Source organism: Cyanistes caeruleus, chromosome 2 (genome assembly GCF_971803275.1).
Source record: "Cyanistes caeruleus chromosome 2, bCyaCae1.hap1.1, whole genome shotgun sequence".
Lineage (NCBI taxonomy): Eukaryota > Metazoa > Chordata > Aves > Passeriformes > Paridae > Cyanistes > Cyanistes caeruleus.
In genome coordinates, this window is record NC_141702.1 from 31,020,930 (window position 1) to 31,093,018 (window position 72,089).

General features: G+C 38.3%; 1 long non-coding RNA gene across 1 annotated transcript; it reads left to right on the forward strand.

Moving 5' to 3' along the window:
- The first annotated feature begins 20,359 nt into the window (after window positions 1–20,359).
- On the forward strand, window positions 20,360–43,079 carry LOC111926080 (uncharacterized). The gene is made up of 5 exons (XR_002862658.2): window positions 20,360–20,443; window positions 36,980–37,092; window positions 38,222–38,271; window positions 42,687–42,791; window positions 42,989–43,079. It is a non-coding gene; the product is annotated as an uncharacterized LOC111926080 (long non-coding RNA).
- The last annotated feature ends 29,010 nt before the right edge of the window (window positions 43,080–72,089 follow it).

Genomic DNA, 72,089 nt, shown 5'->3' on the forward strand with positions numbered 1-72,089 from the left:
GAATGCCATTTTTTACTTTTATGAAAATTTATAAATTTATTAAAATAAAGTAGCTGTATTTCTTTCCTTTTCCTTAATCTGTATTAGAGCTAAATATAATTTTGCTCTCACAACAGGTATTTCTCAGTTGCACTGTCCTTTTCTGCTCTGTACTTATTCTCCCTTCTCCCAGGCACTTTACTTTTCTAACAGCTACAAATCTGAGGTTGCTACACACCTTCATTTAAAACTCTGCAAGGCTGTTATTTTGCTGTTGCATTCAATCCTCCAATCAACCTAATTCTTGATCACACCTCTTTTTGTTTTATCATCTGCCCAGTGTAACTTTCATCTGTTCTTCAGCTGTCACGTACACCCTACCAAATAGTTTTCCTAAAGTCACATTGCCCTTAGTTGGTCATTTTTCCTGTAGCTATTTTGAGCTTAATCATATAGAGAACTGTTTCTTCAGCTTGCCAACCCCATCAATGAATGCAGTGTTCTCTTATGAACTGCACTTAGAAGTAAGCTAGTGCTCAGAAGTTTCACCTAAGTGTGTCTTTCTATGGAGTTACTTTTTCCACATCCTGACATCAAAAGTGTCAAGTAACCTGTCTAGAACTTGTTTTCAATGGGCTTCCTCAAACATTTCTTCTTTGGTACTTGACTTTGCAACTGCTTCAGGCTCTGCAAGGAGGAATTTTGTTAAGTTTATTCACCAGACTATTCATTCCATAGACTGACCATTTCTGGTGTCAGTCTGAATATCAGACATGCCACAGTTGCCTGTCTTGTACTAGACTGATGGCAAGAATGGGGACCCACAGACGAAAAAACTAAACAGAATCTGATTAAGACCCTTTTAAAGCATGTTTTAATCTCAGAAGTTCAGCTAAGCTAGGAAATATCTTAGATTTAACTCCTTCATAGATCATTACTTACCTCACCCTTCATGACACTACACAAATAGTACATAATTGACAGTTTGGACACATTTACCAGATAATTATAATCTAAATATTTATTCTCAAGTCATACTCATTTTCCAGTACTGTTGAGAATGTCATTCTTTTTGATCTCTTTATGTGATGCAGTTAGAGAAAGGAAACTTCTCCCTCTTACATCTCAGCATGTATGTTCCAATCACATTGTTTCATTTACATGAAATTTAAAGCTCCATAAACTGTGCAGACTTTCATGTTCTAGAAAGATATTTTGGAAATTGAATTTTGCATGCTTAGAGATTTTGTGTGATTAACAAACCATGACTATCTCCTTTCATGATCTTTCAAGAATATTCCAGTGGAAATTAAAATATATATATATCTGTACATTACAAGACATTAATACTTTTTTTTTCTTTTGTTTTCTTGCCTGTATGAATTTTAATTGCATATGCTGCCATTTAAATCAAAAGTACTCTGATATCTCTGTGAGGAAATAGTAGTTTTACATTTAGTTAACAGAAATGTTACTGAGACTCTAAAGCCAGATAACTACTGTCAGTTCAATATTAAATGAAGTCAAATGTTTCATCTTTTCACTTCTCACCCTGTTATCACCTCAGAATTCTCTCAAGCAATACTTTTATACATGCTTCAGGTAGATTCTCTGAACTGAATCCAATTCTGACCATGAAATCTGATCAGCTGGTGAAAATTAAGGATTAGATTTCTTTGCCCACAGGTGAAATATAAATTTCCCTGATTTAAACCAATTTCCTTTTAATTAAAATAGCACATTTAATCTTGCCAAAACTCTACTGGAAAGGGGAAAATAAAAAGGGACATGAAAATTTTGGACATAATGACAAACACGAAGCTCACATTTGTAGATACAAGCAAGACATAGGGAGGGGTACACATTTTTGCCAGTTTAGATAAAGATTTTCACTGGAGAAATTACACAGGGTATTTAAGGACCTTTAGTAGGTCTGAGAAGGCGCAAGTACATTGACAGAACTGCAAATCACACTTATCAGCTCACTTCAGTGAATATTATCTCAGTAAGGATATTGCCCGCCACCCTTTGGCCCTGTTCAAGTAATTGTTGTTCTAGTCTCAAGTTTCCATCTGGCAAGCTCCTCCTCATGAATAATTATTCCTTCTGTCATTCCATGACTGTGCTGAATTTAGTCTCCCTTATATTTTATCTTTATTCAGAGTCTCCCCTTCCTGCCCTCACTCTTTCACCCTCACCCTCACATTTCTGTGCTATGTCTTCTGTGCTTTGTGTTCTAGTCTTGTCAATCTGTTATCTTCATGTGTCTTTGCTAGGGACACAAATAGAAGATAAAATTTCCTCCTTTTTTTTGTCAGATGGAATATCCAATCATTGTGTCATGGAGTTCAAGTGGAAGAGGGTATACAAATGAGATTTTAAGAAAAAACTTATAAAGAAAAGACTTCTTTCAAAGAGCTGCAATCCATGTCCTCTAAATTACTATGTGTGTGGTCTGGTGCTGCTTAAGCAGCAATGGTTCTGGTTGCAAATGGGAATAGTCAGCCTCCTTACAGGTGTCAATTATTGCTTTGTTAACATCAAATCAGAGTGTTACTTGCAGGAAGGCCTGCAAGTAATGATGAACTGAAAAGCAAGTAAGACAGAACACTGCAAAACTTTCAAACTTGTGTGCTTTTCATTCACTGATAATATGGTTTATCTAGTAAAGGAGGAGGGGGAAACACAAACTGTCATTAATTTTTCCCTTTAAGAACATTATTCAAGTTCATTCCAAATATTTGTGGTTTGAAATCAGTAAAAACTAGGAAGTTGTGTGACCATTAAAGAAACCCTTTTTTCTGTCAAGCCAGACAAAATTGACTTAAGACTGAAAATTGAGTTATGCTTCGTCACATCATTTTTTAAACATTTTTAAAATCTGTGTTAGATTTATTTTGAAGGAAAACTGAACACCTTCAGTTTTAAAGTTTTTCCATCTCATGGTAGAAAGGCTAGTTCAGGTTACAAAATGAACAAGCTTTATGGTTTGATTAATTCATGCTTCCTTGTGATGGCTCTAAAAACCTGCCACACTATTCATAATACTCAAACAATGAGAAATGTATGTCTGAATTAACTGCATGGATATTGTTTATCAGATTACTTTGGTAGATCATCCTGCACTTTACTTTATCTGCTTAATTGTGTCAGGAGCTCACAATCACATCTATGAGGAAAAATTAAAACCTTAATTTTCAAGTTATGCATCAAAAATACACCAATTATTTGCAAAAAAATGTAGTTTGTGTTTGGTTTAACAGGCTGCATTTGTGTGTCTAGTTTACATACAGCCATAAGTCAAAGATAATTTTTACTGCTTTAAAGGAAAACTGTACATGACCTAATGAATACTTTTGATGATATTCAGAAAAGAAATCATCCGCACCACTGAACAGAGCCTGTAGCAGGTTCGGTACATGGCATTTCAACAGAGAATTACCACAGTTACCATTTATGCAATAACATCCAGCTTCTCATACAAGCTAGCCTAAAACAAATGCCTGGATTCTGCCTCTACCATATGCCTCCCTGGTACACACAGCCCTATCCAAGAATGTGTGAAAAGTGACACGCTGGGTCTCAGTCACAAAAGGGCTTCCACACTTGCTTTAGACACCTCACTAAACATGGGGTTTCATTTCTAACATTCATTCTCCCCAGATAGTCCTGCTGTTATATTGCAAGCCTGGTTTTTATCAATATAGTCATAATAAAAATTGTTGCTTAAATCTGAGAGTTTAAAGCATTTGTTCAATACAGCTGTTGGTGCACGAATGGATGAAAGCTGAATTCTTCATGTTATATTTCAGGTAGAAAGTCTGAAAATCTATTTCAGTAACAGTCCTAACGCCAACACACACATAATAAAATCTTTCTACTTACTGCTAACAGAAGTGGTTTTAGAGAGCAATCTTTCTCTCACTAAATAAATGAATAAAAATATTTTTGGCTTAAGTGATCATGGTGATTCCAGTTCCTAAATAAAAATGTCATTCTCTGGACTTAATTAGAACAGAGAGAGTGAAAACACTTTCTGAATTCCCATCCCCTAGTGTGCTGCTGGGAAGGTAAATTCCCCTGAGACTAGACAAGACCATGTGGGAACTGGTGGGGGGAAGGTCCACCCTCAAAATACAATCACACTTGAAGTCAGTTAATTCTAAACAGTCAATTCTTGGAAAACAACCACAAATGCAAACTATGGGAAAAAGTTATTTTTTCCAAAAATCCTTCATAAAAGTAAGTGGCAAGTACCTCTTAGTGTATAAATAACCATTAGCACATTTAGAAATCTTTATGAGCATGTACAAAAATCTGTAGCCAAGGAGCTTACAGAAGAGAACAGAGTACTGAGCAGATGATGGGTCCAAGGACTTGCCTAAATCCTCGTTTCTTCCCTTAAGTGCAGCCTTCTGTTTACACTGGTTGCTTGGTATTCCTGCCCAGTGGATAGACACAGTCATCTTCAAATGGCAACATGCCCTGTTGTGAGACAGAAGCCCAGATTCTGCAGGCTGTGCTGTCCTGGGGCAGGTTTGTCTCTGCAGGCACAAGAGGCAGAGCTTAGGCAGCCATCTAAGAGTGCCTGCCTTAGCCCTTAGATAGGTCAAGTTTAATGAGATGAATTCAACCCTATTCACAAGTTTGCAAGACTCCAAAAGAACAAAATCTTGCTGACTTATTTATTTAAAGTCTAATTTGAACACCTTACTACCAATATCTTGTTCAGTTACTTACTTTCAAACTGTAAAGCTTCACCATGCGTGTCCATCAGACAAGAATATGACTTTAAGGTCACTGCAGCTGATGTCAATCAGGTATTTTATGATTATATGTTGGATATTTGACTAGTACAGGGAATAAAACACAATATGGCACAAAAGAAACTGTAATACTTAGCTTAAAGGTTTGTTGAAAGTTTGAAATTCTTCTCAGGTTCATAGACTTTTTCAAGCAAACATGAACCAAGAGATAGCTCAGGTTAAAGAAACACACAGCTAGTGCTGTATGTGGAAACAAAGTGCTGCACAACATGGAAGATGATACAGTATGCATCACTCATTTTGAATAGGAATTCTATTTAACTTCAAGTTTGAACAGTTTATTATTATTATTATTATTAATAGCAATATCTGCCAACAAAGACAAGCAGCATACTCCCAAACAAAATTTTCCCATCCCTATCTCCTCTAAGAAGGAGATTAAAGCAAATCTAAATTGAAGCAAAAATTGAAATATAAATAAAGAATTATTTGGGCTTTATTTTCATATAAATGCTAAGAAAATATTCTCTTTCTGTTGATATTATCTCAAAGAAAATTCATAAAATTTTCATCCTATTCATGAAGCTAAATTTGTTTGAAGCTGAAGTAACAGATATAAAGTGACCAAAAACACCATAAAGGTGAGCTTTACCTATATCTGTCATAGGAACACTGTAAAGAGAAAGAACTATTATGATAATCTTATAGTGATCACAAATCAAACTAAAGGTAAAAGAAAAAATGTAGATTTTTTTTTTTCCCTTTCCACTTAATTTTCAGTTTCATTTTACTCAGTACATAGCCAACAAGAAGTTATCCTTTCTGGCACATTAGAGTGTTTTGTGCAGACATTCGTTTGGTCTCTGGGGAAAAAGAGGTTTAGGTAATTTTCCATGTTTGGATAAAGCTATTTGTGATAACCTAGTTGAGAATGGGAGTTATCTAGCACTATTTCTGCTAGTCTGAGAAACTATATCCAGTTCCAGATTTCTCACTGAAGAAATAGAAGAATCATTTGGTGTTTTTCTGTATTGCTCAGGTTCAGACTGTACCACGGACCTGGATCAACTTCACATCCAGGATGCATGGAATGAACATTATTGGAATACTAGGAACCTGCAAGATGGACAACTCCATGCTCTAACCTAATTCTAAGGTATTTCAACATCACTTATTACCATTTATTCAATGGCAAATAATTACACTTTTTATTAACATAGTTACACATGAAAATTTCATACAAAAATTTCCAGATGTTAACTGTGTATTCTGTATAAGGGACTTAATTTACAGAAAAACAACAGTGAAGTTCAAAGGTACATGTACCTTTTTTTCACATTATTTGAGTTTTCAAGAAGATGCTTTATCATCTATTTTGTTATGCTCCCTTGCATATAGTCCTAATTTTGATATGTACCACAATTTGGAATCGCTCATTAACACATTTAATGAGGTAAAGAGATTTAGGATTTCCAAACTTTGTATTTTATTCTTTGCCCAATTTTTTCCAATAAAAACTGGTTTGGATCATTTTAACTGCATGCATAATTCACCATTTGCCCAGTTCTGTATGAAGTTTGCTTATAGGAAGTCTTCTGCAAGCCAAGTCTGAAGAAGGAATTGGGGGAAACTAAAGATGAGGTACAAATTTTTCATGTGCACCAAGGGAAAGGAATTAGTCATTATATTAACATCAGTGTCTTCTTTATGGTGTTTAAAGAACACAATGTTGGACAGATTCCCTATCCCACGTTATTGCAGGCAGTGGGACCACCTAATCCCTTTCAAAGGCTGATGAAGTTATAGCCTAAGGCAACAAGTCTGCTCTTGCTTTCTCAGCTTTTATTCCTACTGCAGCAGGCACAGGAATATAGTGAATGCATAACAAGAGGAATGAAATAAGCATCACTTATTTCAACTGGCTTTAAAAAAAAAAAAAGCATAATATGGAGTTCCTAGGGTTTAGGAGATGCCTCTACTTCTGTAAAATGCAGGCTCATATAAAAATTTACATTAAAATGTGACTTTATTTTAGATTTTTGCTCTGTAAAATGGCTATTTTGGCTATGATTTGCTGCATCTCACTTGCCTTCCAGCACAAACATGGACACTGCAAGTAAAAATATTTTTTCCAGTTGCTAGGATGGCAAAGAGTATAGGAACTGAAAACTCAGGCTACTGCAGACATACTGTGACTAACATGATGAAAAGACTCATTTTATTTTCTTTTTCCAAAGTTTTTAACCTCCCATTTAAAAGTTCAGTTGTGGTCACTGTACACTAGATCTTGTAGTTCTGAAAAGGCTACTATGATAAAACCTGCATCGAGACATGCATTAATGGAGAATATATAACAGGACAAAGTATCATTACAAAATAAATACAAATGGTCATGTAAAGAATAGGAAGAGTTCCCTCCGACAAAAACCCGTTCTGTCCTTTCTAAACATGTAGCAGCCAGACTTCCAGCTCTCTCAAATTAGCAAGATCTCATATAATCCTTCAGGAATCCAAGAAGCTCTCTTCTTTGCATACACTCCTCTCACAGAGGGAGAATCTCATATATGAAAAACCAGTAATTTTTACATTCAGATGATTATTTTTCATTAAAGACAGTATTTATTTAAGACACATCTATTGATATAATAATTCATTACTGAGATTAAACCACAAGACACAATAAAGTTCATTCTAAGACAGAATTCCTGGTCTTTTATGGGTTTTGAAAGTTTCTGCCCCAAATATCAGTCTATGTCTTCTGGTACCATGTGGATGAGAGGAAGCATTTTAGGTAATAGACTTTGTCCTATTTACAGCCCAGTGTTGGAGGAATTCAGGCTAGTTTTGTGAAGAATTCGACAGTGTACCAATAAAAAATACATGACTATAAGAATTTAGGAGTAAAAAAATAATGTTATTATTTACCGCACTTGCTTGTCTAAGCACAATTTTATCTCCTTAAAATCACCCTTTTCTGACGTATCTATGTAATTACTTTTTAACACTACAGAGGTGATTAATCTGAAAAGGTAATGAAGTGGGGATCTTGCCTTCACAAGATCTGTTGAACAGACTTTTTTAGTAGTGTATTTACCCCTACACACTGCTCTTACCAGAAATCTGCTTCTACCACATAAAAGATACTGGAAAGCATGTCCTTCTGCGAGTTGACAGAGCTATTTCTACAGTTTTGCCTCTGATGTTTCCCATATCTTTGTCCACATGAGATTTTTCTTGTCTTTATGGCAAATATAGCCCTTCAAGTAAACAAAAAATTTGCTGCCATGGACTTAACCTGAGTTTCTTTATGCCTTATGTTGATCAAATAACTGGGAAGTTATTATGCTCCTGAATTTCCACAGTGTTTCTCTTTGGGGCAGTTGTGTTCTGAAATCAGGCTTTGCATTATTTTGTTGCTTGCTCTGAGCAAGTTCCTTTGTGTTTCTAGAAGGGCTTGCTTGTTTGCTTGTTCTTCTCCATCAAAATTTTTGACAGTATTGTTTCTGTTAATTGGATTTTTATATAAATGAAATTTGTAAATACCTGGGATTACCAAATCTCTTGGCTGAGACAAAGCCTAGCACCAGCTCAGATGAAATAACCAAAAACAATAAAAAAGGGATGGTTAAAAGTACAGCCAGTCTCAAAGGAGCATGATTTTATGACACCCTTGCCTTTTCATTGTGTGTCTTATCTCATTCTTATTACATATCCTGCCACATTAAATAATGACTCTGAGAAGTCACTCCTACTATCTCCAAAAAAAAGGTCTTCTTCACTTCTGTTTCATTAAACCAGGGAAAAGATCCATCAGGATGTATTATGTCAGTAGGCTTTATGTACCAGCTATTACTTTCAAATTCTGTCTTTTCTCAGGATTTTGTGGTGCTTTGTTCCAAATGAGCTCCACAAGAAGAATGTTGCCCTTTGGGAGATTAGTAGGTTTTTTGGTAAACATTATAAAGGAACCTGGTAAAATTTCCCAAACCTTATATGAGTAAGTATTAAGCATTGTGTTTTGTTGTTCAGAAAAAAAAAAAAAAAATCAAGCTACATATAAAAGGTAAGCTTCTAATACTGTCATTTTTTAATAAAGCACACTTTCTATGGAAGGCTTTCAATATCCTAATATATTACAGCAATATTTTGGGTGATTCATAATGTAAATGTTTGTGTTTCACATCAGCAATATTGGTGTGAAACATGTACTGCAAAGAAAATATTTAGTTTCTCAAAGTCCTCCCCTTGACAGCTTCTGTAAGCAAAACCATATATCTTTTTATTATAGGTACAACACCAGTGATTATGTCCAAATAAAAATAAACTGTGTAATACTTAACAGAATAAACTTTGAGTTTAATTATATTTTTTTTACCTTCAAAATTATATAACCATAAATATCTCCAATCTTTTTCAGAAGCCAAACTCTGAAATTCCTTCTGACATTTGTTTCTTTCTCACTTTCTTCTGGTATATTAGTGATCAGTGCTTCTTAGGATGAGATATGTAATAGGTATTGAAGGAGGAGCACCTCAATTTGCAAACAGCTAATTTCTTGTCCTCAGAACCATAAAATTTCAGTTGGAGTGTGACAAAAAAAATTCCTCTTCATTCTGTCAGAGATATTTCTAATATTTCACAAGTTGCAAAATGAAAAGAAAATTTCAGCACTGGATAAAGCATCAGAAATTACGGCATGTACTCCCAAGAGATGCTCTCTCTTAATTGTGTTGTATCTTAAAAGAAAACACAGAAATCATATGGGATTCAAAACATTTTCCTGGAAAAACTCATATCAGGAGAGCAGAGCAGTTGTGGAGACATATTATGAGGAGTAGACAGTGGAATATCGCACCACTTTGAACACACTTGTCAACAAGACCCATAGACTGATGGGGGATAATTGGTCCACTTCCTAAAATGCTTTTTTTTTTCTGTATGGGTCTTTCCTGTTAAGGCTAGTGTTAGAAACAACACAGTTTTTACAATCAATAAAAATGTGGTGAAAGGCAGGTCTGTATTTTTTTTCCAGATGCAGACAGTACCACCACAAAGATACCCCAGTGTCAGCTAGATATGCCTACCTAAATAAAAAACTTCCTGTTCCATGTGAAATCAGAAAGACTGAAGACATTCTGTAGTAATAAAAAGCACGGTATTCAAGAAGGTTGCCAAGAAACCTCTTTTTCCATCTTAAAGCATCAATAGGCTATTGCCAGTGCAGAGAATGGGATTGCTTTAAATTGGATGCCATAAAAAGCCCACAGATCTATCTCATAAGATCATTTTAGAAGAGAATAGTTTTTTCTGTTCAAGCAGAATACAAAATGAAACTTGAAATTTCAATAGCACTGACTATGAAATATACAGTATTTCTAGGTACCTACTCATCTTCAAAATGAGTCAAGATTTATTCAGTCTTACATGAAGGGTAAATTCATCTCTCTGTTCTTTCTTAGACTCATTAAGAAAAGGAAGTAAAAACTAATATATTCTACTGAGCTAAGACAAATTGACTTCAAATAATAGAACAAACTTCCTTCAGGACTGACCTGAGAAAATGACATGGTGATATGAAAACATTTGTTTAACCTCCTTTGAATCTGTTTTCTCTTAACCTCTAAACCACACCAGCAGACTGTCCATGGCATTCCCATCAGAAAATCAACATGTTTTCTATAAGAGACAAAGGAATGTGACACAAATATGCAAATAACAGAAGGCAAAACATGGCTTTGTATATTATTTTAATAACAAAACATTCCAGTGATGAGAAGGAAGAAACAATAACTAATTGATAGTGTTATTTCATTTGCTGTGCTCATTGAAGGAGTTGAGATGTGGACAAGAAGTAATAGTCAAAACACAGAAGAAAATAAGAAATTTCACCAATAAATAAGCAACAGAAGTGGCTCTGAAATTCCTTCTACAGGAAGGGTTTATGCACATGCAAGGAGGGCATCTGTTCTTTAAGAATACCACAGATCCATCAGTAATAATTTTAATTATGCTGTGCTTTTTGACTTTTTTCCCTTTGGTTTATGTCTTGGAAGCCAGTACTAGTGGGCAAACCAGAATATTTAAAATAGAAGTATTCTAAGAACACCAATGACAAACTTAAGAAAGGGAATATGGTTTGTAGAAGTAGGTCTGTGTGCAACAGAATTTTAATCTTCAGTAACACTGAAGATATAGTTCTGCAATTACATTTTTTAATAAATAAACATCAAATTTGATTGTTTTTTGTCTTTGATTTAGGCACTAAATGCTCAGCTATGCCCCAAAAAGGAATCCTGATGTCTGTTTTACAGTACTTCTTGACTCTCAGACCAGCTAATATTTTTTATCTGGGTCAGACAACTTCCTCCCAGGTTAAACCTCTTGCCTTCCTTTTCTTCAGGAAAGCTTTGTTTTATGGAATAAATGAGTGGGTGTCTCTGCAGTCTAAGTTTAGTTCTCTCTCTAATAGAGCTCTAAGAAGCCTGAAAAGTTAGTTCTTATCACAGTCAACACTTGCTTTCCACTTTACTATTAAGCTAAATAAAACAGTTCAAATAAGACATATTATCTTCTCAGCCTGAGGAACTTCAATCATTTTCCACAAGGTACTCTAGAAACAGTCTTCTCTGCTCTTATTGAAGCAGGGCCATTCTCCAGTCAAACACACACAAGTGTCATGGTGACAAAGATCCTTGGTTGAACAAAGAGGTCAGTGTGCTGAGAAGTATTCTTTTTATCTCCAAAAGATGTTCAGGAGGACAACTAGAATTTTGAAATGAAAGTAATTGTGCAAATAGTAAAGACTATTAGTTCATTAGGGGCTTGCTCAATGTTTTACAACTTGGGCTCTCAGCATCTAGAGGGAAGTAAGATTTCTTCATTGTGTTATCTATAACAAATAGTATTTTAAATGATGCTTCACAGAATTTGAACACTTTTCACACTGAGATGATAACAAGTCAGCGCCTCCTGGTGCAAAACAGTTAACACAGAAATGGGATACAATGGAGCTCCAGAAAAGGAAGGGTTTGGTGAAGTGAGGTGCTGGTGAAGTAACTGTGAAAGGGAAGAAAACCAACAATGAGATGAATAGATGAGTAGGAGATGGGAAAGGTTAAAAAGATGAAAGCTCAGTGGATCTCCTGCAGCCACCACAGACATAAAGTAACTGGTAAATGAAATAAGGTTAAACTAGTTGAATTATGTGTGACTTACAGTCTGATGCATGTTGTGAACTAGTTTATCAAATATAGTTTTAGGAAATTGTTTTAAAATTTGAATCACAAATTCAAATATACTTCCAAAATGTCCAGAATCAATGCCAAGAAGGAGATTATTTTCTACTAGGTGTCTAAAATCCAGACAGGAAGGCAAAATACCTTCCAGAAGACTTCCAGGCTGAAAGGCAAAGTGCCAGCATGAAAATCAGGTCCATACTGGTTTTCATATAGCTCCTCATCATTCCTACTCCCACTCCTTCCTCTGATGTGTTCATATCTTTACAGAAAGGAATACAATTTAAAAATCCAGTGTAAAACTGCAAGTAAACAATACCTGTTTTTGTACTGAACACTAACTAGATCACATAGATTGGTATGGAATTAGTTGCTTTAAGAGTCTCAGTGTTAAAATATTCCATTCAGACAATGAAGATAAGCATAAACAAGCAGAGTAACTCAAGAACGTTGTTAAAAATGGAGATAATGTTTGCTTGCAGTTTGAAAAAATTACTATTTAGAATTCCAGACAAGATTCCCAGCTAAACTGGGTAAAAACAGTAGAGATTTTAGTTCCAGAAAACTGCTGGAATATCTCAGGTCTTTCCTGAGGCAACACATGCTTCCATGATACTATTCCCCCATCCTTCTCACTCCCCTAGAATGGTCATGGACTTTCTACCATACAGAGAAATCAAGGACCAGAGAAATCAAGTTCTAACTCTGCTTAAAATGAAGGTTGGTGTGGAAGGGTGTGCTGATGAGGGAATTAGGGTCGATTGGCCAAGATCACTGGTACCAGTAGTAGCCAAGAGAGGTTATCCCATCAGGCTAGGAGGCAGTCACAGGAGGGGTTTTACACTCTGATGCCTGGCTTTATCCTCATGGGTTACCCCTGTGGGGCTGGTGCCATTTATACTGGCACATGTGGAAAGACTGAGCAGCATCAAAATGAATTTCTCAGTATTTTTGCCTGTGCTGGAAGCCTGGCAAGGCTGCAGCAGCAACAACTGCCAGTAGGCAAACTGGAGTTTATACAGCAGTCTTGGAAGAGCAACAGCACCTGTCTCCCTTCACACCTGACTATCTTTTACCCTTCTTCACCATCTTCTAAGCAGGAAGGTCTCAGCCAAAACGTGATGGAAGGATTTAAATTATGTTTCCAGTGCTGAGGAGGTCAGAGATGCTCTGAGCTGTTCTGCTGGCAGGACAGCTATCTATGGGACTGCCTGGTGTCTGGAGGCCAAATGATGCTATCTCTTATTGCATTTGCCAAAGTGAAAAACTAAGTGAAAGGTGAAAAAAGAGAATTCTTTTTTAAGGAGATCTACTGCAATTATAACACCACAATGAATTTGGTCACCTGACCACCTAAATGATCTTTAAGGCCCTTTCCAACCCAAACCATTCTGATTCTATGAATATTCTCATTCTCTTTGGAACAGACACCTACTCCCAGTCGCAGAGTTCAGCCATAGTGACCTTGACTTGGATAGGTCATTCAATTTTATTCCTGTAAAAGTGTGTGACATCTAGGTGTCTGTTTCAAATTCATTTTTATTTTCTGAGTAGCCTGAGCCAGCATCTTTTCGTAATAAAATAGCAACTAAGCAGATTTTACCATTATTTAGACTTGTATTTCTGACAGTTTAATCCCCTACAGTTCTGGAGGCTTTTTTAACTGGTTTAACTTTGGAGGATTGAGGAAAAGTAACCTATCTGGAATATGGAAATGATCATCTGAAATTGTTACAGGAAGCATACTTACAAAACTATTTCCTCTTAATTGACAAAAAAAGAAAAAAGAACACCAAACCTAATTAATTACTTTATTCTGTAAAAATTTATCCAAGTACACAAATTTCCACTGTCTGTTCCTGTAACTTTGTGTCGCATCGATTGTGCAATGATTTGAAGACAGGTTTTTTAATTGTAGCTTTTCATAAAACCCGCACTTTATTTTATACTGCAGGAAAAGAACTCTTCAAAAGAAAGTGCTATAGTTGAAAATTTGAACATCACAATTTTTTAATGCCAAAGTCAATTTTACCCAATCATCCTTAATTTATTCCTGTCATATATGTGTGCAGTGTCATCTCTCTAGTCCCCTTTACCAACAACTTGCCCAAAGTCTCCTGAAAGCTTTGCAGCAGGAAGTTTGTGAGAGGAAGCCAGCAGGATCAAGAAGCCACTGTGAAGATGGAATCAATGGAAGGAATCTCTTGCCTGCCCTTCTGGAGGTCAGCACATGGACAGTGTTGGTCTGAAAAAGGTTGTTGTGGTTGAGGCAGAAAGGTTTTCTGATTCATAGTGTCCCTTTGAGGTCTCATTAGATCCCACACATTTGTGATGCCTGTTATAGTCTTAGAGCTGCTTCCTAAAATATGGAGCCTTTTACAAAGTGAGCATATCTTATACTGTCAATGGCTTATATTTGGATTTGCATGTGGATGTAAACAGATTAGAAGCCTCTCTTTGGTCTGTTTGCTGGGACACACACTGTCCTAGACACCCAGCCTCCAAGTGAGACTGGAATTAGAAATTCCAGTGATCCTTTACATAACACGTGTCTTTCCTGAATCTGTTTGCTTGCTTGAAGCAAATCTATATCAACATGGTGAAGGGTTTTAAATAAATATTCAGAGATAATTTTAATTGCAAATAATGCAGAGTAAGAAGACCTATTAAATGCCAGGATGTTCCAGAATATGTGAATAGCAAGCAGAGCAGAAAGAGTGCTTCCCAGAACGAGGCCCCATCCTGTCCCACATATTAAAGCAGTGCTCTGGAATTAAACTAATGGTTGTTTTCAGTAGACATATTGTACCTTCCCCAGTTTGCCTTTATCCATTAGGCTACACCTATTAGAATCTTTGTATGACACCTGTTTCAAACACAATCACTTAGTATCCAGAAATTTACCCCAGTAACCATATGCACATTGTTTGTTTTTCCAAATATTTGTCCACAGTATTTAAATTGCTTTCAGACTTTCAGTCCATGTATTCAGAGCTGGGATATTTTTGTTTTTCTAGATGAACTAAGAAGCACCAAGCACACCTTTTTATTCCTTCCCTCCATTTCTCTGCTCCTGGCTAGAAATGGAAGCACAGATAAGGTCTTTCTACAAAGCACTGCCTGAAGATTTAGAAGGTGACAGGCCATGACGCTCAGCTCCTATGGTTTAACAGGTTAAGTATCCCTGTACCAATTATTTATGGTGAAAGTCATAAATAAATAAATAGCAAGAAATAAAGAAAGAATTTTTGAACCAGTTTCTTAGTCCCTGCAAATAGCCCTCCAAGTCCAGCATTCAGCTGGTGTGAGGGCTATGTTTATTAGGAGTCCTTCTGCCCACCCCAGCTGGCAACTGTCCTTCCATCTAAGTGATTTCTAAGCACCACTCTACTCCAGAGGTGGGATGTCTTCACTGCCATGACTAGCTCCCATCCTATAGAGATTCTATGTTCTCACAGGACTAATTTCTCTCCCTTATTTCTCCACATGCTATAGACAAGGCTCCAGAGGTACAATCCTGAAAGTAGAATTCACTTTCAAGAGCACTTTCAACTTTATAAGCTTGACTCTAGTCTTGGACAAAGTCTAATGAGAGAAAGAAACTGTTTTATAGTACACATTTCCCCTGCTGGGCTTAGGAAGACCCTGACATTTTAAATGCTGCCACACAGCTTGTCACAATCACTAACATGTCAGAAGCAATTACAGGATCTCTTAACAAAAGGAAATGCAAAAAAAACCCCTGATTGTTCTCAGATTCTGACCATTTCTTCTGTCATCAGTAATCCCATCTATTCTTTTCTCTGTGTTATAGCAGCTTTTTCCATTCTTTCCTTACCTGTTTCTAACACAGAGCACAATCCAATGTTCCCTAAGGAGCGCCCAGTCTAGCCTTTTTCTATAAAATCTGGCTGTAATTTATTTATTCCTCAAGTAAGTCCTCATTTCCTCCCTTTTCCCACTACTGCATTGTGCAAAAGATGATGTAACATGTCTATTCTTAACCTCAGCTATGTCTGTGACACGGTTCTTTTTTCGTGCTAGGGGACTAAGCTATGTATGTTAGCTTTTTCCAGACATAAGTCTATTTCCTTTCCTTCTTCTGCCCCTCTGTATTTTCTCAGAAACTAGGAATGTGACCTAAATGCCATTTTTTTTCCTTGTCCTTACTGAACTGTTGCCACATTAAACTATTTGGTATTATAGGTCTTACAGTAAGCCACAGGAGCTCACTGAAAAATAGCTTTGTTCAGTACAAATGCAGCTCCTTCTCCAAGAGGCTTTAACTGCTGAATAGACAAGAGAGAGGGGACAAGGAAAAGGACAAAACATGCAGAGGACTGAGCTAAATGATGGTGTGCAAAAGACCATTAGCTCCTTTTCTTTGATAAATCCAGATGTGTCTTCATTAGAAGGGGAATTGGCTAACAAATAAAGGAAGACAAGACAAGACAAGGCAAGGCAAAGTTGAGGCAAGGCAAGAGATCTTCAGGTGAAAAGTGTATGTTGGGGATTTAATTCCAAGGAATTTGACAGGATTATACAGATATTGATTCTCAGAATAGGTACAACAGTCCCTTTCAAGACTAAAAATAACTTCTGAGCTGTAGTTTGCAGTTTCAGACACGTATACTTATACTGCTTCCATGCTGATGTAATGGTGGTAATCTTTTCTCAAGAAGGATTTGGTCCACAAGGGATACAAAGTTCAGCTGAATTTTGCATTATAAACTTTGCATGCTTATAAATTGCAGTCTGCCTTCTAGCAGAAGTGCTGGTGGCCAGTACAGGGTGGTAACAGAAGTTGTTTAGGAGATGATAATGGCTGCAAAGGGGTTGTGAAGTAGCCATAACAGCACCATTTGCTAGTAAATCAAGCGTAGTGGTCTCACACACATCCTGAAGTTTCTACAGGTGGTTTCTGTGCACTGCTATAAATCTGCACCAAATTTACCAAACCAAAAACATCAACTGACTTTACAAAAGTGCTTAACAAATTGCTATTGAAGCATTCATATGCTTCAATAGCAATCAGCATTCAAATGCAAATCAGCATTCCCTGTATTCTTTCTTCTCCAAGGTTCCTTCCAAATGCCTGAGCATTCCTGGCACGTGGACATCTCAGAGCACCTAATGGAGGGGAAAAGCACAGATTCACTCCTGAGCTAAGCACAGGCCTTCCTTCTTGGTTACAGACTTGAGAGAAGTGCAGAAGTACATCCTACTTAAAAGGACATGACCCATCCTATGAAAAACAATGCTGCTTACAGCTAATCATAGTTTAGGTTCTTTGCTGAACCAAGTGTTAAGCCAAGGATTTGTCAGTTCAAATATCTAAGATGATCTCCAATACCAGTGTCTCAGGAAATAAGAAGTGACTCCTCAGGAAATAAGAAATGACTTTTCATCAAAGAAAATGACTACACAAAGCCAAATTTTATGTGTAGCCAAGAGAGTGCAAGAAGGCAATCCACAGAAAAATGTGACCTGGTATAGATGAAGTTAAAACAACCTTTAAATTCATACATTAACAAAACCATCATTTTTTCAAAAGCTCTTTACTGGCTATACTTTATTGGTAATACAAAATTCACTGATCTTTTATATGCTATATAAAGATATATATATATATATATATATATATATATATATTAAAGTTATATGTTATAACTTTTAGAGTGAAATGCTATTTTTTCTAGTTTATAACTTTGTGCGTGCCAAAGCCAAACTATATAATCGATGAAACAGAAGCCTTCTGCAACAGCAAATAAACAAAAAAAGTAAATAAAAATAATTAAGCCAATAAATAAAAGCAACAACGGCAGTTAAATGAGCAATCTGAAGCCATTCCAATTATTAATCATAATAAAATTTTACCAAATGCAAATGTTTAAAGAGTAGACCCATTTTATAAAGGGACCCAACTACCAAAGCTGATGACAGAAATGAAACAAATGAAGTTGGAATGGAATAGTGTGCATTTAATCTTTCCAAGACAAAAATCATCTAATGTACAGTTGGCATTTCCCCAGACATGAGGTATCTATCCTGTCCTCAGGCCAATAGAGTAATTTTCCCAACAATAAATACAGTATCTAAGTAAACAAGTTCTTATAAACTGACCCTTCAACTTCAGTGTTTCATTATCAGTAACAGAAAAGATCAAGATGACAATGATTAATATGGAATAGTTTAACTCAGCCAGCATAACAAGATTGGGGTCTGCTGTTGGGAATATGTGGAGAGAAGATGAGAAGCAAGTTGAATCCTCCAGAACATTTCTGTGAGGTTTACCCTGTAGACAAATAGACATACTCCAACATAACATGCCTATCTGTTTGCCACAAGCCAGATCATGAAAACATAAACACAGCATGGAATAAAGAAGGATATTTTTAAATTTATATATGGATCTGAAAACAAAGTTCCTCATGATTAAACCATCTGTTCTGTTGGGATTTCAATGCCTGGACATAGCTTCCTGGAGGACTTTCTCCACAACTTTTTACAGGGTTAAGCTGACTGTGTCTACGGTCCCTGATTTCTCCTTCTTTGAGGACAATTCACCCCTGTTGGAAGGTGGGTGCAATGCTTTCCTTGCTGTTGTTCTGTGGCAATGGAGTCCAGCTTTGCAAGTACCTTGGCCAGTTCACCATGCTGCACTCCAGCTGGTCCCATGGACTTACATGTGTTCAGGTGCTCAAGCTGTGCCAGCACTAATCACCTTTACCATGGGCAGAGTTTCTCTATCCCCAGATTTGCTGCCAGGCACAGAGGTCTGGCAGGTCCAAGATTAGCTCCAGTGTTTATCATTCATTCCTTTAGCTCTGTAGCCTTTCCAGTCCTGAGTGGCAGAGCTGCCTTTGTCAGCATATATAAATAATATGTCTTCTTGTCTAAAGGTCAAAGGATTCTCTCTTCCCTTTGTCCACTATATATCTTCTCTCTCTCCTATTGTGTCTTTAGATTATGGCAACTATTCTGCCAAAAGATCTAGTTTGTGTTAAATGTGATAAATGAGTATCACCTTCAGTGTCAATAACTGGAAAGATATTCAAAGCACAGTAAATACCTCACAGTGGGGATGTCTCATGGATTGTTTCTAGACAGTCATTTATTTTGAATGTTATATTCTGATCCATTTAAATTAATATTCAGGTGTTAAAGTAGCATCTTGTATTCATTCTCTAAGTAGTACTTTGCGTATTCATTTTTAAGAAGTTAATTTTCAGTTCATTTGAGAATCAAATTTGTAGTTCAGTATGGAAAACCATTGGAAAAATCCAGTTATTTCATGAAGAAATTAAATAATATGTTTTCTTTTCAATAATCATTAATAATTTTCTGGTGCCCATAATACAGAAGAAAACTATCTGTAACTAGAGATATCTGTGATTGTGTCAAACTGCCCGTTCTGAAAAAATGAAGACAACATACTAAGGTCATTGTGTGAGTCTCAGGATATTATTATAATTAATAACATTTTTTTTAATTATTTAATAAAAAAAAATCACTTCCCATTACACCCCAAATCAAATTTTGTTTCAGTTGGAAGCAAAAAAAAAAAAAAAACAAAGAGAAAACAAACAAAAAGAGTTTGCATTACTTACTAACTACATTGTGTGTGATTATATACCTTAATGTAGATTTAGTTTGTGTTCTTCATGATCATCATGCATGCACATTTACAGTGAACTCCCAGCTGTAAAGAGACAAACTTTTACCATAACTTTCTTCATATTTTTCATGCAATGAGAAACACTATTAATGCTTACAATGAGTTTAATTAGTCAGGAGTTATAAAAAGCAGAGTTTTTTGCCTACACCTCCATTGAACCTGCTGAGATGCAGAGGTCCCTCCTTCATATTGGACAATGTTCTGGGATGAACTAACAGATGTATGCAAGTCGTGTGCTTAAAAGTTTTGTTGCTTCAGTGTATTTTTACTTACACAGGCAAAGTGAGATTGTAGAAGCCCAACATTTTAGAAGCTATCTGAGGCAAGTTTTTTGAATCATAAATTCAGCATCTTACCAGAGTCATCATCCAAATTTAAAATTACCTGTGTTAACTCCTGGATAAGAAACTGGGCAGGAATCTGAGGAATAAAAGGCAATATCTACTACAAATTAAAACTTGCTTTATGTGAGTGGAGAGAAAAAATTATAGCTTGGGTAGGGTGGTATCATTTGCCATAAGCAGACACTGTATGAATGAGGCATTTCTTTTCTTTGCAGCAAAGATGAGCCAGAAAGGTTTTACATCTATCTAAACAGAGAACAATAATAATGCCATTGTCCTTATAGGACATACACACTAAAGTATGTACACAAAATCTGTGACCTCACAATAGCCTAAGCACGGAATGAAGACATCATTCTTTAATGTCCATGTAGCAGCAGCACTGGGAGTCTGGGCTGAGTGGCATGAAGATGTTCATGTGTGAGAGGAACTACAGAGCAGGTAGTGCTGCAAAGTGGCAAAGTGAATTTTACTGCATGAATATTGCAATTAATCTTGTAATTTTCCTTAAGAAAAATAGAACAATCAGGACAGGGTGAGGAAGAGGAAGAAATAATTCACATAAAAACACTACAGGCACAGAAAGATCCAAAAACTGTACTATGAAAGTTTATGGACAGAAGTTCTGGTTAAGGAAACTAAGGAGAGTACCATTCTGTTGCAGTCTTAAACTTTCATTCTTAGTGAAAACTGTTCCTTAACCACAGCTGAGATACAATAGCAGGAAAATCATTGTTGTCAAGAATGAGTTCAAGTCAAGGGGTCTTTGCTGGACATGTCTAGTAGTCAAGAGCAGACAGCATGGGATAACTCGATATCTGGGCATTATTACTACTGAATGAAATGCAGAAATGACTTGCCTAAAAAAAGATGGCAGTGTTCTTAGTTTAGTTAGATTCCAGTTACGAGAACAGAACACAGCAGTAACCCATTATCAGCATACCTGAACCCTGAAGTGGTCACTTTTAACCATTGTGAAGCAACAGTTGATAACTGATAAAGCACATGTTTAATGAAGAGTGTTTTCTAAAGAAAAGCAGGAACGGTTCATGCAAGTCACATGAGGTAACCCATAAACCACAATTCAAAGGACAGAAAAAAACGTTATGCTGGGTAGGAGGCCAGTGTAGTTAAAAGGAGATTTTGAAAGCCTGTTGAAAAAGAATGAAAGTTAATATTGAGAGGACTGGAGTACAGGTGCATGTCCATCTAGATATCTGGCAAAAAAACCAAAAAACCCAAAAAAAAACCCAAAAAAGAAAACCCCAAAAAACCCAAAACACAGTGCAAAAATATCTAACAGATATTTGACACTGTATGTGGAAAGAGGCATGAGGTTATATGTATCCCAGATGCTGTTGCTGCTGTAACAAGAAGTTTGCCATGTGCAAGGAAAGATGTAAAGGAACATCTGTTGAAATTTTACATTTGCAAATCAACAGGCCCAGATAACTAACACCCAAGAGCTCCAGAAAAACCAGCTGGGAGCTTTCAGAACCCTGTATGGGAAACTGAAGAAATTCCAAGTGATTGGATAACTACAGATGTAGTTCCAAGATTTAAACAGAATAAAATTAATAATCCTGTGAATTGCAAATCAGTTAGCTTAACTTGTTCAAGGACTAAAATAAAGAAATTTAGATAGATTCATGGATACACGCAAAAAAAAGATAAATCCTGGAATTTAAATAAGCCAACTTTGTCCAAAAACAAAGGTCTTGTCAGAAATAAATCTGTGGCCTTTTTCGACAGCAGTAAAAATCTGGTTTTCAAAAGAATTGACATAGTATATTTGGGAGACAGTACATTCCAATGATTTTCAGTCAGTACTTGACTTATTACTGTATGACATTTTCAATATTGCATTATACACTAACAGCAGGATAAAAATTAAATTACTTGAAAACCATCTTGTTGACAGAGCTAAACATACAATTTTAAAAGCTAATATATAAAAGAGAAAGGATTAATTATACAAAAGTTCTTGGACCAGTGCTAGCAAGTATTTTTAGCTTATAAATTCCTTCTGGTAAAAACAAAAATTAAGAAAAAAACTTCATGTCATTAGCATTCTAGATCATATTCTGAAATTGTTAGAATGCAACCAGATGTGTTCAATAAAGCTAAACAAAAAGTATTACCTCTGGGCCCATACCATGTGAGCTGTGGAGTGGGGTGCATTGATTTCAGAGCAGGGAACGATGATGTAAAGTCAGGCGTATGGGACCGCTGCTTGGGAAGCACTCGGTTCACCTCCTACAGATCATAAATCAAGAGGGGAGCAGTTTGTTGATTTGCTAATCACACATAAATAAGCAGACCTCTATGAACTGACTCAGTGTCAGTTATGCAGCACAAGCTGCACAGCCTCACGTGGAGGTGTCCCTGCTCCAGCTGTGCCGGAGCCCTCGCTGCTGCTGCCAGCACTGTGAGGCAGCACTGTGGGCAGGTGCCCCATATACAGCCCAAGGAGGGGTTCCCCCACACCATCCCCACTTCACCACGCCTGTGCTGTGAGTCCTTGGCTGGGTGAAGGCTGTCTCTGCCCCACAGGCCACAGGCAGGACTGGGGATGCTGTGGGACAACGCTTGGCTATGCTAACCATCATTGCTCCTCCTTCCACTGCAAAGCCTCTGCCAACACCCCCTTCCAGGCTTTGATGTTCCTGTGGTACTGGTTCATGGTGCCTTCATTCCTTCTTAAAGTCACCAGAACTCACTGAGTACTCTCTCTTTGGCTTCTTTTCATCCTGCTCTTTAGCATAATCAGTTTAGGGTGTTTCTGTCATTCTGGGTGTCCTGTTCCCTCTCACTCTGGGTGTCCCATCACAGGTACTGTCACCCTCCACACACACATGCCCCCATTGTTATCAGGACATTTGGACACAGATTTTGTCAGGGATTTCAAGAGTAAATTAAAATTAACCTAGAACTGTAAAAGATATTTTTTTTGTTGTGCTTAAGGCAGTTAAGTGGCGGATGTGGATTAAACACTGAAAGAGTTGTCCAAAGTTCTTAGTGAATGGACATTTGGTTGGAGTTTTTGAGGAGAAATAAGTGTAATGTTTCAAAAGATATAGTTTATTTTCTGTCTATCAGGGAAGGCAGAGTTGAGATAGCTGGCTGGAAGAACCTAGCTCTACAATATAGCATTCGTGACTTTAGAGCCAAATAATACTTATTAATAAATTAATCTCAGAGAGCTAGTAGCAATTGCATAATAAGATGACTTATAAATTAATAAAATTTTGATTAAAAAATTTTATCTCACTATACAGCATCAGACATTGATCACAGAGTGCTAGTCCTAAAGCTGAGGGCTAAAGAATCTTGAGAAAGTTGGAACAATGTCCAACTGTGCATACCGAAGCCTCCCAGGTGCCTGAATGAAGTATGCTGCACAAAATTTATATTGATCCCTGCTTCTCTTTCTTGGAGAGAATTTTTTCCTTAGCAAAATTTTCCCACCTCTCATAGCCTAATTTACCACTGATCTTCTGAAATCTAATATGACTCACTGATATAATTTGTATTGGTTTCACCGTTTTTGTCACTATTAATGAAATAGAGGTCTCTTCTAGTTTTTGTTAATTTCTACCAAAATTTTGCCAAACAGTGCTGTATTTGTGTCAAATTACTGGTCTTATGTATAGAAATTAAATTTAAGAAGCTTTGGAGTTTTTCTTGATATTAATTTTTGGAAAAAATTCTACTAAAACATTTAAAAAGTCTTAAAATCAGAAAATAATTTAAAATCATTATGGAAAAACAGGCTCTATTTCTGATGCCACAAAAAAAAAGCTATTAGAAAGACTGGAATCTAAATCAGAAAAAGAAACTGCTTGGTTTCACTTAAATAAGGACAGGCGATCATAGAAAGCACAGTTTTGTAAGAAAAGCTTTGCCAAAAAGTAGTGATAAAAAACTGTTTACACAATGATAGTGGGTGGCTTTTTTATTAATTCTGTGAGAGCATATCCTTGATTGAGAAATTACCAACAGTCCATTAAAAATTAGAAGCCTTGCATCAGTCTCAAAATCATTTGACATAAACAGCAATAGTCATTATTAACTCTGTAATATCCTTTTGTATTTGAGTAACAAGGCTTGAACTGGGAAATGCCAAGAAAAAAGAGATCTCATAAGCTGCATGAATATAGTGAATTTTAAGAGGGAGAGGAATTGCAGCAGATAGTAGACAACAAAGAACAGGGTAACAGCAGGGTAAATGAAGGATTTGAAAGCAGAAGGAAAAAAAAACAGTTTTTACAAATAAATAAGCAATGAGGGAGTGAATTTGTATAAATTTCTGAATTTTAGTCTCACACTTTTAGCTGAATTTAGATAGTTTATGCCTTAAAAGATACATTTTAAATTTTTTTCTGGAGAAAAAATATTACATGCATAGCAATTCTGTATTAGTTAAAACTATCTGTGAAGTTATATGACTAGTCTACACTAGCCTAGTGATTTGAAAACTTTTTATCTTAGCAAATAGAGCTTCAGAGCCATCACTAAAATATTTCACATCAGAATTATCATCTGTTGAAGTCCTCTCATTACATCACAAAATCATAGATAAGCAACGGTGCATTTCTTCTTATTCTCTTACTTTTCACTGTAAATCATTGAGGTCTTTGTTTATTCTAAATTTATGTTTAAGATTCACTTTATGTTTACGATTCATCTTTTTACATCACCACTATGCCACCACATTCCTTATTAATTACCCTATAAATTCACCTTTAATTCAAATGATTTGATATTTATGTCTCTCCTTCTCATTCTTCAAATTTTTATTCTTTGTATTCCCCTGTCTCTTTTTAGAAGAATAGCTTCTCACCCAATGTAAATTTTTGCAGTTCTGCTTTTTTGGTATTTTTTAGGATAAAATGGAGAAGACTTCAGGTTTTAATGCTTTATTTCTATTCTAATTTTAAGGACTCAGTTGTTTGTGCTATAGGCTGTGCTACAATTTCTAAGCAGCCCATCCAGAGTTCCCTGAAAATTTTACTGTTCAGAGATGTTGACAGATTTTTAGTTGCTTTCTCTGCAATACACATAAGAGGAAAACTAAGCCTGCTTCTACTCTGCTGTGGAGTCCAAACACTGGATCCTTTCAGCTGACATTAACAATTGGGAATCTAAGGGATATTGGTGGTAGAATGTCTGAATCCATTCAGTCTCCCCAGAAGACCTCAAATCCACTTAATAACTATTCTAGATGCTAATCCAGAGGATTTCCTCCTCTGCAATGTTCTTTATTTCAGCTTAGGTGACAATATAACTACAATTCAAATTCAACCAAATTCAGCAGCAACCCTTATCTGCCATACTGTGTGATCTGAAGTGACTTGCTGTGGGTGGCTCACATGGAGGGCATGAACAGCTTTGGACTTTGTGCCTCTGTGGAGGTTTAAAAAAAATGGCTAAGAATTAAACTCCAAATCAGCTGCTCCTGCTTCCCCCCAGCCCACCTTCAAAAAGGCAGAGAGTATGGGTTGGGAAAATTATTTACTGAAAGCAAATGATGGAATGAGAAACAGACAGTAACAGCAACGATATTAATAACAAAAATATACAGAAGAGAAGTTGTTTTACACAAAAAAAGTTGTTCACCACCTCAGTTCTGTGTGGCCACTAAGACAAAATGGTTTTCCCAGCTTCTCTGCCCTTGAGCCTGAGACAAAGAAGAGTGGTTAACAATCACCCAAAAAACTGTAATTGTCTGAGTCGCACTGCCCGCTTTCCAGACCTGCTGGGCTTGGCTGTGGTTGGCAGGGTTTGCCTTGGCTCACCTCTACCACTCCACTCCCTGCAGTTTCTTCCCACCACAGCTCTGCAGCACACACACACCACTGGGCTCAACCGTGCTTGCTGCTGGAGTTGAGTTATTCCTGAGGATAGGAAAGGATGGGCAGTGGTGGGAGAGGACCAACACTGTTGGTCCCAGCAAGGTCCCTGAGAGAAACAGAACAAAATATCACCTCTTCCGGGGTGCATTCACCTCTCCTTCACCCCGAAGCCATGTCACCAGGGATGATTTTAGTGGTATAGAATAGCAACCTATAACCACTACCACAAAACACAGGCTCTGACCTCTACCTGGCACACCAGCAGTACTAGGACAGTCACCTCCCAGTCACTTCTGCCCAACAGAAGCAGGCAATCAAGCCATTGTTGAGGAAACAGGTTGCACAAGGGCACATTTACATTGGATGTCAGTAAAAAAAAAATTCTCCACTGAAAGGTCTGCTGATCACTGAAACAGGCTGTCCAGCGATGTGTCGGAATCACCATAGTGGGAAGCATTAAAAAAGTGTGTAAATGTGGTGCTTAGGGACAGGGCTCAGTGGCGGACCTGGCAGCATTAGGTTAATTGTTGGACTCAATTAGAGGTCTTTTCCAACCTTAATGAGTCTAAGATTCTATAAATATACTAAGAAAAGACAAGGATATCTAAACAGCAACATTTCACCTTCCCACCCAAACAGTGGTTGAAATTTTGTGTCAGAGAGAGAGAAGTGTTCCAGGCAGGATTACATCATCCTGTGGAAATGAGATGACCAGGAATGGGTCCAAAACATCTGTCTATCCTCAACAGTATCCCCAAGGTCATAAAAGAGTTCACTAACTGTAGCAGGGCAATAAGCAGGATATGTGTTGTCTGGCATACAGCACATATTGCTGCTTGAATCGCAAGGATACTCACTCATACTCCAAGTCTCTGTTAAACATCAAAAGAGTTTCTTACAAAGCAATAGATTGGACTGGCCGACTAGCTGATAGCAGTTTCAGGAATCTAGGTGGCTTCAGTACCACCAACGAAACTCTATTTCATTGTGAACATCTTTATATCTGCGTACATTTCATTTTTCAAGTGCTTAGTTAAAATATTCCTGGCAGATACCTGTTTAAACAGTTTATAAAAGCCTGTAACAATGTAGACAAGTATTACACAACCTTTTTAGGCAATCTGTCTTGGTATTTCACTATTCTTAGAAAGTTTTTCCAAATGTCTAGCCTAAGTCTCTTTTGCTGTATTGTAAGGCAATTATTTTTTACTCAATAATGTTGTTCCACTGCTAATATATTCCCTTTTCCCCTTCACTGTACAATAGCTTTTTTAGTATTTGAACTCTGTTATCATATCCCAGATGGATCTTTCCTTCTCTAGACCAATCAACAACAATATTCATATCTTTCCTCATCCACTATATTTCCAGCCTCCACCTATGCTTACTGATCTTTTTAAGACAAATATAAACCTGTATTAAAATACAGTCCCAAAGACCAATATACACCTGTTTTAAAATGTCCTTTAAAGGACAGAACACTGTCCTTTAACTGGGAACAGTATTCCAGCTAAAGTGGTGCTAATGAGCTGATGAGCAGAAGAATTCCTTCAGATGTCTTACAAAAGATATAAATTATTATACAGTCTGGTGGGATTCAGTTTGTCTTGCTTACTAGATGCAGCGATGTTGCTGTGTCATGTCCAGCTATGATCCACTACAACCTTGGGATCCTTCTCTGCAGAACCACAAGGCAACCAGTTGTTTCATATCTTGGATTTACGTAGCGGACATTCCTGGCTAAATATAGAGCTCTTTGCTTATTCTTACTGAATCACATCTTATTTTCCTCATATCTCCTCTCCAATTTGTCAGGCTCCTGGCTAAATATTGGTCTTGTCCTCTATTGCATTTTTCCATCTTGGTATTGCCTGGAAATGTAATAAAGATATTCTTTCTTCCATAGTTCATGTCATCGATGAAAATGCTAACTAATGCCAGAAATACTGCATAGTCCTGGACATAGACAAAAAATTCCTTCTTTATTTGAGTGGATTGACAGTCAGCTTCTGCCTTCTCTCTAGGATAAATCACCAGAATAAAATAAGCTCAATATTGCATGTATTGACTATGCTATTAGCATTAAACCATACACAATCTCCTAGGCAGGATTTTTGTTTTACACTTGCCCAGCACTGGCACTATATCTCAGCATTGAGGGCCCTGAATTAAAACTTTTACCTTTCTTAAACCCATTATCAAGAGTTGCATACCACACCAGCTGGACATCTTTTCCATTTGTGAGATCTGAATTCCTGTGTGGCTGGTTTGGATATCTAGGCCAGACACTGAGTTTTGTCTGCCTGTATTTCAAGGAAATATTTTCACTGCTTCCTTTTCTATGGAGGCATAACTCTACAAGTCTAAATCTCCAGGTAAACAGTTGTGAATTTTTATATATTAGCTTATCTATGGCTATATTAATTTTGCCCTAGAAGTTCAAAGGCTCCTTCAAATTGTGGCTCAACAGATCAAACTACCTTTCAAAAGTAATCAAAGCAGACAAAGTTGCTTTGCATTTGGTCTGCTTTTCTTTTCTAAAATAAAATACCATCTATTCAGACATTAGAACCCACTATATAATTACAAAAGTATTTTGTATTTTCTATTTAAAGAATCCAAGGCCAAGGAATTCCAGAAGGATTTTCAGGAAAGAGAGAATTCCAGTTTTCTAAGAATAGATCTCAGACTAATAGAGCTCAGGTAAAAATAATTGACATAGACCATCTTACCAGATATATATTCTGCTTTCTCTACTGCATAGATTGCCAAACTTTACAATTTTTTTCTAGTATTTTGAAGTGAATATATTTTTATGTATAAACATATAACCAAAGGCTTCTGTCTTTTGTTTAAATAATGCCCACCAAGTTTATTGACAGTGTGGGTCTTGTGTGTGCTTGTCTCTGGCATCTAGATCAAGATAAGCCTTTTTTTCTTGAGTTAGTTGAAATTTCATTATTTTTCACTTACATATTTTACATATATGACTAAAACTTTTCTAGTCATCCCATTCCTTCCTCACCACTTCTTCTCCCACTCTGTTAATGAGTCACAATTTGACCTAAACAGTAAATACCTTTTCTCCTAATACTGCAATGAATTTGTTACTCATTTGCTATTCCCAACCTGTTCAGCTGATAGTAGCAGAGACAATTCCAGTGTTGTGAGATGCTGGCGTTCATGTGAGGATTTATGCAGCTCTGAAAAACACATGCAGATGCAAAAAGTACATATAGGGGATGATGGTTGGTGGAAAACTCAAAATGAGCCAGCAGTGTTAGCTCACAGCCTAGAAAGACAGCCAAACCCTGAGCTGCATCAAAAGGAACGTGGCCAACAGGTTGGAGGAGGTGATTATGCCTCTTCACTCTGCTCTGGTGAAACCCTACCTGGAGTGCTGAGTCCAGTTCTGGTACCCCCAACACAAGGAGGACATGGAACTGTTGGAGCAAGTCCAGAGGAGAGCCATGAAATTGACAAGAGGGCTGGAGCACTTCCCTACTAACACAGGCTGGGGAAGTTAGGGCTGTATCTGAAGGGGGGTGTCAGGAAGCCCAAGAGGGACCCTTTGTCAGGAACTAGAGCGATAGGATGAGGGAAAATAGGTAGACATTGAAAGAGGAGAAATTTGGGCTAGATATTGCAAAGAAATTCTATATTGTGAAGGTGGTGAGACACTGGAACAGGTTGCCCAGGGAAATTCGGAATGCCCCAACCCTGAAAGTGTTCAAGGTCAGTGAATAAGGCCTTGAGCAACCTGGTACAGTGGGAGTTGTCCCTGCACATGGAAGGGGAGGTTGGGACTAGATGATCTTCACGGTTCCTTACAATTCTTAACATACTGTGATTCTGTGATTCTCTATCAAATTACCAGAGGATAACCCCAAATCATAATCAGCAGCCCAGACTACACTACTGCTACTACTACTACTACTACTACTAAAATCTGCTTCATGATGAAACAGAATGTTAACATTTTCACCTGAAAGTTTATGGCCTGGGAGACCAAATATCCAAGATGTTCATCCTATTGAAAAAAGGGCTTTACCAACATCTGATAAGCAAATAGTATAAATGACTAGGCATTCAGAACCTGTCTTTAGACCAAATAATGATAAGAATATTGAAGAGACATATGATATTCAACAGGCCATAAAAGTGTAACCAGAGCTTTTCCCAGCATATAGTGATGAAAGTTTTTGGTGCTAAAAGATTCAGAAAATAAAGGAAATTTTAAAACAACTAATGATTTCTTCCGCTGCTCACAACTTAACATGATAAGTGATTCATAATGGGATGAACCACACAGGAGTGCGAAGAAACTTGGAGTTGGCTGCAGATTTATTTTATTGGCCTCGAGCAGCATGAGCAGAAGAGAGGAAATGTCAGACAAGTGAGAATTGTTTCAGAAGAAGGTCTAAAAGTGAGATGGCTGCCAAGAAATTTGAGAGAGAGAGCAAAAGTGGAATTACTGGAGGGTGTTCATACAGGTGGGATAATCCCACAGGTGATAGCTAGCACACAAAAAGGAAAATTCTTCTCTTGATTCAACTTTACAAACTAAATGGAGAACTCTGAAACTTAGTCTGCTTTACATTTACAGGGAAAAAAGGATAGCACATTCTGAAATGACACCTCTAACTTTTTGTGCAAATTCGCTGGTTCCTAGTACAAGGTCCAAGACAGCTGTGATAGCTGGATACCAGAAAAGAGGGGTTGGTTTACATAATGCACCTGGGGAACTCTGCACCTAAAATGAAGTGGAGTGCACAGTTTTAATTTAAATTCAAGTATTAGCTGCCAGCCAGGCCTTCTGACCCTACATTTCAGACTGAGAAATTATCCAGTGGCTGAAATACAAGAACCAGGAATTGTTGGTCTTAAGCCCCTCTCATAGAATCATAGAATTATTAAGGTTGGAAAATACCTCCAAGATCATCGAGTCCAGCCTTTGACTAAGCATCACCATGCCTAATAAAACATAGCCCTAAACACCATGTCCAGTTGTTTCTTGAACACCTCCAGGGATGGTGATTCTAAAACATCCTTGGGCAGCCTGTTCCAATGCTTAACCACATTTTCAGTGAAGGAGTTCTTCCTTGTGTCAAATCTGAACCAACCTTGTTGCAGCTTGGGGCCATGTCCTCTTATTCTGACACAACATGCCTGGGAGAAGAGGCCAACCCCCACCTGGAAACAACATCCTTCCAGGTAACTGTAGAGAGTGGTAAGGTTTTATGCTGTTTTCTACAGCCTAAACAACCCCAGTTCCCTCAGATGGTCCCTATAAGACCTGTGCTCCAGACCCTTCCCCAGCTCCATTGCACTTCTCTGAACTCACTCCAGCACCTCAGTGTCCTTCTTGCAGTGAGGGGCCCAGAACTGGATACAGGGTTAGAGGAGTGTACAGGAGTACAGGGTGGCAATCCCTGCCCTGCTCTTTCTGGCCACACCATTGCTGACACAGACCATTGGCCTTCTTGGCTACCTGAGCACACTCTGGCTCATGTTCGTCTGCTCTCAACCAGCACTTCCAGGTGCTTTTTCATCAGGCAGATTTCCAATCACTCTGCCCCAGCCTGTAGCACTGTAGGGCGCTGTTGTGGCCACAGTGCAGGTCCTGGCACTTGGCCTTGTTGAACCTCATACCATTGGCCTCAGCCCATGGATCCAGCCTGTCCAGGTCCCTCTGCAGAGCCATCCTGCCCTCCCAGCACTCCCACCCAACTTGGTGTCACACATGAACTCACTGAGGGTGCACTCAATCCACTCATCCAGATCATTGATAGAGATATTAAACAGGACTGGCCCAGTACTGAGCCCTGGGGAACCCCACTAGAGACCAGATGGATGTGATTCCATTCACCACTACTCTCTGACAGCTTGTTACCCAGCAAAGAGCAGACTCAGGAGTCCAAGCTGTGGGCTGCCAGCTTCTCCAGGACACTGCCATGGTATCAAAGACCAGGCAGACTACATCCAGAGCCTTTCCTTCATCCACGAGGCAGGTTACCTGGTCATACAAAGAGATTGGGTTGATCAAGCAGAACCTGCCTTTCCTAAACCCAGGCTGGCTGGGCCTGATCACCTGGCTGTTTCTTGCAGGAAAAGACATATATAAGTATTATATTGAATTTATTTCTAAGAAAAGGCAAAGTTCATCAGAATATTTTGTAGAACAGCTAGAGGAGACTCTTCTCCCTTGCAGAAACTGTGTAGCTCTGCATAAATAAATAAGAAGCAGAGGCATAAAGTGGAAATAGAGGAGTACTCAGTGGTGAGAACACTCTCTAGGAATTCCTAAGTTTTTATGGCATGGTCTTTGCATCAAAGTCAGTAAATAAAAGTCAGTAAATAAAAAAACCAGAAGAGAATCAATTTTTAAAGTTTTACTGTACTTAAGGCACATACTAAACTCTTATTCTTTAATATACAGCAGAGCAGAAGCATTAATTAACACAAAAACTGGCACAGCTGCTTCTCTTATATCTTTGACTTGTCAACATCCAGAAAATTCAAAGGGAAACTCTAGGTTGGTTACTTGCAGATTTTTTGCTCTGGGATAAATTACATTTAGCTGCTAGCAGAAAAATATCTGTGCCAAGTGGAACAGTGTTGTGAAATAACGGGAAGTCAGTGGAAAGACAATAAAGCTATTATGATTTTGTGGAAGGGTTCTGTATGGATAAAATATGGCCTATGTATAGACATTTTTTAAAAATGCATGTTGCATTTTTGTTCTTTGTTTATAGTACTATGACTGATTTAAATTAATGTTGACAACATGAAGACAATTTATTCAGGCTTATATGGAGTTTTGTTCAGCTGCCAACTTATCTTCTTTTTCTTCCTAAAAAAGAATTTACCTTGAAGTACACTCCCTAATACTTTCCTTTAGAGACATTCAAAAGGAAAAAGAGATACTGATTTTTAAGACTATTGCAACAGATACCTTTAAACAAGGTACTATTTTTTAGTGTATTGCTGCATACTGGTGGCTTCTTGACTTTGGCTATTATCTTTTTCAGGCTTAAATACACTTAGACTAAATGCAGTAATAGATTGATTAGTAAAATTTCAGCAAGGTTGATTATGCATAGCTCACAGGTTGGATTTACTATTCAAAAAGTATTTGATCTATTACAGGTTAAATGCACTCCATAGGTGTTAGTTTAAAAAGAAAAACCCAAAACCAGCAAGAAAAGATACAACCAAAAGAGCAAAACAACAAAAAACCAAACCTAAATCGGGGCTTTTATGTTATACTAGTGTATTTCCATCCACTGCTTTTACATGAATTCAAGTTTACCCAGGTGCACTAAATTGCACTAACAAAGTTTGATTTTCTTCATATTGATATTGATACCCAGAGCAACATCAATGAGAAAATCAGCAGAAATCAATCCCTAATCTAACTGTTTAAGAACTCCACTGTGATTTCTGTCCCGCCTAATTTTTCCCCAGACAGCACTACTCCTTCAGAATTCTCCTGAAGATACTTATTTACAAACTCTGGCCCAGTGCCCATATTCCTTTTTGTGGAACAGTATTATGTGTGTTAATGAGGTCCAGAGAGTTTATATTAATAGCTGGAAGGGAGAGTCTGGAATGTTTGTTATCATGTCAAAGACACTTTTGGATCAGTTCCCCATGTGTCTTTAAAGCCCATTTCCCTGTGGCCTTCATCCTTTCTTTCAAAATATATTCTATTACCCAAAATGCAGTTTCTTCTTAAATATAGATATTTAAATTAATTTCTTTCCTAAACTGTTTGCTAAAGTGTCTATCAAGCACAAATGCAGATATTTCTCATATTTGACAAAACCTTAAGAATCTGGTGACAGCATTCATACTTCTCAGAGGTAAATTCTTATTGTAAAGACAATGACTGTAGGGAATTATTGTACCATAGCTAAAAGTAGTTTCATTTAAGTCCTGCAAAAAGTAATTCATTTAAATCCTGCAAAAAGTAATAGGAACCACTATAGCTGTGGAAGATTTCATTAGGTTTGAAACAATATATTTGAGATCATGTGAGCTTAAGAAATGTTCTCAAGAGAGTTTCATAAGACATGTAATAAAATCACAAGTGTTGGGAACAACCTCGGTCTATTTCATAGCCTCTAGATAAATATGAACAGATGTCAATAGCATAATTGATTTTTTGGAACTTAATTTCCTAATGAATAATTTTGAGAATCAGAATTAGACATATACCACTTGAAATGTAATTGATTTTTTAAACAATTCAAAAATTCTTTAAAGGATTTTCCCCTCTGAGGTTTCTCCAACTATATTTTCATGTTCAGAAATACTTCATTTTTTTAATATAGTCACCTTATGACAATATGAAATATTCACTTTATCAGTAATGAAAGAGAATTGCTCTTCTAAAGAACAAACTGTGAAGCTGAGTGTAAAGAGACTCCTATCTAATATACAGTAGAAAATTCCCTAAAAGTAAGGGAAATAAAATTCTGCCTTAAACACAGAAATTTTGAGTGTAACTCAGAGATGTGGTTAAAAATATAGAACATTTTAAGAAAGTGAAGCTAAAGATATAATAAAGAATTAAAATAGAAGAGAATCAGAAGAAATCAGGAACACACTACAGAAGGCACTGGAGCCATTTTCTGAAGCTTGTATTACTGAGGTTTTCTTCCCTGAGATCTGGAGGGCATTAATTTTTAGGAAGAGGCAGTAATCTAAAGACAAGCAATTGTAGCATTATGTAACATCAAAAGTTGGGAATATTCTTTGATATAGCTGTCTCAGCAGTTCAATCATTCTAAACAAAATGTTAATACATGAAAAAATGCTTTGACTCTTTTCCATATGCTTATCTTTTCCATAGGCTTTTAATAGTTTTTTTCCATCATGGCACTTCTACAAAAGCAAGGAGCTTTTGTACAGTACACAACTAAAAACAATCATAATTTCAAATTTCACAAAAATATGAATTTAAAAGTATATAGTTGAATGTCAGCTTCCAATGGGGATAAAAGGCTCATCTTGGGTCAATAAAGAAAACCAAAGAAGGGTGGAAAAATTAGTAAGATTTAAATTCCTCCAATATTTCTCTGATAGATCAGACCAATATGGGATCTGTTCTCAGGCTGAATTTTATCAGATGAATGAGTAACAAATGAAAATAAAAAGAATGTACTCATCCACGGGGGAGCCTCTGAAACCTAAAAGAACCATTCACAGCAACTACATAAAATAACCCTTTACTGCCAAAGTTTCAGTCAGGATTATATGAAACAAAAGAAATTTAGAGAAAGCCGTCTATTCAGTAGAGCACTTATGTGCTTGAGGTATCCTTAACACCTATAGTTTCTAGCCTTATCTAGTTTTCATATACTATCATATTTTGTAATGATTTAAGCTCCCTCTCCAACATGAATTTGCAGAACAGAAAATCATTAATGCAATTGTGTCTCTTGTGCTGTCCCATATGTGAGGTATGTTCGCAGCATATTTCTCCGAGATCAGCTGAAAAACCCATGAAACATTTCCACCTTTCAGGCAGCATGAAGAGCTGATCTTACCAGATTTACATTTTGTAAATGTAAATTTAAATGCAAATGTAAATCTGATCTATTTTGTCTGAACTACTGGAAAACACTCACTTTCCATACCTCCTGTTGATGCTGGAGCCATGGACCATCAAAACCACAGTGGCAATGGGTGCTTGACTTAATATTGTAATGACTCAGGAGCTTTGCTGGAAAGGTGGGGAATTGTGGTTCCAGTCATTGTTCTCTTCGGCGCTTCTGGGTTTTATCCAGAGATGATCTGAAGCGAAGCGCACAAACAGTTCTGGGCACGTGGCCCAGGAGTCAAACTTTTCCAAAAGCAGAATTCTCTCAGCACGATGACACAAAGCCAGTCTGTTCTCCTCAAGTACTCCTGTCTGTAGCATAGCTCAGCATCACCCACAGTGAGGATTACTTGCTACACAAAATGTTGGGGGATCAATGCTTGGCTCAATCTGGGCTTGGAAAACAGGTCTCCTGCTTTCTGGGCAAGTGCTTTGTCAGACCAGTATATAAAAATAATTAATTAGATACTGCAATCTGATCACCTAAATTCTGTAAGTAGTCTCACACTGTGAAATATAGTTCGCTAGGCTGTCAAAGTTCATACATGAGGTGAGTTTTGGGTACACCTATTCTGAGATTTGAGGGGGGCTGCTGACACCACATACTAAAACACAAGAGGCTTATTTCTTCATGTGTAGGAATTATGCCCCTCATTCATGGCAGGCAGCAGAAGGAAAAATAACATACCCAGGGATACTACTCGTTTCAGGAATTTCTGCATATCACTATAATGACCCAGTTATAAGTTTCATGCCTTAACAATATCACCTTACAAAACCATATGTGCCATTTTCACTAGCTTTCCATCAAAAAAAAAATCATGGATATAACAATAAAATTGTACTTAGGAAAGCAGAAAAAACACTGAAAAAAAATGAAAATTAATGGTTTTTTTGAATCAATGTCAGCCACAGAAGATATTATATAGCTAGGTTTTACCATACTTCAAATGCAAATTGACGTGTCATGGTGAGCAAAGTAACTGCACAGGTTCGTCTCTGTGTTGAACTATGTCATCATTCACTACTGTGCATCTCTAATGAGAAAAATTATTAAATGTTATTTGATAATGTCAGCCAGACCTTTCCTTTTACCAGACTTTTCAACCATTTCTCTCATACTCTGTTTTCCACTTGCACACAGCAAGTCTCTGACCTAGGACAATCCTTTGCGCCTGTGGTTATGTGGATGCCACACCTAAGAGAAAGAAACATTAAAAAAATTTCCTGGATCCATAACAACAATTCTCTTTTGAGAATGCCTGGAAATGGTAATTAAGAATAGGCCAGAAAAGAATCTGTCATCGTAACAAGTTTGAATTTCACTGTTTCAAATAAAAAAAGCCTGCTGGAGACTACAATCACATCCTTCCAGTAACACAAAAAGAAAGAACGATTAAATGCTCCTTGTTGAGAAAAAAATAAAGGATATAATGAAAGCCATGGCCCAAACTAAACTGAAGGAAAACAGGGTCCAGGAATTAATTAGTGAAGCTATTTGTATTCATTTGTCAGAAGGAGCTGACAAGCAGCCAGTGGACAGGAAGAAACTGAGGAGGCTTCAAAACAATCATTGATTGTGTGAACCTGAAAGAAAATAAGGCAGAGCAGGACAAGGAGTTTCCTTGGTAAAGCACCTGATAAGTTAAGCTGAGAAAGCAAATCAAAGGAATTCTCATAGGTCTTAGTCTTACTGTGTTCTAGACAACAGAATTTTGCATATGGACTTGGCAAGGCATCAGATGAAAGAAACAAATAATTCTGATGTAAATTTATGCCACATATTGCTCAGTTCCTTAAGCCAAGTAAATGACACTGTAATGTAGTTCTTCTGAGGATTTATATTACATTCCCTCTCCTGATTCTTTAAGCCAGTGTGATTGTCCAGTCTCCAAGTAATTTTCTGACAAGTGTGAAATCATGCATGTGTCCATCCCTTGTTGTTCCATAGCTGAAGAAAAAAGTGGAGCCACAACACCCTTCTCATCTCCTCTGCTTCAGCTGGGTAGTCCTTTAAAGATTGTTGTGTCTTTAACTTACCCTATGATATCTCTAAAATATATTGTCCAAAATGCATATTGATTAAATTGAAACACTGTGAATTATATAGCAAATGTTGCAGAGGAGGACTTGGAAGAGAGGATGAGTGAGTGTGGCAAGAATAGAACTCTGCATTCCAGTCGTGATTCTTTCTATAATAAAACTAAAAAAATAGATGTTGCAGAAGCATAAACCACTGCCCTTGCATATGCTATTGTAAAAAGCAGAATAAATTTTAATAAAGTTTAATGCATTTTTAATAAAGTTTAAGTTAATTTTGGGAAAAGTGTAAGTTTTTTGTAAAATTTGACTCCAGTGTTGGTTCTTCTGGGTTGTGGCTCATCATACCATTTCTATTTCTTAATGTTATTGTCAAAGTTATTAAATTGATAAATTTAGTCTGTGGGCCTGTACTAGTGGGGATACCATAGTGCAATACAGTGATGGAAGATAGGAAGAAAATAAGCAAGCCTGTGGAAGAAAATAAACATTCCAGCTGGTACTTTGGCTGTTTGTTATGTGACCATGGTATGATGATCCCATTTGCTACTTCACTGGCAATTAGAAATTTGTTATCAAAGACAAAGACAAGTCCACACCACGAAAAATGTGATTGTTTTCATCTCATCTGAGATGATAGACAGTTGATTTTATTAAGCTGCTTGTGCTTTTCACCCAACAACAAATTAAAACAGAATTTGGTTTTAATAATTATAGGTTCCTGCAGATCACTCATCTTGGTATGCTGCAAAAACTGTCCTTTGAAGGTAAGGTAGTAAAAGTTCCTGCTCAGCAAGATTTCAGGCAATAATTATTCCAACTTGTTCTTACTTGTGGTCAGGAGGGAACTCATCAAAATTAAATCTGAAGATTTATGTGCTGATTACACTTTCAGCCAAAATAGTGGACTTATGAATCCTCTTTCTTTCCCTATACAAAAGGAACTTTCTCCATTCAAACTAAAGTACTTGTAATCAAATCTCAACTGATACAAATTCTTTTTATACCATGATCTTTCACTAATTTTTGGCCACAAGTTAGAGTTTCTTGTTGTTGAACTGAATTGCTGTTGAAGTCAGTTTATTCCATTGTTTAATTAAATACAGCTCAACAAATATTTTATGGTGGTTTTTTGTTTGCTTGTTTGTTTGTTTTAAATCTCTGCCTATCTGATTAAATTCTAAATCATTGTACCAGCCAAAATTGAAGAACACTTTCCCTGGGGTACCACTGCTTTTCTTCAGACATCCTCATATAAGCCATTACCTCTAAGACAAATATGATATACCAGTCTCCATGCATTGAAAGTAAGAATCCAGTGAATTTGTTCTTTCCCATGGGAAATAAATGTCTTTGTCTCATGAGTTCCCCATGAGACAAAGACATATATGTCATTTAGAGATTGAATATCTCTTGGTGGAACTTACATCTCAGTGACAGACTATTCAAGCAGGATCCAGCTGTGCCATATGAGCATAGAATGCTATTTTAGACCTCCAGAAGTGTCATATCCAGCAACCAGCTCCACTGCAGACTGGCACAATCCTCTCCTCTACCCCTCTGTTGCCAATTCCAGCTCCATCTGCCTTGCAGCAGCACTGGCGGCTATAATAGGGCATCCAGTCTGCCTAATCTGAGAACCTAATTTATGTTTTAATCTAGACAGTAAATACCTATGTTTCCTGTGCAAGCAGTAGAGGTAGATAGATAGATCCCTTGAGGGAGAGTACTACTGCTGTATAGCTCATCATAAGCACCCAAGTTACAGGGGTTGAACTCTAGCCTAGGTTTATAAAATAAGACTATTCTTTCACTTTAGGAAATTGAGAAGTAGAGGGAGGCAGCAATATGTTTTGGAAAAAAATGTCAGAAATTCAAAACATTTATGTGAAAACCAGAAGTTGTTGGCTTTTTCTCACATGGGGGAATAGATCCTCCAATAGTGACCTCAGACTGTTAAAGATGTTATAAAAGATAGAATGCATCAAAGGTGAGCTTCTGTTATAGGCATTTGAGGGATAAATTTTCCCCAAAATTTCACAAAGTGTGAGGAAGAAGAGCATGTCCAATATTTATTTAATTCTCATTCTGGCCACATGAGTATCAAATGAAATATTTAAACAACAGAGAGAACTAAAATGTCTTTATGTGTGTATACATATATAATACATAATTTCACTTTTATGGTTGCATGTGACCCTTATTTTCTGCCAGTTATTCAGTGATTCAGCTGTGGCACTGAGTGACATGATAGCACATTACAAAATTCCTATACCTTAATTTTATAACTCCATAGCAATGACTTTTAATCTGTTCTATTTCCAAAAACTGAGAGAGTAAACACCCAAGGAGAAGTAGCCTCATCTGATTAAGGTGTGTTATTTCTACTAGCGAGAACTCAAAAATCAGCCCTTAATTGAAAAAACAGACACAAAAATTTTTAAATAACCCTACAAAAAAACCCATACTGTATGAAATTTGAATATACTAGAACTTAAATACATGGCTCTGAACCCAGACACTCAGATTTAGAAAGATACTTGTTTCTCTTTGCTGGCTAAAACTCTAATGCCTCTTCAGTGCAAACAATTTTTAAAATGTATTCTACATTTTTAAGTGGAAAAGCATAATGCTTCTTCCCTCTGTTCCCAAGCTATCCCATACCAAATGAACAGTTCATTTTTCCGAAAACATTGTTTAAAATTTAAAAAAGTACAAGTCCTATTTTTATAGTGAAAAAACCCCAAGCCTTATATGTCAAAATAGTCTTCCCAGCAATATTTCTAAGATCTTTGAGACTGACTAGATGGTCGTGATTTTTTTTGCAATTTGCTACATTTTTCCTACAAAAGATCAGTGATCAAAAAGTATTACATTGACCCATACATACTGACTCATTGTCAAAATCTTGGTATTTGTTTAAAGCTTATAAAACATAATTTAGAAAATATCTTCATTCAGATACACTTATGCATTTAGCAGAGCCTATTTGGCATTATTTCACACTGTGCCTCAAGCTGTTATCTGATAAAACCCATAGGTGTCATCATTATCATTTAACCAGCTGAGACAAACAAAATTTCAGTGTGGTTTACCCAGGGTGCCACAAACAGACCTTGGGCACATCACAGCTCTGAATCATGCTCCACCAATGATATCTCAGGGATATCACTGCTCTGTCCTCTGCTTGAACAAATGAAAATGACGTTGACATTTTCAACTGGTAGAAATGTACACATGGAGACATATTTTTGGACTTATTTTGTGAGTATGTGCTTTGCTGCTTGGACTGCTTCTCAATGATCAGAGAGTCTCTTTACAGAGAGCAGATTCTCTATTTCACTTGCTGTTCCCAGCACTAAGTTCTAAAGAAGTTTGCTGAACTCATGCATACTAATAAATTTCCAAATATAAAATACTACTATTAGAAACAAATAAGTCATGAAAAAAGAACAGATCAAAACAAAAAATCCAGAAATGCTGAGTTTATGCAGTGAAGGTTATATTCAAAAATCCACTGTTCCTAGGGGTTGAGATTTTGTTCCATAAATGATTGCAATTGCATCCTTGATTTCTTATATCTTTTAAAGGTTGATAGAAATAAAGCTATTAAATATTTTAATATTCTAATATTAATAATATTAATATTAATAATATTATTTAATTTTTTTAATAAAATATGTCTAACCAGATGTTATAACTACAGAGCTGACAGGGAAAATATTTAGAAGACTTGCTTTAACTCACTTTAAACCAATTAACTGCTGCAACACAACCAGTTTTATGGACTCGACCACAAATTAAGTCTAATGTATACAGTATTTTTAATAGCTTTTTACTAAAGATGTGTCAATTTCTTCCTTTTTTTAAATTACTGAGTATAGATTTCTTTTGCATTTGGAAAAACAGCTCTTATGTGTTCAAAACTCACTTTTGACAAAATATAATATTCGGAAAAAATATGGTGCTCTCTTGTTCTCTCCTCAACAGATGCCTTATTTTTGTGATTACAATTATTCTACTCCTTATTTAGCTTAGTTTCCAATGATGGGCTCATAGCAATACTATTTTTCACTGCAGGACTCAGTTTTTGTGGTGGCTGTAATTGGTACAGACACTTGGCATCTTTTCAGATCAGTGTGCTTGGAGAAGCAGCACTAATACTTTACACATCCAGAAAAATTAAAAATAATGAATTAATTTTACAGATAATAAATAAACCAATGTGTTAAAAGGGAAGAAAAAAACCCCAAACCCACCAAGCACAAGTTACAGAACCAATGGAAGTAGATGCCTAGTTTAATAAGTTCTCTTTATCTGCTGGGCCCACAGAATTCTCAGTGGCTGTATGAGACTGCTATGGATGCTCCAAAACTGCAATCATCCAATTAATCCATTTCCTCCACCCCATCTGAGCTGCAGAGATCCCTCTAGGGCATGTGGGACCCTGCAAGCCCAGATGTGTGAAGCCAGGCAGGCTTTATGAGGTGTGCACTAGACACCTGCAAGGCAATCATGAGTCAGAAGACAGAGATTTATCGATATGAGAAATCCCAAGGCGCCTTACTCTGGCACAGACATTGCCAAAGGTTGTAAGAGCTCTTCCATATCTAAATGCTGTCTACACATTTCCTGGTATTTTAAAATGCATTTTGGAATGACCTTCAACTGGCCAACTCTGTGTTCTTCAATTTGAAGACAGACCAGTGCAGAAGGCATCAAAAAAGTGAACTCTATAAATTATTCCCTGCCCAACTCCTGGTGGAGTGTAAGAAATGAGAGCTGAAATGCAGTGTCAAGACAGAAATCTTTCAATCTAGGAAATGGCCAAATTGATAGCCCAAAAGAAAGAGAAACAGAAAATTCTGAACAGAGGTATAATTCAATCTTATTTTTCATATATGTGAGAATCTTCAAAAGTGGGGATAACTACTGCTCTGAAAAGACTGCCTTCTGCAGGGAACCAAAATACATTAATCATTAGTAAGAATGAAACCATGACATTTTTGATTTGCTGGTGAAAAGGCAAAGATGGGTCAGTACTTATGTAGCTGATGCTGATATTTGAGTGCAGTAAATGAATTGCAGCTGTTAATATTTACTAGTGCAGTTAATATTTACTAGCCTGTGCCAGGAAAATAAAATACCATTTATTCCTAATCCTATCCCTGTGTATCTTCAGTGCAAATAATATAGGGCTTTCACCCTGGAGTCTCCCCAGCCACTCTCTGCACATCATGTCACCACATTTTTTTGCCTGCTTGCCTGTGCCTGCCTCCATTGAAAGGTAAGGCAGGATCCTGGCTGGAAGGGGGATGGGGTGTGGTCCCTTAGGTGCCCCAGCCTGGCAGATCTGGGAATTGCTGGAGTGTAGCTTCCCATGCCAGCAATCTTCATTTGTGGGCAGACACAAGCATGGATTTTAGAGTGCCAGCCCCTTCCAGGGCATCTCAGTCACTCTCTTTCATTGACATTTCCTGCCAGGTTTGGCACTGCTCATCTGAAGATAATTTGGCCAAGGCTTCTGAATAGCTCACTATGACCTGGTGCTGCCTATTCATAATTTTATCTTCTATATGCCCAGAAATAAAAACAATGATGATTACTATGTAGTTTGTTGGGTTTTTTTCCAGCATCTCCCTTCTTGAACAAATGCACCACAAGATCTTTTCTGCAGTCTTGTGTAACTTCAGCCTCTTTTCACAGTTTATCAGACAAAATAATTAATACCTCCACAGCCACGGGTCTCACCTGGTGAAGGAATGCAAATATGGAAACTCCTAATGTGATAAGGAACATTCAGCATAGATTTATCATAAAAAATGTCATTATAAATAATTCCTCAGAGTAAGCACACCATCTGCTTTTCTGTGCCCTGCCAACTTTCATAGCTCTGATGGGAGAGGCTGCCAAGAAAAATCTTGGCAGGTTTCACTGATACCTGGTAGAGTGCTAGCCAACAGAGTTTGTCAGCTCAATCAAATTTCTTTCTTTGACAGCATAAGTGGCTTATAGGCAGGAAGCAGTACATATGGTATGTCTGGCTTTAATAAGCTTGTGGTAGTGCCTCACATGACATCCTCATACACAAACAATGGAAATACAGTCTAGTGTTTGTTCATGAACAACATTTAGGGACATGACTGTCACTAGACTACAAGCCCAAGCAAAAAATGCAAGTATTTGGGTTGCACAAAATTATTGGTCTGTAAGTAGTCTCTCACAACCAGAATAATTTTGTACATCACTAGACAAAATAAGTCAGTATAGAATAGGTAAATAAGCAGTTGAAATCTACACTGAAAAAGTAGTTACCAAGGGCTCACTATTAAACCAAAAACAATAAGCAAGACGGGTTCAAAACAGGTTTTACTTATCTAAGTCAAATCTTTTCATTATACAAAATATTATCATTTATTAAATAAATATAATTAAAATATAGTGTGTGTTTAGTTATAATTACATAGTTATTCGTTATATTGTGTATCATATTATGTATGTTATCAATAATATGCAGTATTTACATGAGTGACTTAAATAAGAAGACAATTCATTTAGGAGCAATAGAATTGCAAATAAAGTACATAAGGATCATTAACAAGTGCCATACGTAAGACAGATGAGGCAATTATACATCTCTAGGCTTTGAATCTTTGCATTCAAAATTTTCATTCAATTACTCATTTGCATGCATTGTAGTAATCTTCCAAAAAGTGGCAAACACTATGCTAGTTTGAATCAGCAGCCCCTTAGCCAAATTTATTTATACCTTAAAATCTATATAAAGCTACGATAAGGAAAAGCAGTTAAAAAAAAGGGGGGCGTGGGGGGAATAGAGGAGGGTATAAATTGCCTTAACATTTTCTCTCATTGTTTTTCTTTATTAGAAGAAAAAAATAGCATGCTGACTGTGTAGAATACCTCTAAACTGTAGTGTGCCTATTTGTTCTTTATTCATGTGCATATTTCACTAAATGATCTTTAATGCCTTAGACTTTTTCAATGTAGGAAATAAGTATTCATGCGAGTAGACAGATGGATTTTAATTTTAAGTATTAAAAAAATCAACTTTATTTTCCTAGAGATTATCAGTCTTTTCCATGGAACTCATAATTCAACTGAGGCATTGTTCACCTGGCGGATGTTTACAAATCTTACTTCCTCAGGTCCCTTCTTTCAGTAGTCTTTGGACATCTGCCACAAATTCTCTTTCATGGGAGCCTGATCTGGCACTGCTTTCTCATCTTCGTATCAATTTTCTGCAAGCAGAGGTGCTTCCCCAAGTCCCATTCATGCCATCATTCCACTTATGAGCCATCTGCAAACAGTGAGGCAATTCAGAGAGAGCTGGATCTGGACACCTGACTGTGCTAAACATTTCCACTTACCTAGCAAGCAAGTCACAACAATTCAACTGATGAACACACAGCTTGAGTTTTATTCAGTCATCAATGATGGCTACATCACTGATATTCTTGCATTTCTTATATCACTAACATCATAAAATGAACAGGACACTGAAAAATTAACAAGATTGTGGCAGAAATTAGGCCCAGGTTTTGAGAAATCTGTAGAATAAATACTCCATCTGCCTAATCTGTGATGTCCTTTTAATTGTTCCAGAAATTTTTGCTCAAAAGTTTATCAGGAAAAATTTATGAGGAAAGGATTGTGTTCATCCAATATCTACCAGAAAAATCCATTTACTGGAAAAGATGAATAGATAATCTCCTACATTGTACTTTCTGCTTTCAATCATACATTTCTTCACTATATTTTTTGGCAGTTTGTATCACAAGTCCACAAATTATCCCAAATACCTAATAAAGATCAGTTATATTCTGAAAATAAAACACCCTCCACTTATCAAATCCAATGAGTAATTGGATTTTTTTGATTACTCCAAAAGTAAATTTGTTAATGATAAGGAAAAATATGAGTACCCTTCGTATGAGTGCAGACATTCCTCTTTGAAAAGTACATCCAGGAAAGTAAGTTTTAAAGCTCCTCTATGGATATAGCTTTATAAACCATTGAAATGGTTGGCATGCCAGGAAGAGGTCAAATGTTACAAGGCTAAGCATAAAAACTAACAAGAGAGTTTCAGAGTTCATTAAAAGTCAATCCTGCCCTTGTACATGGGATCAGATATTTGCTTTCTTTTTGTTTTATTGAATGAGAAAATGCATTTCTTATAACCATAACAATTATTTTTAACATGATTTAAAGTATCAAGCACTTCCACATATTGATGCTAAATAAAGATGAGGCACAAAATAAAGCTGTTTCTGTTTTTCCTTCATATGTTTCCTGTCTCCCCAGGCCTGTCCCTCCTGTTTTAGCAGTGCTGATGTTACCAGCCCCCGGGCAGAGCAAAGCAATCCTTGGCAAACAGTATCTAGATCAAATTCTTCCCTTGATTTCATATTCTGGGGCTGGCAGCTGAAGAGTCTGGACTGGCTCCTTATAGAAAAACAAGGTCTCTCAGGACCCTCTTTAGCATGTGTTCTAATGTCAAAGAGGCTACCATCTCTGTCAAGAAATAATGCAGTTAGGTCACAGCATCCCTTCTACTCTTTTTGTCTGGCTGTGGTACAAGTGGCAAAAGGGCACAAAAAAGTCAATTTAAGCAAAACTGCTGATATACACTGAGTGAAGGCTCCAACAAATAATATAGAAAACACATCATTAAAGAGAGCTTCTGGGGGAAGAAAATAAAAAGGTAGAGAACCCACCAAAGTAAAAAAATCTGAGTTCTGAAAATAGGGAGAGTTAAGCAAACATATTTTAAAGGCTTAGCATGGTAAGAACACCCCCTTGATGAAGAAAGGACCCAGATGCAGAAGATAAAAGAATAGGCAGAATATTTCTCTGATAGGTTTGTCATTTGTTTGTTTGCTTGATTGTTTTTTACAGATAAATGATCAGGGACCTTGTCTGTGAAAGAGAACACAACTTTACACTATTCTAAATATTTTCCCAGGAATATTTCCACCATTTTGACTAATGATCATTCAACACATGTACACAGATAACTTGGCATATATCATCAACATGCCTGAGAATTGAAAGAATGCTGTCTGGTTTAGGCAGAACTACATGAGTTTCAATGATCTGCAGAGTAAATTTAAGGGTTATGCTTCTCCTGTTTCTTCTTGTCTATACAAAATTTTAGACTGCTTTGAAAGCTCTGAAACATCTCCTGTATGTTGCCCAACTCAGCTGTTATTTACTGGATGCTCTGCATCCAGAGAGGCTTTCTGAAAATCCCATGGCTAGTGGCTGAAGGTGTCTCTACTAATTGTGGTGGGGTGAATGAGATTAATTTTAAATGACACTTCAAACCCAAACTATTCTATGATTCTATGTTTCTCCAAGTTTATACCCAAGAGAACCAATACTTGTACAACTAGAATGGAAAATTCCTGTCCAGAAAGATCATGTCCAGATCATGTCCAGAACAACCTAGCATGTTTTAAGACAAAAGCACTTTGAACACTGATTGTCTTTCTCTTCCTGCCTTCCCAACATCAAAGTATTATTTACCTTATATAAATAAGAGAGAGAAGAGAGAGAGTATGAGATTTCAAGTGCACTTATATGTGTGGGCATGCACATACTTTTCCTTCTAGTGAGGGAATTCCTCATACAATCATATACTCATAGAATGGCCTGGGTTGGAAGGGACCTTAAAGATCACCAAGGTTCAACCCCCCTGTTGAATGGGGGCAGCAGGGGGCAGGGACACCTTCCATTAGACCAGGCTGCTCAGAGCCCAATCCAACCTGCCCTTGAACATTTCCAGATTTGGGCCATACACAACATCCCTGGGAAACCTGTTCCTGTGCCTCACTATCTCACAATAAAGAATTTTTTCCTAACATCTGATCTAAAACTGCTCTCATTCAGTTTGAAGCCATACCCCCCTTGTCCCATCACTGCATACAAAGTCACTCTCTCCAACTTTTTTCTTCAGGTACGAGAAGGTCACAATTAGGTAACCCTGAAGCATTTTCCAGGCTGAACAAATCCACTTCTCCCAGACTTTCCTCATAGGAGAGGTGCTCCATCTCTCCAATTTACTTGGTGGATCTCCTCTAGATGGGCTCCAACAGGTCCTTTCTGTCCTGAGGACCCCAGTGCTGGATGCAGCAGTGCAGGTGTGGTCTCACAGACCAGAGGAGAGGGGCAGGACCACCTCCCTGGCCTTGCTGCCCACCCTGCTTTGGAGGATGCAATTGGCTTTCAGGGCTGTAAGCACATTGCTGGGTCAGGTCCAGCCTCTCTTCCAGCAGCACCCCCAAGTCCTTCTCAGCAGATCTGTTCATCCCCCAGACTGGACTGACACCAGGGACTGCCCTGACCCAGGTGCAGCAGCTCGCACTTGGTCTTGTTGAGCCACATGAGATTCCCACAGGCCCAGTTCTTGTGCTTGTCCAGGTCTGGATGCCATCCTGTCCTTCAGGTGTGTCAACCACATCATTCAGCTTGGTGTCATGTGCAAATGTGCTGAGGGTGCTCTGGATCCCTTTGTTTCTGTCATTAATGAAGACATTAATTACCACTGGTCCCAATACACACACCTGATGGGCACCGCTTGTCACTGATGTCCATCGGGATTCAGAGCCATTGACCACAAGCCTCTGGATGTGACCCACTGTCCACCCACTTCCTCATCCACCCAACAGTCTCCCCATCGAATCCTTCTCTCTCTGTCACTGTAGGACACGAGATAAGTAGCATGAGTTCAATGCAACTGGCAGAGGTGGATCATCAGAAGGGTTTCCTTTCAGGGTTTCAGCCCCTATTATAAGGTGTTCCGATACAGTTTTTACATTATTGGTAAAGGGAACAACACCTCTCTCGTCCCATTGGTGGGACAAGAGAAAAACACTCAACACAGCTGTACAGTATTCTTTTGAGAACTACAATCTATTTACAAAAAACAGTCCTCGAGAGAGAAAGGTTCCCAAGAGACTTTCCCTTGGGAACAGATCAGCCACTGACAGGCTGAAAACTCTCTCAGACTCAGAAAATCAGGTCCACATGTCTCCAATTTAGGGAGAAGGATGTGGTGGGGACCCACGTCAAAGGCTGTACTGAAGCCCAGATGAATGTCATCTGCAGCCCTTCCCTTGTCCACCTATGCAGTTACTCATCATAGATGGCCAGTTGGGTTGGTCAGGCAGGATTTGTTCTTGGTGAAGCCATGCTGGCTCCCAAATCACCTCCCTGTCCTCTATGTGCCTCAGGATAGCTTCTAGAATAATCCATTCCATGAGCTTTCCGAGCACAGAAGGGAGGCTGACAGGTCAATAGTTCCCAGAGTCTTTCTTTTCACCCTTTTTAAAGATGGGCACAATGTTTCCCTTTTTCTGTTCACCGGATTATCATGACTATTTAAATATCACAGACAGGAGCTTGGCATCTACATCAGACAATTCCATCAGGATTCTGGAATGCATTTAATCAGTTCTTATAGACTTATGTACATTCAGCTTCCTGAGGTGGTCACAAACCTGAACTTTACTTACAGTGGGAGGAATTTTGCTCTCCCAGTCCCCATCCTGGGTCCACTTGAGAGGTGTGGTGACAGAAGTCAGCCATTAACTGGTCCTTCTTTGGTTGGAATTGCTTTGCTGATAAGAAGGAAGAAGGAACCGGACACCTGTTTGAACAAGAAATAAGCCCAGCATGTAGCATGGAAATCAGAGAAAAAACAAAAAAGAAAAAAAAGAAGATAAATTATTCAAAGTAATTATTTGCTATTTGCTGCTAGCAATAAGATAAAATATCTTCCAAATACATTTCCGAAAAGTAAGTATGAGTTGTCCAGATGACTCATATACAAGGGAATTGGATATGATTTCCTGCTTTTTGGTCTAAAAGTATCCCCCTCCAAGTTTTCAAAAAGCAACGTGAGGGGATCCACAAATTCCATGAGCTGGTGTTGCCAGTCCCAGCCGCTTCAGTGGCCATGCTCATGAAAGTAACCTGCTTAGAGAGTGGGTACAAAATGTTCCTTCAGAAAAAGCTGTGGACAGCCAAAAGAAGAAAAAAGAAGAAAGTTACATGGAAAAAAGTAAAAAAAAAACCCAAGAAATTAAATAAGGATATAAATGTAAAAATACAAGTATAGCTCTAAAGCAGAACAGTGTGCTTCAGACTGAAAACAATGAAATACAAGAGTCCTGTGTTATAGAAAAAAGACTTGAAATTTTTCAGGCATATATATTCACCAAATATTTCCTGCACACAGTACAAATATTAACTCCTCCCTCCCTCCCTCCCTCCCTCCCTCCCTCCCTCCCTCCCTCCCTCCCTCCCTCCCTTCCTTCCTTCCTTCCTTCCTTCCTTCCTTCCTTCCTTCCTTCCTTCCTTCCTTCCTTCCTTCCTTCCTTCCTTCCTTCCTTCCTTCCTTCCTTCCTTCCTTCCTTCCTTCCTTCCTTCCTTCCTTCCTTCCTTCCTTCCTTCCTTCCTTCCTTCCTTCCTTCCTTCCTTCCTTCCTTCCTTCCTTCCTTCCTTCCTTCCTTCCTTCCTTCCTTCCTTCCTTCCTTCCTTCCTTCCTTCCTTTTTTTCTTTTCTCCTTTTCTTTTCTTTTCTTTTCTTTTCTTTTCTTTTCTTTTCTTTTCTTTTCTTTTCTTTTCTTTTCTTTTCTTTTCTTTTCTTTTCTTTTCTTTTCTTTTCTTTTCTTTTCTTTTCTTTTCTTTTCTTTCCTTTCCTTTCCTTTCCTTTCCTTTCCTTTCCTTTCCTTTCCTTTCCTTTCCTTTCCTTTCCTTTCCTTTCCTTTCCTTTCCTTTCCTTTCCTTTTCTTTCTTTTCTTTTCTTTTCTTTTCTTTTCTTTTCTTTTCTTTTCTTTTCTTTTCTTTTCTTTTCTTTTCTTTTCTTTTCTTTTCTTTTTCTTTTCTTTTCTTTTCTTTTCTTTTCTTTTCTTTTCTTTTCTTTTCTTTTCTTTTCTTTTCTTTTCTTTTCTTTTCTTTTCTTTTCTTTTCTTTTCTTTTCTTTTCTTTTCTTTTTCCTGTGGGTATTTTGTAGGTTTTTGAACCATCAAGGCCCAGAAGCAAAGATCATGAATGACTCACACAAGACATTCCTATCCTATTAGTCAGCTATTTGTTACTGGAACAAGTATTGATTTTGTGCCTGCCTAGACAAAAGAGGTGTTTGATGGCTCATGAAGGAAGCCATGTGACTTTCAGAGATCATGGTTTTCTCCAGTAAATATATTGGTCTTTCCAGAAAGTAGTTCCCAGACTTTGCTGTATGTACCTCTAGTGATTTGGAATGGTTTCAGACCAGTTCTGGACATAATGACAGCCAAACCAATTAAAGCTAGGAATCCTGCTTTAAATGGAATCATTACAGTTTTCCAGTGGTAGCCAGGGGAGCAGGTTTACCTCTGTCTGTACAGAGCCTTTCTGCCCATGAGAACATGTTAACAAGAGAATTTAACAGCTAATTTTATTGGGCCTGCATGGCCAAGCCTTGGTAGCAGGTGGCTACAGGGGTGGCTTTATTGAGAAGCTGCTGGAAGCTTCCCCCATGTCCAGCAGAGCCAATCCCTGGCAGTTCCAAAGATGGAAGTGCCACCAGTCAAGGCCCTGACAATTAGAAATGGTGGTAACACCTCTGTGGTAACAGATTAAAGAAGAAAGGATAAAAAGTTATTGCACAGTTGTAATTGTGGCCAGAGAAGAGAGGAGAGAGGACATGTGGGAGGGGTAACTCTGCAGACCCCCAGGTCAGTGGAAAGGAGTGCAGGAGGTGCCCCAGGTGCTGGAGCTGGGGTTCCCCTGCAGTCCCTGGTGCAGCCCATGGTGAGGCAGCTGTGCCCCTGCTGCCCTTGGAGGGCCATGGGGATGCAGAGATCCACCTGCAGCCTGGGGAGGAGACCCACAGTGGAGCAGGTGGATGGCTGGGAGGGGGCTGTGACCCCATGGGATGCCCATGGAGACAGGAGCCACCACTGGAGCAGCCTGTCCTTGAAGGACCACAGCCTGTGGAAGAGTGACCCACATTGGAGCGGTTTGCAGAAAGCTGTTGACTGTGAGATGGACTCAGGCTGGAGAAGTTGTGAACAACTGTCTCCCATGGGAGGGACCCCACGGTGGAGCAAGGGAAAGACTCCCCTCCCTGAACAGTGTGAGAAACAACCTCTGATGAACCAACCATTCTCTGTCTCACTGCACTGCTGGGGAAGGAGGTAAAGCTGGGAAGGAGGAAGGGATGGAGGGAAGGTGTTTTTAGTTTTACTTCTTTTACTTTGTTTTACTTCTGATCATCATGCTTTTGTTAGTGATCTTGTTAGTAATAATTTAGTAGTTATTTTGTAGTTTGTAATAATAAATTTGATTAATATCTCTAATTCTAGCTTGTTTTTCCCATGGAGATATTTGGTGAGTGATCTCTCCCAGTCCTTATCTCAACTCATGAACCTGTTATTACATTTTGTCTCCCCTGTCCAGCTGTGGATGGGAGTGAGAGAGGGGCTTTGGCACCCAGCCAGTATATGCCCAATATGGATTTTTTGGTGGATGTGCTGGGGAACCACAAGGATTTTAAGATGAGGATAGTAATTGGGAGAGGTAATGGGCAAAACAAGAGCAAAGCAATATTAGAGAGCAGAGTGATCATGGGGAATTTTTATTGTAGTTGTGGTGATGTGACAAGGGGTAGATTTTGAGTAAATTGTCCATTTTTGTACTGTGTTGTGATAATATTATTTTGGTTTTCCTATGGGGAAATTTTGTTTTGTTTGGCAAGTGAAGGTCATGTGATGAATGTTGATTTTAATGATAATGATGATAATTATAGGATTCACATAGGTGAGGGGTGGAAACTGCAGTGGGTTGGCCTTGGCCGGATGCCAGGCACCTGCCAAGCACTCTATTACTCCCCTTCCCAGCATGATAGAGGAGAGAAAAATAAGATGGAAAATAAATAGTAGGTTGTGATAAGGCAGTTTACTAAAGCAAGAAAAAAGCAAAAATTTGAGTGTGCATAAGAAAAGGGAAAAAAAAAAATAATCTCTACTTCCATCTGTGAGCAATGTACAGCCAGGAACCCCTAGGAAGCAGGGCTTCACATAGAAGCAGCTCCAGAAGGCAAATGCTATAACTTTTATATCTGAGCTGAAGTCATATAGTGTGGAATATCCCTTAATTTGAGTCAGCTGTTCTAGCTGTGTCCCCTCCCAGGATCCTGCCCACCCCCAGCCCTTGCTGGTGTGGGGTGGAATGTTAAGAGAAGGTGTTGATGCTGTGCCAAGCACTGCTCAGCAGTAGCTAACCCACACTGGTGGGTTATCAACACCTTTCCAGGTACCAATGTACAGCACAGCATTTTGAGGGCTGCTGTGGGAAAATGGACTTCAACCAGACCCAATACACTGACCACCAGTAATTTCCTGTGTGGAGACAGGCGTAAGGGTCACGGAGCAATTGGCTCTCCAGGCCACTGCATGGGTGGCGTTTGTTTGTGTGGTGATACTCATATGATAATTCAGGGAAGAGGTGAGAGGAGATGAGGACAGTTTTGGTTTAGGAAAGGGGACTGTGAGAGCAGCATGCTAAGGAACAGGAGGGGAAGATCCCAAAAGAATGAAAGGGACTGAAAACACCCCACTGGTGAGTGCATGTCACCTGGCAGAGAGCCACAAACCGTCTCTGTGTAGGAGGTAATGAAGTGAATAAATGGACAATCCCCATTTTGAGGCCCTGACCCAAATTAGCTGTTCCATTTGCTTCAAAGGGACCAGGCACATGTTCAGAATTATACTGATTTATTTTTTTTTTCCTGCATCAGAACACAAAGCACTAATTGCTTAATTGGTGTTCATATTTTACCACATGTTATTTAATTATTTGCTTAAGTGCTGACTAGCAGACTTATGTATATTTAGTCCTATGTCCTATTAACCTCCCTTGGATTTGCTCTTTTCACAGCTGTCACTGGGCTTCAGCTTTGTTCTAAGGTTGCAATGTCACCTGAACTATTTGCAATTGAAGACCTTACTGAAGTGATTTAGTCTTTTAGGAGTATTGCTACTGGTATGTAGGGAACCTTTGCCATGAGAAGACAAAGTTTTTGAGCTGTTGTTATTTTTCATTCTCCTGAATTTATGTCCTTGTTTCAATGCTCTTCATAAAATAATTCAAATTTATTGCATTCACAGTGCCATTTTTAACAAAATTGAAATCTAAAACCAGGAGAATGGGAATCAAGTCACACTAGATACTCTGAGTTTGGAAAGTCTGTATTCTTTCTTTGGACAAAATAGGTTCCTCTACTTGCAGCTATCTTAACAAAATGTGTGCTTGCTAAGGAAGAAAATCAACAGAAATATCTATGCACAAGTTTACACAGTGACCATGTACAGACACAATGTCTGTGTCTGGTTCCTTAAAATACTTAAGAAGGAAATGGCCAATGTAGGAAATAATACTAGAAAGGTAAAGCTGAGGCCATATTAAAGCTTAAAAAAAAAAGTATTTTCTTCACTCAGTTAAAGTTTTCACTTGTTTTTTTTACCATTTGTCTCCATCAAGTACCTTTGATGTGCCATTGTTTCTTGCTCCATCTGCTTATAGGATCCTCTGCACATATACTAAGAAAACTATGATGGGATGTGTCAGGCAACTTTTATTGCAGGGAACATGAACATTTAAATCCCACTATTCTCAAGAGGCAGACCACTATTTAGCACAAACAAGACATTCATGGTGGTTTGAAAGCCAACTCTAAGCACATTCTGCACAGCAAGCAAGGCCAGGCTTTGCATCCCCCAGGGAGTTCACATGCTTAAATTATCTCATGGACAGCAGTTATTCATGCTGCTAAACAAAGTGAGAAAGCAGTCTGCAGCTGACCCAGGGGATGAAATCTTGCACTCTTCTATCCTTGGAAGAAAAAGAAGAGCAGACACACTCCCAGGGAGGAAAAAAGGACTAGAAGAGATTACATGAATCATCAAGTCCGTTCCCTGTCCACAACCAGGTAACATACTGCTGGATCAAAGAACTCTACTCTTTCCCACACTGCAAAACCCTCAGAGTATTTTGCAACATCCTATAATAATTCCCAGACCTTTACTACAAAAGGAGCTGTAGAAAATATTCTTGGCATCTTCCCACAAGAGAAATTTTGTACTTTCAATAAAAATGCAAAGATCCTTCCTAGTCAGAGCTCTGGAAGAATTCTTTCCTGAGCCCATCATGATCATCAGTCTAACTCTGGTTACCAGAACAAGAGAGAGCAGACAGGCATGAGAGAAATGTCTTCAGCCCCAGCTGCCACAGATCAGTGTCAGGGAACAAAAAAGGGAGAGGGAAAAAAAAAAAATTGTCCTTCTACCCACTATATGCTGGTGGAAGGTGAGTGATAGAGATGCTTTTGCCTCTTTTTTCTACACTTTGGAGGTTAAAAACAACCCTCATATGCCCTATTAAAGCCTATAGTTCTGAGGAGTATTTCTCCCAGCTGTTTCTCAGTCTCATGCAGTTTTCAGCAAGTTCTGATCCTCCTGACATTTTGTGTGTTGCTTTATATTTATCTGTGCAGAAATACTTCACAATGTCAATGAGCAAATCAATGTACCAGGTATTTAACTTACAGAATCATCAGTTCCAGGTTCAGTTAGACATCAGAGTTGCTCCGGGAGCCCAAAAAATGGTTAAAAGCCGTCCCAGACCCACTAGATGGCACTGTGGATGGCTATACCAGCGCTTGAGAACACAGGCAGAGTTCAGATGAGCCTGCCAGCTTCAATCTCGGTTGTGTGGCTCTGATTTCCAGCACAAGTCCCTCTGCCTGGAACATCACTCAGCAGTTCTGCCCATTCAGCAACTTTTTGGTACCCTCAGTCGCTCCAAATTTAGGCTTTTTCAAATAATTATCAGTATTTTTTTTTTTTTTTTCTCAAGAAACTCCACGATTATATTTTTCCAGTTCCTGGATCTTCCACAAAACATTCCAGAGGTTTCATGAAATATTTAGAAAGTTGGTAAGTCTGAGTGTCCTGACTGGCTGGTGTTCAGCGTGTATGTCAATGGAAGGGTACAAATTTTAACCAAGCTTTCCAAAAAAAGCTGCAGATTACAGGAATTTTGATGTAACCCTAACTTTCCATCTTGGTTGCACCAGTTTTTCTCTACAGAGGCAGTCTGGATCCCAATAAAATCAGTTGGGAAGGATGATTTCCACTGGGATCGTGGAAAGTTGGATAGGGGCCTCTGTCAGGTTTCCAAGCACTTGAAATGAGACTGCTGATATTTGGTAAATCTTTCCCCCTTTTCAGATCAAGGTTTCTACCCTTACTGTGAGCAGTGTTTGATGCTTTATGCTCACAATAAAAATTTATAGGGTTTCTGGAAAGTGGAACTGCCATTTTCAGTTTGGGGGCAACATTTTTGTCAAGTAAATTTTTCTAAAGGAAGTGGGAATGAAAATCCCCTTCTTTTGTCTCTGCTTCTGTATATTATTTCATCATAACCTTCTGTCCCTGGCCTTTAAAAGTTTCTGTTGTGTTGCAGCTTTTGCATCATCCTGAGTAGGGCTTTGAGCCTTTCTTTTCAGGCTATGGAACCATCTAACGTGTCTCCCTAAGTAAAAGAAGTATTTTCCAGTTGTATCATTCAGGATTCAACCACAAACGAATCTATAAACCACACACCAATCATGCAAGTTGAATGAACACCAACAATTCCTAGGTCTTGTGCATTTATCACGAATCACTGAATAGTTTAGGTTGGAGGGGACCCTTGACGGCCACCTGGTCCAAACCCTCTGCAATGATCAGGGACAGCTTCAAATAGATCAGACTGATTGTTTCCAGGGATGGGGTATCTGTCATCTCTATGGGTAATCTGTCCCAGTGTTTCACCACCTTCATAATAAAAAACTTCTTCCTTGCATGTAATCTAAATGTTGCCTCTTTCATTTTTTCATCATGGCAACAGATCCTGCTAAAAAATCCGTCCCCATATTTCTTATAAGCCCCCTTTAGGTAGCAAAAAGCCACAATAAGGTGTCCCTGGAATCTCCTCCAGGCCAATCTCCAACTCTCTCAGCATTTGAAGCAGTCTCTCAGAGAAAGGCTCCTTGACTAGGCAGAGCAGGTCAGCAAAGCACTGTAAGGAAGGATAAATATGCTCATCAAGCTCTAAGCTGTTATTTAATGACCCTCATCCAAAGGTTACATCTTCCAGGAATGGCAGGCACTGGTAAATGGATGTGTGATGATTCTTAGATCTCTCTCATAAAAATGCCAGGGCTCAAAGGAGCAGGAGATAAGCTAGGTATCCCTTCTCTATACTTATTCAGTACTTATCTGGAGATATCATCCCTAAGGTGCAAGTTGCAGAGCAAGAAGTGAGAAACAACCACTTGAGACTGGGAACAGAGTGCCCACATCAAAGGGTGGCTGTGGGTAAAACCCCTAAACAGGAATAAAAAAAGCACAAAAGATTCTAAAGCTCATCTTCCATTCTTTATCCTGTTCTCTGTTTGCTTTATGCCAGCAATACCAAATCTTGCCTGGAGACTGCACAAAATTCAAATGACATGAGAAACTCCAGAAATGCAGGGGTGTATCTGAACACAAATTTTAGTGTTATGTTAAGTTCAATACAATACTATGTCACAGCTTTACAGATTATTAAAACTGGCATTTATATATGCTGGATAAAATAAATAAATTATTGTTAAAAACAAACAAACAAACAAACAAAACCCCACCAGAAACAGGCACCAAAAACAGTGTATGTAGTCAAGTTTTCAAATGAAAATGGTTTGTTGTAGATGGCTTTCTCAAGTAGACCTCAGACTTAGGCATGATGAGGTTTTGTACTGTACTCACTCATCACCCACAATGAGCCTTTGAGCTGTGTTTACTATAGGAATTTGAGAAACAATCCTCAAGACAGTTTGATCTCCAAATGCAGTATAAAGTAGTTTTAACTTGCACAAACTTGTAATAAAGTTGAGAGAACATTAGACACTAATACATTCTGGATTTTACCTATCTCATAGGGCAGGATTTACTGTAGTGGTGCCAAAGACAAAAATTGATGTCCGTATCTTCCACTACATCTCTGTAATGATTTTTTCCCAGTTTTAAACCTATTCATTTCAAAGATGATGGGCACATCTTATGTCTGTATTTTTCTCTATACCAGAAGCAAATTATTTGTTTATGCCAATATTTGTTATGCCAATTTGTTTATCGGCCTTTGCAACTGACAGATAATTCCTGGCATCTCTGACCATAATTTTTGAGAACTCTGGGTCAGAAAAATGGCCCAAAGAGCTTGCCTCAGCATTCCTCTAGATCATGAACTTATGTCTTCCTGCAGCTTTGTATGGAGTGGTCCATAAACTTGTTTTGTAAGTTTGTTTGTTTCTTATAAGAAAGAGGAAATAAAATGAACCAAATATAAAAAAATACATCATAATAGTCAGTAGATCCTTAAAGAAAACTTTTCACAGTTGCTGACAGCTCTGTGAAAATAGTCTGTCCTCAAAGACAGAAAAGTGAAACAAATATGAGAATATAAGCTGTGAAACATCAGAGATGGTTTTCCACAAGATAGCTAATTGCATGCCTGAGCATTCACATTCTGTTCTGTGTCTTTTGCCACTATCAATGACTCATATTTAAATAGCGGGAGAATAATATGTATTCACTTCTCTTGTAAGCTCTTGTTTGGTCCTCTAATTAAGTAATTAAAGTGAGCATGTGATATTACCAGGCAAGTTGGCAAATAACAAATCAAACAAGTTTTTGACGGTGAGCCTGCAAGAGTCCTCCCTGAGCTCTCAACACGTGCATGGAGATTTTATAAGCAATTAAACTCTATCCCTGAAAATCCTGCCTTCAAAGTTTTTGGATCACTTGCAGAGTTTCATGGTTGGCTGCAAATAAAGACAGAATAGAAGCTTGCTGAAAAACTCAAACAAGGAAAAGAAATATGAAACAAATAAGTTCAAACACATTTAACCTTTTCCCTTCTATAGTGTTATTTCTCATCCTGTATTGATGCCGCTTTAAACAGATGCTGCATTTGAAACTTCCTGGAAGGATTATGAAGCAGCAAAGGAGGTGCTTTGTCACTTCCCCTGCTGCAGCAGAAGAGCACAACTTTCAGAAATATGGTAAGTGGCATAAAATATTCTACAACAAAAGATTTCCATGTGATGGAACCACTGGATTTTTATTTTTTTTTTACACTACAATATTTAGGCAGTGCCTTTAAGTAGTTTAAGATATCAGTCATGCTCTGTGTATGCGTCAACCTAACATGAAATCCATCATTGTCCTCATCCAGTTTTGGCTCACAGAAGTACAGACATCCCCAAACACTCTCTACTCTTTCCTATGTGACTTTTCAGCAGAAGATTTTTGCCCTCCATGCTCTTTCCCCTAGAAAGGGTCAGTGACTTTACTTGCTGTCAGTAAGAGAACAAATGAGTTGCAGACTCACTCGTTTCTGATAGAGTGCATGTTTTGTGAAGACAGGGAGCGTCTGTTCCACACCAACATTATGATTGTATCCAGTCCTGATGGTCTTTGAACTGAGAGAAGCTGGACACTGGTAAGCTGCCTTTGCCCATTTTCATTGTATGCCTGGACACTAGGTGAGAGACAATGAGCATGGAAAGACCAGTGTGCAGAGCAGGAGTGTTTTGCATACCCATTTGCCCCTGTGCAGGCACAGAGCCCAAAACATGGACTGACCTGTTGCCCTTAAATACAAACTGTCCTCAATTAAACCTGTCAAGACACTACAGGTCTTTCCTTTGTAGCAGCATAATACTGCTAATTCAACAGATCAAGTGAGAAAAGTCAGATCCAGGTTGTCTACACTATCTGTCCATGAGTCTAAACCACAAGTGGCTGCAGGTTGCATTTGTCATATGAATTCATAGTCAGCATGTGAAGATACTTTCAGCTGGTTTTCATGGCAGTGGGGCTCATTTAAAGTTACATGTATCATAATTACCATTGAACATTCACCACCACGAAGATGCTGATGGTGACCAGCTCAGGCTCAATAGCTACAATTATGTTCCTTGTCCCTGGGAGAGACCCCAGGGTCCTTATTCTCTTCTGAAATTCTGCTGGCTGCAGTTTTTCTTCAGATGGACCAAGAGAAAGTGCTGCAGAGGAAATTTTTTGAGGCATGCTTTGTGCATCCTGTGCTGACCACAAGCAAAGCAAGCACATGTTTTTCATAGCACTGCTATCCTGTTACTCCTTTCATTCCTGTGGAGCACAGTGCTCCCAGAGCACTGAAAGTGACTACTGCTTTTTGTAGGAGACTACATCACTGCTGAGCCAGCTGCCTGGAAATGTTAATGTTGCTCTGTGGTTTCTTCAGGACTCTGGGCCAGCATTTTCCTCATCAGATGTCTTTCCTTTGCTGCCCTATCCCTGCCTGTGCTTTATTCTCAGTGCAATCTATTTTCCATGAGTGACAAGCCTGGGGGTTCCCAAAGGTACTTGAAGGAAATCAGGATGTAAAGTGAAATATGAAGAGTATAGGGAAAGAAAGGAGGGAAAAAAACCAAAAAATACACCCACTGCTGACATGAGAAATCCTGGCCAAGCAGAGGGTCTGGGAGAGAAGCACAGCAGAGCTAAGGGGGAGGCATGGGGAAGGGGGGGTCGAAGAGGTGAAGATTGCAATTCCAGATGAAGCTGATGAGACTGCAGAGGAACGGAAGCTGAATAAATTTACAGAATCTACAGAGTCAAAAATTGAGTCCTGTAGCCATTTATTTTTTCCACAGAGACATTATTATCATTGTAGTTTCACAAGTGGAAAAACAAAACATTTAAGTGATTTACTTTCAGCAGGTTTGAAGCCCAGGTTCCTCCAGCCTTCAGGCATGGATGTAAGTAAGAGATTTATGTTATGTGTATTACTTACAGGTGACTTGGAGAAAATTTATTAAAGTAACTTTAACTGTGCAAGATTTAATATTCAGATACCAGATTGGGGTGTGGAGGAGGTCAAACTTTGACCTCCACCTTCCTTTTTATTTAAAAAAGCAACCAAACAAGCACTGTTAAAAATATATGAAAGGAAACAGGAGAGTCCTAGCTGTTTCCCTTTGCATATGCTGCTTTCAGTGTTATTAGGCCCACCCTGTGAATCAGTTGAAGGGTCAATAAATCTAGACCTCACTGTGATTTCACGCATATTACCTCCACTCTGGTTTCTGATTGATGCATCCACTAGTTAGCATGTCTGTCAGTGTGCACTTTGCCTTCAGTGAGGAAAAACACTGGGGCTTCCTCTCAACCTGTCAGGCTGATTCTCCTCTTTGGTCAGATGGTCTGCAATGCTTGCACATGAGAGCTTGCCTCTGCATGGGGCACAGCCCACTCCCTGTTCCCTTGTAACAAAGCACGTGTTGGTAATAAACTTCCCATTTATAATCCAACACAACCAGTTGATGTGGGTAATTAGCTGACTTAACCTTTTCCACCTCTGATTTTCCAGAGCCTGTGGTGGGCACTGCACAGGCTCCTGTCTGCCTTTCTCCCACCTCACAAACAGCAGAGACCAATCTGATGTAAATAGACAGGTAGCATCAGAAATGGGACAAAGAAGAAAAGAGAGATGTTGCAGACAGTCTGAAGCAAACACCAGCTCACTGCCTTCCAGTGCACCCTCATGCTTTTGTGCTACTGTAATGGCACCGTGAAAATGGACCTTAATTTCATAATGATACGTGGCAATAGTTCTCTCCAGAGAAGCAACCATGGCTGCGGTTGGTAAGCATATATTTGAAAATGGAAACGATAGATAGCCCTTACAGTAATTAAGTCTCAAAGAGTACTGCAATTCAAAAAGAGAACCAGGTTCAAAACACATCCTAAATATTTCAACTGTGTCTTTCTCAGTAAGAGCTGAGGATTCAGAATGCAGGGATATCGATTACATACTTTTTTAGCTTTCCACAGTAGGTTTCCAAGGAGGTAGCTAACTAGAATGGAATAGACAACCACATTTGTGCTGAATAGCTAGAAAGCAAAGGAAACACATTATGTGGTTTTTAAAATGTTTTGTGAATTGTGGAAAAGATATGTAATGTTTCTGCTGAAAAAATGTCATTATGATTATCTATATGTTTTCTATTTCACTTCAAGTGTTTTCAACAATTAATTATTTTCTTGGTACTTCATAAGAATAACTGGCAGCATCACTGTCATGAAATGCATCTATAATTGATCTTATGTACTACTACACAGTTGTCTGAACACTGCATATATTACATATAAATAGTTAATTTTCCACCTCTGACAGGTTGGTTTATAAAAAAAATTAAAACAAGTAATGTTGATTTGAGGGGGGGGTTTGGGTTTTGGTTTTCTTTCTATGGAGACAATCACACTAAAGCTTTCTCTATGCACATTTGGGCTTGCACAACATACAGCACTATGTGTGTGCACACTTCAGAATTACTTCCAGACACAGAAAGGAGCACATCTGGAGTGAACACTGCCTTGGGAGCTTGATCTGCAGCAGAGGCACTTTACTTTTATTATCCTTCACTTTCCACTGATCATGCATCAGTTCACGTCTCTTTTCTCACACTTGCCTACTCACGTCAGAACTGATTCTCCTTGTCAATTACACTCTTCTTCAGATTCCCTTCAAGATCAGAAAAACATTTGCTTTAGTTTCACCTTTCAGTTCACTGCCTGCTTTGGATAAAGCTGAATATTGAAGTATTAAAATACCAGGAGAAAGCCTGCTGTCACAATGAGTTTGATCCAAAGTCCTTTGAAGTCATTAATGAATGCTGCTTCCAAGTTATTGCTTTTGGTCTTTGGATCTGCCCATGGCTTTCTACTTCAACAAGAAGCATGAGTATTAAAAAGTTTTCAAAAGGTTTATCTGATGGGATTACCAGTTTGATTTTTTGAATAATGTTCTCTGAAGATTGAGATAAACATGTCAACACTGGAAAGCTCTCCATAATACCTCAGGCTGAGATTTAAGGTCCTCTGCAGTTACAGCACTCAAAGTTTCACAATGAGTGGATAATTTCAGCCTTACAACTGAGATTCACTTTGGTCTCTCACAGCTGAGAAAGGATACACTTTCTTGATTCTAGCACCAGAATCACCTGCTGCTGTTGGACACATAGTTTTCACTATTGGAATGGTTTGAATTCTGGTCCAATATTACTGGAATAGTCTTGGCATTGTTTTGTCTTGCAAGGAGGGTTCTTGGACAATTGCTAGCTTGTTGTTGCTGTGACTCTTTCCAAATCATTGTGTTTCTTCCCAGTAGCCAGACAGTTTATATTTGAAAGGTATCATATAAAGGGAGATCTAAATTTTGTATCCACAATCATGGATAGCAGTGGCAGTTCATCTCATAGAAAGATCACCGTTACCAGGCAGACACAGACATATAACGTACAATTGTTTACACACCCGTTTTCTTTACCCATAAAGTTGAGGCCCCCTAAAATATTTGGCTCTGAAAACTGGGCTTTTGGAGTAGTGTTTAGAAGACTAGAGGATTCTGTAGATGAGCCTATAGTATTTGATTTTGGTTCTGAATCTGAAATTCTACTACCATCTGAGGAATGTTTTTTGTTTTTTAGTGAAAATTTTCACTTTTTTACTTATGTCTCAGTCTTCTGAATCCAGGTACAATGCCTCACAATGATGCATTCTGTATAAGATTCCCTTTAAAACTACACCCTAGGAAACACTGCACTGAGTTTGTAGGACATACAGGAATACATTGCAATGAAGAGAGTATAATTAATTATTAATGGCATAGAAATTTCAAATGTTAACCCAAGTGCTTTGCTGAGCTGATGCAATCAAGGGGCAAGTATTGATCTCTTCACACTCATGCCCAGTGATAGGACTCAAGGAAATGGCCTGCAGCTGAGTCAGGGGAGGTTTAGATTGGATACCAGAAAAATGGTTTTCATCCAGAGGGTGGTTGGGCAATGGAACAGGCTCCCCAAGAAGTGGTCGTAGCACCAATCCTGACAAAGTTCAAGGAGCATTTGGACAAAGCTGTCATGTGTATGGTGAGATTCTTGGGGCTGTCCTGTGCAGGGGCAGGAGTTGAGCTCTATGAGTCCATTACAACTCAGTATATTCTATGATTCTATGATAAGCAGCTTTTTTTCCAGCTCTAGCTGAACACTTTGTGGGTTTATCTTTGCTCTTGGCAAAGTCCTATTCTCTGAGAGTAAACAGACTAACAAGAGCCATTTATGGGGCAGTGTGAGACTGTAGGAACCCTGGGTAGTCCTCTGAGCAGTACCAATGTGAATATACTGTAGATTGATTGCCCTAATCTACAGTTTGCTGCCATCACCTGTGACTTTGAATAAGTCAGAATGCAAAATAAAGCTATAGATTGATTGAAAGGATTACTTATATCCTCTGTATTTCCTAATTTGATCTGGAAAGAAATGTGACAAGTATCTTAAAGAAATGTGACACTTGGAATATTTACCTTGATGCATGAATGCATACATGGAGTGAAGCACTGGTCTCTGCACATGTATAGACAGCCACAAGCACACAAGGACTATTCAGTTCTCCAAGGAGGTCTTCTCTTCAAACAGCTGCCTCTGTTCACTCCAAAAGAAAGGTGGGATAGGAGCACCCAACAGACTAGAACCAACCAAGGGCTACCAGGTGGAATACCATCTAGTAGTCATCATCTCATCTTTAAAATTTTGCTTTAATATCAGTGGCTAAAATTATGCCTATGAACATCATGTGATGATCTGAAACAGGAAGCTCATGTTATTAAGACATCATAGATTCACACAAAACGTAGATTTTTTCATGCTACCAGGAGATTCATTGAGTTATAAAAATAAGCATGAAAGAGTTTTCAGAATATTATAAATATGATCTTTGATCAGTCTACTGTTTTGATTAACAGTTGAAAATTTCCATAAAAGAAAAAAAAATCTTTAAACCAGTTGCACTGTGGTCTTGCCCTTTGATAAGGCAAGAAAAAACTAAAACTACTTTACAAAATTAGCAACTGTATCTTAGAAATGAATGGCTATAGATGAAAAATTAAGTTGTATTTGGCTGGAGGTATCTTTGCCACCATCCTGTAACCGTTCATTTATCCTCATCAGTGAACACAATGAGAAAAGGATGTATTTTTAAGTCTCCAAGCAATCAAGCTCCTTTGGTAAGGCACAGGTTAAGTTTAGCATCATAGACATTTCATTAATGTTTCCTAGAATAGAAACATTTATTTCTATGAAATATTATTCTTAGCATTTATTTCTTTCTTTGGATACAGTAAAAGACATTTTTTAATCAGCAACACTAATCAAGACACTGTATAAGCAAGTGGGATTTTTTTTCTTCAGTGACATTGTAAATTTTCTTGAGTAATTCCTTTCCTTGAAATTACTGTATAAAAGCTTTAATTGTCCTTCTTAACAATAGCACAGAAAATATATGTCATCCATCCCCATCAGTTGCCTCAACAAAACAGCAAACAAATTGTTGTTAGCTAATAACACTGGAGAGTGATACATCAAAGGAACAGAATTTACACCCATGCCTTGTCTTGATTAGAGTGTTCAAGTTTAATTCAGCATGCCACTATTTCCTGCTGTCTGTTCCTCTTCATCAGTAACAAACACTAATTAGAAGTTGTTGATACTGAACACACGGGCCCAATTAAATCTGTAATGACATTTACTTATTTGAAGTTCCAGCCCTGGTGTGGTCTCCAATTCATTCACCAAATGACTTCCACTTACTGAAGGATTTTTTTACTTGTGGTGGAACTCTGAAGCAGAGTTCTGCAGAACTGGGTGATCATAAAGTGGACAAATTAGGTGCTGAAATAACCTTCGATCAAGTGCCCCATTTAGCATTTCAGGCACTTAAACAAACTATGATCAGTTATGAAACTGTGGTCTTGGACATCTGTTAAATACTACTATATGTACAATAATTTGTATTAAATATGTGTCTAGAGAGAGAATGTGTAATACATATAATATTGACTGAAGGGACACCAACAAAAGCACCTCAGGAGATAACCTCAGGAGATAAACTAACAAAATAGAAAGCAACTAAAAATTCTGGTCATTTTATTCCTCTGTGGTTCAAAGTCCTGATAAAGAAATAAAGGTGACCTGTTCGCACCTCATATTGTGTCAGAAAATGTTTAATACTACCACTATCACATTTCATTTGGCTATACTTTTACCTTTGAGGCAGATTGCAGTGTAGTTGGCTGAGACAGAGTTAATTTTTTTCAGAGTAGCTTTTGTGTGACTGGTTTGGATTTGTGATGAAAACAGTGTCAATAATACAGGGATATTTTCATTATTGCTGAGCAGGGTTTGTAGAGTCAAGGCCTTTCTGCCCATCACACCACCTCAGCAGGGAGTAATTTGGTGGTGCATGAGAAGTGGGGAGTTGGTGCAGCCAGGACAGCTGACCCCAGCTGATCAGAGGGATATTCCATATCATATGGCACCATGCTCAGCAATTAAATCTGGAGGGAAAGTTTTCCAGGCCTGCAATTTTGAGGTTTTGCATCAACTTGTTCTATTTTGGGTTGTTTAGGGTTGGGAGTTTTTTGTTCCTTTTTTTCACTTATTAAACTGTCTTTTTCTCAACGTTTCAGCTTTCTTACTTTTGTCCTTCCAGTTCTGCCCCCCATTCCATGGCAGGGATTGCCCCGTGCTGAGCTGTCAGACAGGTTTAGACCACAGCCAGTGCTCACACTGAAAATAACTAGTTTTTGTTACTGTGGTTGTCATTACATCTTGTCATGAGCCAAACTTTATTAAAAACACTCATAATCACCTAAAACCCAAGAATCCAGCACTCATATTGCACTTTAAGGAGAGAAACAATAGTGGAAATAGATGAAGGATCATGTGGAGATAAAACCAGTCGATACTAATTTTGTTGAAATTGGTGTTGGCAAGGACACTATGCTTGTGGAGGGAAACACTTCCCTGAGGCAGCAGAAGCCCTGCAGTTAGAAAGTTCATGGCTGATGCAGATGAGAGTAGTCTGACACTTCCTGGGCTCAGCAGCCCACATAGTGGTCACATGAGGGTGTATTCTCTAAGCCTACTTATAATTGCCACCACTATTCCCTCCCAGGAAACTCTCACAAAAAAAAAAAAAAAAAAAAAAAAAAAAAAAAAAAAAAAAATCAAGGTGCACAGAGAACACTTAGGAGGATAAAAATTAATTGCTGAGGGTCTGATAAAACTCCATATCCAAATAATGACAGGATATAGATGGTACATACAGATTTTTTCAACAGTTTAGATTTCAGAAGAAAAGAAAGAATATCTAGATTCTAGCATTTTTCCAGAGCCTTGCAGAAAGGATATTATGGATTGGGGCAAAAGTCATAAATATTCCATTCTAAGGAAGCCTTTACCAAAATGAAATCTGAAAGGGAGGAAAGTCACATTACAGGAACAATTAATGATAACAGTGTATTTCAGGTTACAGAGACCCTTGTTTCCTCTTGAAAGGGTTGTGACAGGCCTCCTGCTCTATCAACTTCTGGTGGTTGTGACACCTACCCTGGAGCTAGAAGGGCAGCAAAATGAGCTGCATCAGAACACAACATGCAAGGAGGTGGTAGAAATCCAAGTGCTAGTAGCAGGCTCCAACAGGACACATAATTTCTAATACTGCCTTGCCATAAATTGTGAAAAGTTGATCCCACTGCTTTTTTGGGGATACAGCTGAAATATAACTGGCCTTCATTGCACATCACTGAAAAAGGAAAGTTCTACTGCACAGTTTATGATAATTTTCATAAGAGTGTGCACCCCAGATGGTGATAATTACTCATAACCTCGAGGCTATACAAGAGCTTTAGAAGGTTTGATTTAGAAAGAAGCTGCTTAATGAATGAGCAGCTGAAGGCTGAAAGATAATTTGATTATTTCTTCCCCTTAAGATGTTTGATGCTGCTATTATTGTACAAGAGCTTTTATAGCTCAGTCTGCCCATAGACCAAGTCACTAACTTGCAACCAAAACCAAGAGCATCTGTCCACTAAAAAAATTAATTGAGCAATAGTAAAACACCACAAAATACACAAAATTTTACTAAGAACATCTACTGGAATGAGCCTTTCATCTGGATTTTTTGCTCTACTCCTTCACATATCCATATATTTTTGTCTCTCAGCTCCTGAGAACAAGCTCCTTCCTTCCTGCACTTCTGTGTTTTATAGAATATCCAGCCAATGGTAAGGAAATACAGATAAGAGCCTTCCAATTCAGGTTGGAAGCTTCTATGAGATAACTGGTGTATTTAATTATTTTTAAATTATTTATGTAGCCTCTGAAGGAGCATCCTTTACCAAGGATGCCTTTACAAAGCCTTTACAAAGTGTAAACTAATTGTAAGTTGTTTTTGCCATTACTACTTTGCTTTCCTGAATAGGGTGTTGCGTTCTGGGTTCAGAGAGGCTTTTTTTCCAGCTAGTTTTAGTCAGGGTGGGAAAAAAAAAATTGCCTTTGTTTTCTTGCTCTTGTGACTGCTATTTTATATGTCTGTACTGATTGCCTCTGCTGGTGATTCTGGATTGCAGTCCATAGGGCATCTGTGATGGAGTCCTTACTGCCCTGTGCCCTTATGCCATGTGCATAACACAAGAAGAGTAAGCTGGAAGTCCTGGTGGTCTCCAGTGAAAGAATGACTGTCTTTGCTGTGGGAAGCTTGCAAACTCATATTTGTTTATATATTTATACTTGCTCTGTTCTTTTTCTTTCCCCCTTTTCTTCCATATTCCTCTGAAAAAGGAAGCTACAACAGCCATCCAACCCATGCGTTCTCCCTGGTCAAGGCTCTCAGTTTTCATGTCTCCTACCCCTGGCACAAAAGACAGGATTTCAGCAGTTCCTGCTGGCCTCACAGATGCCTTACAGAGTCCTTTCTATGTGACATACCCCAGAACCACATCAGGAAGCATCTGTCTTCACCTCCTGGGTTGTATGTGCCAGTCCCATGCAGATGTGCCTCAGACACTGTGGAACACTTAAAATGATTCTGCTTCAGAACCTAAATCTCTTTCAAAAAAAACCCCAACTTTCTAGTATGACACTAGAGGGTAAAAAAGGAGGGAAACAAAGTAGAGAAGAAGAAAAGTAAAGAGGTGCATGGAAAAAAGACTCTGCAAGTGTTGAAACCCAAAGCAAATTGAGCTGACTCTGCCATAGAAATAGAGTACATCCTGAACAGTAGGTTTTAAACCAAACTTACTTCATATAGCTTTCATAAAAACCCGCTATGAGGTTATAGAGAATTCTTTCCAGTGCAAAAATAAGTGTCCTGCCTTCACAGGCACTATTTGGGCATCTCTGAGAAGCAGAATATATTTAATTAAGTTGATTTTGCAAAGAGGCATCCCCATGCAATTTTTTTCAGCCAGTGAAGGGGAGAGAGCCAAGGGGCTGGAGTGTGCAGCACCTCAAAGTGATGGCATCTTGCCAGCTTCTCTTTGCAGGCATATCCATGCCAGAAGTGCTTAAGTGCAAATGGCATGTAAACCAGAAACACCTGTCATTATTGTGCTGGGGGTGCGTGTGGATAATTATGTGAAACTCTGTGAAAAAACTGTGCTTTCCTGCCCAGAGAATGTAATGAAAATTTTACTGTGTTGAGCCATGTGGCTGGAGAGGTTGTGCTGATTTTATCAACAGCTGGCCTTAGAGCATGCAGCAGGGCTCTGCTCAGCCCTCCCTGGAAGCAGGGGCACACCTGGACCTCCCTGCCTCCTCTAGATGCCTTTTCTCACCCTTCTCACCCCTGTGCATCAGTCACAGTAGATGACTACACTGCAGTGAGGCTCACCTGAGAGCTTTTCTTTTCATTTCAGCAGTAGTAAATCTGTCATTTAGATTGTAAATACAGATTTTTCAGCATTACCTTGCCACCTTATCTTCTGTCTTTGTCAGCAAGCAGTAAAACTCTGACAAGACCCTGAGAGCAGTTTTGCAAAGGGCACTCAGGCTCTGCTTTTGTGCCAGCACAGCATGAAGCCAACCCAGCATATACATGCTGCTCCACAAGCAAGCAACAAATCAGGCTCTACAGCTCTTTGATCCATGTTATATTGCAGGACCTCAATACATATGTCAAGGAATAGAACATATTATTTAGGGGTGCATACCTGTGCATGAAGCATTCTTTGAGTTCAGTATAGCAAGAGAACATTTTCTTATGGATCTCCTCATGTCTGTGAGTACAGAGTGAACCACTGTGGAACAGGAGAAACCCCCTTTTGCCCTGCTCTCCTCCCCAGTCAGGTGTGATGACACAGTGTTGTTTACACTGGCAGCTGCTGAGATAATTAGGATAAACTTCTGTTCCATAATCCTGAATGTAGCTGCTTCAAGACTGAAAAACCCCTTGTCTGCAGAACTTTGTAGTAAAAGTTCTACTCAAAACACAGAGAACAGAGTATGTCAGAAGGCAAACAAAAGCAATGTAAAAGGAGACTAGAACATTTTTATAATACAGAAAAGCTGTTTAGCTGTGGGACCTGTCAAGTCAGACGTAGTTGCTCATAGTATGGGAGGATCATGATTCATAAAGAAGTGCATGAACTGAATATGAAGGGTATTTTATAGCACAGACAGTAATGGTTTGGGACCTAAGAATACCTTACAGTGATGAATAAGACTCAGAGAGGTTTATGTTTCATCTAGATCAGTTACTGAAGGACAGCCAGCCTTTTCTTACTCTCCTGCAAATTTGACCTATAGAGGTTGCAAAGTCCACTTGTTATATCTCTGCAGAAGAAACCAGTGAGGTGAGGCTTCCATCTGGCTGGGATTCAGGATGTGCATGTGCCTGAGCTAGTTCAGATAAAAAAGCAGTGACCAGGGACTACCACTTGGAGTCAACTGTTGGGAAATAACAGCATTTTTGCCAGGGATTGGTCTCTGGTAAATTTTGAAATTTAAATTTCACATGCTGTACTAAATTTTTATTAATAAGGATGTTTACTGCAATCTTCCCATAATTTTTTACAGTGAACCAAAATATACTGTAGCAGGGGTTCATTTGTTGCATTGATTTATTTTAAAGTTGGTTCAAGTGAAACACCCACATTTTAGAGCCAGCTTTTCATGTTCCTGCAATAAAGGCTGTGCTTGTCTTTAAAGAATTTAATAAAATAGAAGGATTTTTTTTATTAGTCTTAAACATTTTGTTTGTCTTAAAATTCTGCCTAGCTTTCTAGTTCCCAGATTAAATGGGAAGGTCTGATGTACATCATGCCAGCCCATAAAGTTCTCCTGAGTCTAGACCCACAACAAATGCCAACAAAAGGAGCTGCTAACCCTCCACAAAGGCCCCATGCACACATCTCTCTCACAGAGCTTTTCTTAGCTCCCTGAATTAAGATAGCTGTACAGGAGTACATGCACTTTTATAGATATCTTATACATGAAACCAGACTCTGTTTTTTCTCTCAGGATTTCAAAATTATCCAGAGAATGAATCAGTTTGAGATGCTAACATTTCTTTCATTCCTGTTGCTGCAGAATGCTTTTACAAGTGATGAGAAATTGAATCACACTTTAGAAATATCTTACAAGTTATTTAATCATACATAATAGCTTCTTAGTTTTGATCATAGTCCCAAGTAGAATTATCTCATCCTGAAACATCTTAGGGCTGCATCTCAGTCTTCATTTGGAAACCAGGGGCTCTCTGCAAGAGCATCCTCTGGACTCCTGTTCAGCTTCTCGTGTACCAGGACCACCAGACCTTTTACAGATTTTCTCCCTACTAGCCAGTTCCCAGCTTGAGTTCATTCCCTCCAAGATGCAGGCCTTTGAATTTCTCTTTGCAAAATTTCTTGAGTTACTTGTCACCCTGCATAACAATGTCCTTGAAGGTAGTCCTACCTTTTTATGAGGCAACAACTTCAGATAAGAATTGGCTGATATTACTGTATGAAATCAGTAATACCAATCACCTCAATAATTACCACTCATTCCTAAAAATAACTCACAGAATGAATTATTTTTATTCTGTAAAATAAGTCAGTATTCTGCGATGTGTATGTCTCCAGGATTAAGGATATTCACAATTTCTTCTCGTCCCCCTGTTGTTCAAATAAATTAATAAAAATCAATTACTTTCTTCTCCTTCTTTTTCTGGTCTGTTAGCTGGGAATGACAATAGGGTCAAGTGAATTATTCCCACTTGCTAGGTTTCCATTGTCAGATATTTGCCAAGGGTTCAGCCAGTTTCTTGCCTTGTGCTTATAGCACCTGGAGCTCCCAGATGGTCTCTCTATCCAATTACCCACTGGTCTGGTATGAGCTTCTGTGATGAGTTGGAAGCTCACACTTTAGTCTGGCACAGCCAATGGCAAAATATGCTAATATGAACCATTCTATTTCAACAGTTTGTTAAGCAATATGTGTTTCCCAACTTCCTGTTTTCACTGAAAGATAATTTTTAGAATAAGAAATTTATTAAAACTTGGGTTTAGTTTGGTGAAAATCCTCAAAGTTTTATCTCCATCAGACATTGCATTGGTGATCTTCATGGGAACAT